General features: G+C 43.4%; 1 protein-coding gene across 1 annotated transcript; it reads left to right on the forward strand.

The window, feature by feature from the left end:
- Window positions 1-242: 242 nt before the first annotated feature.
- On the forward strand, window positions 243-18,109 carry LOC144681363 (chymotrypsinogen 2-like). The gene is made up of 7 exons (XM_078542959.1): window positions 243-300; window positions 400-503; window positions 10,840-10,919; window positions 11,012-11,090; window positions 13,024-13,204; window positions 17,717-17,850; window positions 17,948-18,109. Exons 1-7 carry the CDS (start codon window positions 243-245, stop codon window positions 18,107-18,109), a joined length of 798 nt encoding a protein of 265 aa, XP_078399085.1.
- Window positions 18,110-53,507: the final 35,398 nt, after the last annotated feature.

Below are 53,507 nucleotides of genomic sequence, written 5' to 3' on the forward strand. Positions count from 1 at the left end.
TGAGATTCTCAGTTTGCAGAAATTTTCATCTGTGTTCAACATTTGCAGACACGCATACTAAATTTATCAGGAGTCAGTAATGTATATTCACTGTTTCAACAATGGGTGGAAAGAAATGCTGTCAGGGACATATGGTTATAAAGCTCAGACTTTTATCTATGCGATAGCCAGTATCACAGTTAGGCTATAAAATGACTTTAATCACAATTCTCAAACTCAAAGTAACAGCCAAAGCAACAACCATGGCTTTCCTGTGGCTCATCTCCTGCCTCACCCTCCTCGGCACAGCTTATGGGCGGAGTAAGTTACATTTTACAGTGACTATTTTAGCATTTGCTTTACTTGGAAGCACGTTGCTTAAACTAACTCCTATTTGTGCACTGCCTACTTTAAATCTAGGCTGTGGGGTTCCAGCCATCACCCCTGTTGTCACCGGCTATGCACGGATTGTAAATGGCGAAAACGCTGTCCCAGGATCCTGGCCCTGGCAGGTCTCCCTGCAGGTATGTTGTTACTACAGTTAGAGATTAGCACAACTCCCAATGTGCTAGATATATCATCAGTAATGACAGTCACGGATTTATAAAATAGCCATCGATATAATTGAGTGTAACTCTCAATAGTACTGATAATCTGCCACCGCTTTGAGTTTTGTTTTTGTTCTTTTTCCTGTTTTCAATGACACAGTCATTTCGTGTTAGTTTATTCCCACCTGGAACAGGAGATGTACAAACAGTATCTGATCTACAGGCCTCTTTCACTAAAATCAATTAAACGCTGGCTAATCTCAGATTATGCTTACCTGCAACATTTATGTTGCAAACCTCAGACTGGGAGTACCCTTCATTTGGAAACTGCAGCTGCCGTTTGAGATCCAAAGTGACGCCTGAGCCCACGCGCACATGGGGCAGAATTTTATGCTGATCGGGCGGTCACGCGCCCGACCAGATCGGATGTGAAACTGTGTGAGATGATGTCGGGCGAGTGTCCTGATGTCATCCCGTGCTTGCGCGATATTTCGGTCAGCGGGCGCGCGCAAATGTCAAAGCCACGCCCGCCATCAATCAAGAGGCCAGTTAAGGCCATTAAAAAGGCAACTGATCAAGATTTCATGTTGCCTGTACAATTACGCGCATATTGCACGGGCAAAACTAGCAGGCGGGCAGCCAACATTTTGCAAAACCTCATCCAAGGGCAGAATAAAAAGGGTCAGCAGCATTGTCAGTGTGAGTAGTGAGGAGATAGTTCACTGCTGGTTGCTTATTGGTACTTAGCAACTCCATCTCTGTTTGGGGCTTCATTGTTAGCATTTCCAAGCTTCATTTTGGGACTCATTGCTGTCTCCAAAGCCCCTGGAGGATTCAGACCATGTGGATCTTTCCAGGTATCAAACAGCCTTCTATAACCCTGGCGATGGGGACTGTGCTCTCCGCTGGGCATGCACCTGCTGGAGGCACCTCCCCTCAGGAGGAAGAGAGGGGTAGAAGGGAGAGGAGGCCAGGAGTCTCGATGCAGCTTCCAGGGGAGCGACCTGTGGGAGGAGAGGCGCAGGCACAAGGGCGGCAGGGCCAGCAGAAAGCCCAAAGCGGAAGGCTCATCATCTGCCTTCGACCCAGTATCATCCTGGTCTCCGACTGCTGGCGCCTTGGGCACTCTCTGCCTCCGCCTGCACCTCAAGCGAGTGTGAAGTGCCCTCAGCTATGTGCGTTGACAATGTAGCCGATGATCTAATGCCCACCAAGATGCCGGTATCTGCATTGGTGCCTGGTTCAGAGTGCGGGTGTGACGCAGGTGTAGATGAAGCCTGGTGGTTCTCTGACGTCAGGGGTGGCCCTTCGGGGCCCTGCGATTGAGTGTGTGTTGGTGAATCTAAGGGAGAACAAGGACATGTCATTAGTTAAAGTCATCACACTGTCACTGTGCATGCCAGGCACCCTGGAGAGACAATGGAGATCTGCATCATGGTGCCATCTTCTTGCAATGATCAATGGGGACTCCAGGTTTGAGGTTCCCATCAGTGAAGAGACTACACTAGAATGGCTGCACAATTTGAAACTCTCAACTCTGTGCACTGCACTCTTACCTTCATCTGACACCCCTGCCTCTCCACGACCAGTTGCACATGGTATGTGCCAGCTCTCTAGCTCCAGGGCGTCCTGATTGAACCTGGTCAGCGGCAGCAGGTTGGGTGGGTCTCTGTCTGTCCGTGACCCCTTCAATTGGTTATGGCTTGTCTTCTCCTGAAAAAACAGAGTAGCGTTGATTAGTCCACTCTCTACCTGCAGCCTGGCCAACCCCACCTGAGGAAAATCTTGCAGGGCACACCAGAGTCGTGGCCTGCGAGCTGCAAGGCACTCGAGCCAAGCAGCCAGGGCTCACCCCCTTGGCCAGCTCTGGTGTCATTGACAGTTGGCACTCAGACTCTAACACCCCTGAGCTTCACAGGGGGACAGCCAGCCCTTAACACTGATCCATGCCAACATGGTACTCACCCTTACTGAGCACAGCAGGTCATTGAACTCTTGCAGCACTGCACCCATGTGCACCGCATCAACGTCATGGCTGCTGACCTCTGCTGCCACCTCCTCCCAGGCTTTCTTCATCGGGTGTGGTGGCCTCCTCCTTCCATCCCTTGGTGCAAGGGTGTCCCTCCTGTCAGCACCTCCTCCAGGAGCACGGCGAGGCACTCATCCGAAAAGCCGAGGGTCGAGCACCCATCCGACCGGCCCTCCTGTCTGGCGTCTCCAGCCGCTGCTAAGGCCATGACTACCGTCTCCATAACGCAGACTGTTTACTTCTTTACCAGCAGCCTTCAAGGGGCTGCCGGTGCCGTTTTTAAGCTGCATGCCAGGTCGCCATTGGACCCATGCCCGGCCCTTCCCAACCATTGGGAAGCCACGATTCACAATAAGCAGGCCTTAATTAGCCAGCCAGTGTGAAATCACAGTCATGGGCTGACCATGGGCGGTGACCCATTTCCCAGCTGGTCCTGTACCCGCCAACTGCACCTGCCCGCCAATCTGAAAATTCTGCCCATGATTCTGGGGTGTTGTGCCAGCCACCATATTAGTGAGGGCACTGAACGTCTTCTGGAAGTATGCATAGCAGACAAACCATGATGCCAATCTGCGTGCAATGCTGATTTAACACCAGCGGTGCCATTTGGTGCTCAGTACTCCAGCTAACACCACCTCTAATCACACATGGCTGAACATGCATTCAGCACAGGAAGGACATCCGACCAGTGCTATTTAAAATGATCATTATACCACAACAGGTTAGTTACTGGTTGATTTCTTATGGCAATTGACATGATCCAACAAGTGTTCTGTGTTAAATATAGGTGTTTCATGTTGTAAAAGTCTACACGGGGTGGTGTGGCAGGTACTGTGGGACTTTTGCTGACTTCGGTCTTCTGCACAAACCAGTTCCTCCTAGACATGAGTGATCTAGTAGGAATACAATGTGGCTGGGAGAATGTGCAGAGGTTAAGTGAAGCAGGCTAAGCTGCTGGAAGAGGGAGGAGGAGGAGGAGGAGAAGTGCTCTCAGCAGGAGAGGGTGCTCCCTGAACAATCCTCCTATATGAACCTCAGCAAGGAACAATGTGTGAGATGTCTGTGCTTCCATAAGGGCGTCCTCACTGAAATCTGCCAACTGTTGTAGCCAAAACAGTTCAGACAGCGCAAGGAACGCGTTACCAATGGCTATCAAGGTGGCTGTGGTGATGAACTTTTATGCATCAGCCTCCTTCAAGGCTGGAGCTGCATATTTGCAACGTCTTGCAGTTTGCCATTCACTGTTGCATACAATGTGTGACCACTGCCCCACCACCTGAGATGAGGGAAAAGTTTCTATGCAGCCAGTGTTTCAGATCTGGAATGCAGTGTCTGAAAGTGTTTGGCAGCAGCTTCAATTATGGTTTTCAAAAGGGAATTGGATAAGCACCTGAAGGGAAGAAAATTGAAGTGCTACAGGAAGTAGGTCGAAGTGTGAGCGTAGCTAAATTGCTCTCTTGAAGACTCAAAGGGTGAATAGCCTCCACCTGTGTGGTAACCATTCTATGATTCAACATGCAGATCCTGTCTCTATGCTGTTATCCTCTAAATTATGGGCACTGCCAGTGTCTGAGCTGGTGGCTTCGAGTGTTGAATGGAGTGATGCTGCATTTTCATTATCAGTGTCTCCTTGCTGTTCTTCCACTGCCTGGTCAAATTGCACTTCTCGGATATCTGATTGGAAAAAGACACAAGGGTAAGCCTGTAGTGCAGGGAGGGGGCCATAGGAAGAGGTGCTTGCTTAGATTATCTGCATCTCATAAATCAGCAGTGAGTGTGGGATGAGCTGAGGTTGGATGTGAGAGGCAGAGTCTACGGGGAGTTGTATGAGGATACCATCATCTTTGATGGTTTCAGGCCTGTTGCTGGCCATAAACTCAGCAAAGAGCATCGCAATAATGACCAACATTATTTATTAATCCTCCATGGGGATTATAACATGCAACGACGCCAGTCCCCACCTGATTAGTTCCCGCTGCCTCCAGTTGTGGGCCACTTTCTCCTGCAAGAGTAAGGAATGTGTCTCAGTGAGTGTGGTGCAATGTGCTTGGGTCATGTGGCTGTTATGGTTGAATAGTTGACAGTGTGTGCAAACTGAGATGTGGGTGTGAGATTTATAGCTGTGATAATTGTGTGAGCGTGAGGTGAAGCATATGAATGATTCATAGGAGTCCTGATTGGAAAAGATGGTTGCTAAATAAGGGATGTGCCTGTGGTGAATTGAGCAGTGTCTAAGGCTATTGGTGATTCCAAACATGTGACCTCTGCCGCTTAGGACATTTTTTAAAAATTTAAAAATTAAAAATAAATTTAAAATAAACTACATCATATTGAATGGGTGCAGGTTAATTGTGCATCATGATCCCAGCGCCTATTTTCATGGGCAATCAAATTTAGCCCCTCTAGAGTAAACATGGGCAAGCCAGCTACAATAAATCTCTCCCTTTTGAGCATTACATGATATAATGCCCTGAATTTTGTAGTTGTAACAATAATGAAATTGAGTGTTTGTCGTTATTACTCTGTGAAACTGACAGCAATTTCTGGCATCAGTGTATGTGCAGTTAAAATGCAGAAATCCAGAGATTGCTGCCAGTGATGCCCTGTTCCTTCACTTGAAGTCCTTGCAGATGAGAAATCAATTAGAAATCACTGATTTGATGCGAACTTTCATTTTTTAATATAAAAACATATGAAATAAGAGCAGGAGGAGGTCAGTTGGCCCTTTCAGCCTGCTCTGCCATTAAACTAGATCATTGCTGTTCACCGCTTTGCCCAATTAATTTCTCCAGTACTATTTCTTAACTTATTCAGATTTCAAGTCCCTCATAGACCTTTGGTTCCTCATTATTTCCGGAATGTTCTTTTTTGTCCGGAGGGGCCCAGATTTTCGTCCCTGGGTCAGGTGCGCTGAATCCGGAGATTTCCCGGCCCTGTCAACCTGACCTTTAAAATTGTCCGCCCACTGGTTGAATTTTCGGTCACGTGGGTGGGGTGGGGCAAGCTGAAATAGGAATTGGGATGGGAAACACTGTGGAGGCAGGCTAGGAGGAAAACCTGCTTTTGTGCACCAGCCGTGTTTAAATATATAAAAGATTAAAACAAAAACATCCCTCCAGCCCACACCCCCCATACACTCCCTAAGACTCATCCATGCCAACCTATGCTTCCCACCCAAGGCCCCTCATACCCTCTATTCCAACCTATGTCCCCCTCACACATGACCTTTTGCCCTTATGCCCTCCATGACAACTCACCTAGTATCCTTGGACACTTCCTTGTCAGCTTTGACGGCTTTGACACTTCCTTGACAGCTCCTTGACAACTTTGACACTTCCTTGACAGTTGGACAGTTCTTTGACGGTTCCTTGACAGCTGGATAGTTCCTTGACATCTTGACAGTTCCAATGAGTTTGTGCACAAAAAGTACATAATCATGTTTAATTTTAACAATATAAAATGGTGTCTAAACTCTCCTAAAGGGTGTCTTACCTCTCCCAAACATGTCCAGGGACACTATCCAAAGGGGTACCTTACCTCTCCAAAGGGGTATCCTGGGTACCCAACAAATTCAGACCTGATCTCACCTGGGCTAATTTGCACACTCCAGGTTTCACACTCCTGGCTTTCCAAAATCCCATTTCAGTGGAGGCAGCTGATGATTTAAATAAAATGGCCAGCTGTCTCCACGAATCTCGCATGTGCGAACCCTGGTCCAACTCCAGTCCCATCCCTGTGAAGGTGGGAAATGCTGGGTTCAGGGGCAGGATTTAGAATTTTTGGCTATTTCTGGGATTTTCCCCATATTTGTGGCGAAAATCTGAGCCAAGGTATTTGTTTAATGTCTCTGCCATTTCCTCATCCCTATGAAAATATCACTTTCCCTCTGCCTCTAAAACATGTGTACTTTCACTAATCTTTCTCTTTTTACATACTTATAGAAAGGTTTACAATCTGTTTTATATCTCTTACTAGTCTATTCCTCATATTTTATTTTCCCTTTCCTTGGCCAGACTTTTTCCCTCGTTGGGCGGGCTCGGCAGGAGCGGGCAGGGGCTGTCGGAAAGCTGACCGCCGCCCGCGATCAGCTCCACTGTGTGAATTACAAGCGCCAGCGCTGAGCGCTACATGTGCGGGCGGGGGTAGGAGGGAGAGCAGGCCTGGCGCACAGTCCGCGCATGCGCACGAAAGAGAGCTCCCTGAGGCACAGAGCTGCCTCAGGGAGATTGAAGCGCTTTTTAAAAAAATTAATAAAGACAGTAAGAATTTTAAAAAAACATGTGGCCTCTGTCACATGAGCTGGGACATGTTTTTAATTCAAATATAAAATTTTTATTTTCTTTAGGAAACCTCATCCAGTCGTGGATGAGGTTACCTAAAAAATGTAAAGGCCGCTTGGCCTTTTTGCCTGCCCGCTAGCCGTAAGGTTGGACGGGCAGTGTTAATTTGATTTTAATTAGCTTGTTAATGGCCTTAATAAGCCTTTCAATTATCGGCGGTTGCACAGCTGACCCCGGCGCATGGCCACCGAATGAAATATCACACGAGTGCGCAATGACATTGGAACGCACATCAGACGTTATCGCGCATCATATTATGCTCGAGTGTGTCGGGCGTGCGCCCGCACACCAAACATAAAATTCTGACCCTTATCAATTTTTGGACTTCCTTTGCTGAAATCTAAAATCCTCAAGCTTAATACTCTTTTTGGCGCCTCTTCCTTTGATCTAATACTATCTTTAACTCCTCGTGTTGGCTAGGGTTGGGCTACATTTTCCATGGGGTTTATGTGACTTAATAGAATGTATATTTTTTGCAAATCATGCATTAATTCTTTAAATGCTAGCCAATGCTTATATTATCGTCACATCTTATCATGTAGTTTCCCAATCTACCTTAGCCAACTCTCCCTTCATACCTCCATAGTTTACTTTGTTTAGATTTAAGACCTTAGTTTCAGACTTAACTGAATCACTTTCAAACTCAATATAAAATGTTATCATATTATGGTCACTCTTTTCTATAGGCCCCCTTACTGCAAGGTTTTGAATTAACCTTTCTCATTGCACAAAACTAAATCCAAAGTAGCCTGTTGCCTAGTTATTCCTCAACACACCGATTTAGAAAACTATCTTGTATAAACTCATGCTCCACACTATTACTACAAATTTGTTTTGCCTGGTCTATATGAAGATTATGATTGCTGTATAAATCTTATTATATGCACCTCTAATTTCCAGATTTATGCCTGCCCTTGCCTAGGCTATAATGATTGTTATAGGGCCCGTAAACAACTCCCTTCAATTCTCTGCCCCTTGCTGTTTCTTAGCTCCATCCAAACTGATTCTACTTCTTGATTTTCTGAGTTAAGATCCTTCCTCCCTGCCATCTTTATCCCATTCTTTATTATTAGGGCTACCCCTCCACCTACTTCATTTTGTCTATCTCTTCTAAATGTTAAGCATCCCGGAGTATTTGGTTCCCAACCTTGGTCACTTTGCGATCACCTCTCTGTAATGGCGATTAGATCATACCCATTAATTTCTATCAGTGCTATTTCATTCAATTTATTGTGCATGCTTCACTCATTCAAATATAAAATCTATAGCTTTGACTGTTTTTTAAATTTTCCCTGACCTTAGTCATCATTGTCTTGTTACTTTTGTTGCTCTCACTGTTCCTTCTTGACCCACTCTGCTTATTTTTACCCAAATGCTGTTCTACTCTAGAGCCTTGACATTTCCTTTGCTGTTTCTGAATTTATCCTTTCCTGAATCCTCCTGCCCCGCCCCCCCTCCCCACCCCCCCACCCCCCCCACCCCTTTATTAGTTTAAAGTTCTGTCTACTGCTCTACTTATTTGATTTGCCAGGACACTGGTCCCAGTTTAGTTTAAGTGGAGCCCCTCCCAACCTCTTCCTCTTTCCCCAGTACAGGTGCCAGTGGCCTATGAAGCAAAGCCCCTGCCTTACACACCAGGGGCTGGATTTTCATTTCTCTGTCCTTGTTGGAATGGAGGCAGGCGGGATTTACAAATAGTGTGTGGGACACAATTCTATGATTCCTGCCCCCATTCCCATCATTTTTAAGGACACAGGATAAAAGCGCAGGTAGCAAGCACAGACACAGCAATCCTGCCCTTCCCTGCTTCATTGTATGGGTGAGGAGACGCCCTCCCCGTATTTCCATGGAATTGGGTTCATTTTGGTAGGTGACATGGTTCATGGCTCTTAAGAAGAGCCGTGAACCATGGAGAAACCCTAGTCTGGAGTCGGACACCTTTTGACAGGCAAGTTTAAAAGTTGTTGACAACTTCACGTATCACAATGTAAAGGTGCACGATAAATTGAATATGTTTTAATACAATAATTAATGATAGGGCTTTGTTTAGAAAAAGCAAGTGACTATTAAACTGACCAGCATTGTGAAAGTGGTTAGATGCATTAAAGTACTTTATCCATTGGATAAAGTGTTCTCCTGCATTCAACACTATTGAAATTCAGATTTTAAATGTGTCAAATTTTCCTTGTGATTTAATATTTTCTTTGATTGACAGTCCAGCCATCTGCTGAACCTTTGAAGCAGTGGAACAAATGGTCATCTATTCAGGCTACCTCAATAGTTTTAATGTATTCATGTTTAATGTTTAATATATTCTAAAGGTTTTCTTTATACAGCTGTGCAATGAAATCCCATTATAAATGCTTGGTTGAGCTCCAAACTCCAATAATGGATCCAGTTCAGCAGAGCTTGTTGACACAACTGTCAAGAGCAATGGGAGATTTTTTTATCTTGACGGTTTTATGACCATTTGAAAGAATTAGGTTTTACTTTCAAAGTGGCTTTTGAATGAATTTGTTTGTGTTGACAGTTTCATTAGTATCTCAAAGACTTCCCAATATTATAAGAGGGCTCAAGAGTTCTGTATATAGTGGGTACTGGGTGAGTTGGCATGGGGTGTATGGAGGGACATTGGGCTCTAATGGGGCATGTATGGTGATGGGGGTTGAGGGTGAGGTTTTAGGGGGCCTCACACTCAGCTATCAATCTGGGCCAATGTACCAGGGAATGGAGGTGGGCCTTCTAACTTGCCTGTCTCGGCATCCACTTGCCTCCATTCCGGCCTCAGGCCTGCTTCCAGAGGTGGCAACCCAACTCCAGCCCAGTCCACCAACCACGATGAAACTAACATGAGCGGTCACTGACAGGCAGGAGGCGGGATCGCGACGTAAGGAAATGGCCCGGCTCGCAATTCCTGCCTCAAAGATGAAAGTCTGGGCCCAGCTCTTCAGCCACAAATTTAACCTTCTAATTTGTTTATCCCTATGCCAATTTCCACAAGCATCAGGTAACAATGCAGATATTATTACCTTTAGGTTCTGCTTTTAAATTTGGACACAACACTATTGATCTCACTATAAAATCTCTTGAAAAAGCTATGCCTTGTTGAATGGTGTATAACTTGGATTTTAATAGACTCCTAAATCAAAATTTATTGCTGAACAATGTCTCTGGTCCTAAAAAACTAATTTTATATTTGTGCAATGTTGAATTTTTCCATTTCAATTAACTTTTTTTACAAAATTTGTTTACGATATTTGTTTGTAATATTTATGCTGCTACCTTAATTCCACATGTATATCTTATTCTTAATTTCACTTTCTATAAAATTATAAAAACAGAAAATGTAGAGCCTGTTTGCTACTTGGTTTGCCGTCTGTGAGGATTCTTCAATCTGATTGGTTGCTTAGCCTATTTTATGACATCACTGTTGCTGGATTCCTTAGATGCCCACTAACTGGTGCGATGATGAAATTAACATTGGAAAAAGTGAAATCAGTGCTATAGGCATCACTAAATCTTTGTGGGCAACTATTTTTGATGTCAATGGTAAGTGCCATCACTTGACCGCTGGCTGCAAAACTGGGTCAATGTTTCTGTCCTGAAACAATCAACTTACTTTGATTCCAATACAATTTCTGCAACAGATATATTGCGGACAGTTTTAAATACTAATTCTTTTATACATAAAACCTTTTCCAAAAAAACAATGATCACAGCTTTGAAACATCCCAAAAAATTGTGGCAAATCTGCAGTACTCAAATTTTTGTCAACATAAATGTTCCAAACTGGCTGACACTTGTACATCTCAAGGTAGGCGGAACTGCTTGAATGAGTCAGGAATTTCGATTGACAGTGATGGATTTTGGCCTGGTGACGGCCAAAGGAAACTGATTTTTCTTTCCTTTTCTCCGCTGAATACTCATCACCTCTGTCTAACAGGACACCACTGGCTGGCACTTCTGTGGGGGCTCCTTGATCAATGAAAACTGGGTTGTGACTGCTGCCCATTGTGATGTGAGGTAAGAATTCCACTCAGAATCTTCAGAATCCATAATGATAGCACTCATAGACAAAAATCCCTTACTCTGAGCAATGTCTCTCTTCCCCGTAGCACAACGAACCTTGCAATCATTGGAGCATCCAATAAATGTTCAACACATGAAGGCGCCCAGCATATGAGGATTCAAAAGGTACCTAGAAATCCTCTGGTATTGTTTGTTACTTGTGAATTTTGCAGAAAGAAATCATAGCTTGGCAGAGTGTACTGGCAATGTTACTGCACTACTAATTCGATTAATGCAAGTTCAAATTCCACCATGGCAGTTTGAGAAACTGAATTCAGTTTTAACAAAAATCTAGAAATGAAAAGCTGACATCAGTAAAAGTGACCATCCAGCTGTCGGATTGTTGCAAAAGCTTACTGGTTTATTAATATTCTTTAGGGAAGGAAATCCCTTGTCCTTCCCCAGTGTGGCCTGTACATAGTTGACTCTTAACTGCCTTCTGAAGTAGCGTAGCAAGCCACTCAGTTGTATCAAACAGAAGAAGCCCCACCAGCAGCTTCTCAGGGCAATGAGAGATGCACAATGAATGCTAGCCTTGCCAGTGGAGCCCAATTTTCCAAATGAAGTGCAAAGTTCAAGTGAATAAACTCCTCAAACTCTACAGAACTGAAAGAGAAACTTTCCTAGCGTCACAAAGGATAAGATTTACCTTATTTATTATCTTCACTCTTTAACTAAGTAAAGTGCCCTCACATTTTGGCTCACGTCAGCAATAATTAGTTTCTCAAGTTACCGTCGCATAAATATCATGTTATTATTTACATTTTTATTCTGCAATGATTTCGACAATTTGTGTTGCTAAATCTAGAGGCCATACCAATACAAGAGTGCCAGAGCTTGCTTTCCCATTGATCTAAATAATAAAAAATTTCTTTATTCTGATCTTATTAAAGTTACCTTCCCTTTAAGAGGCTTGTGCAGAGATTGATGATGTAATTGATAATATAATGTGGAGCCAGTTATCCTGGGTGCATTGCATTGATACACATATAGTCTGCCCCAGTGCATTGGCCACTAATTAAACCTCCACTTTCTTCAGGGAAAAAAAATATATTAATTTGTCATAAAGCCAAACCCGCAATTTAAATAGATTTTGTTGCTTGCAAGAAATGTGGTCTAGAGGTAAATTATGTGTATTGTAAAAAAGCAAGAAGGGTATTGTCTCAGTGACATCTCTATACACAGATGTTTGGAGGGACATGAAGGACAAACTTTCAAAGCAAGTTGCTTCTAACTGTTCCACATTTAACAGCCTGAAAACATCTCCAACTCTGGACAAGGCCCTTTAAAGCAACAAGCAAAATACTACACATGCTGGAAGTTTAAAATAAAAATAACATAGAATACTGGAAAGATCGGGTGGCATCAGTGGAGAATGCAGAGTCTGTGGAGACCTGAAACATAATTTTTTTTCTTTTCTCTGTAGACGCTGCAAGGACCTTTCAAAGTCTGCTAATGGGCAGTGTAGACCCTGTATATAACCCCAAAAAATCACAAACTGCCGATTTTTAAAAAAGTACAAAGATATTTATCTCCTAAAAAGCCCCTAAAATGAATGTGATAATCCTGACAGCTATGTAAAATTAAACTTAAAAATTAATGAGATATATAGCCCCTCATCTCACCAAAATTTCACAATGCCCAAATATGGCCAACATCTGATTCTATAGAAGATTTAGCCATCTATTTCTGCTGAACTATCATGCAAAAACTAGATTACTCTTGGACGATTAGGCACCACTCTGTGCTATGGTCACATCAATCCTTAAAGAATTTAAAGCAACAGGTTTGGGTATTGGTGCAACCTCTCAGCGGTAATTCTTCAGAGTTATTCCCACTCAGCTGCTACAACTTTGCTACAACCCATCCCCCTCCCTCCCTCACCCTGCTCCTAGCTCCTCCAAGAGGCAAACAGGATTACTGGCAAAGTTGCAGCAGTTGAGTTGCTTTACCTACAATCTACCAAACCTGAGAGAAACTATTGTTCCTTCTGTATAACAGGATGGAAGCTTAGTTATCCCCAGTGAGTTAGACCTAATCTCTGCCTTTTCTGTTACAGGTCATTACCCATCCTGCCTGGAATCCACATAACATGGTTAATGATGTGACTCTGTTGAAGCTCACATCCCCTGTTAGATTTACTAACCGCATTTCCCCTGTTTGCCTGGCAACTGTTGCCGCCGATTTCCCAGGGGGCAAGTTGTGTGTCACTTCAGGATGGGGTCTAACCCGATCGACTGGTATGGCACCCTTATATCTACTTTCCAAATAAACTGTGTTGTCTATGTTAGAATACTACAGGTGGACTCAACAAACAGTGATCACATTTGTAAAAGCTCCTTTCTGCACTTTGCTTTCTACAACTATAACTTATGTTTCCACAGTGCTCATGACAATAATTTGCTAGGCTAGGGATCCTGTGGCAAGTACCTTACCTCCTGACTCTCCAAACCCTGTCCACCATCTACAAGGCACAAGTCAGGAGTGTGATGGAATACTCTCTACTTGCCTGGATGATTGCAGCTCCCACAACACTCAAGAAATTCGACACCACCCAGGACAAAGCAGCCCGCTTGATTGGAACCCAATCAACAAACATTCACTCCCTCCACCACCAACGCACAGTGCCAGCAGTGTGTATCATCTAAAAGATGCATTACATCAATTCACTCAGGCTCCTTAGACAGTACCTTCCAAACCCATGACCACTACCATCTAGAAGGGAAAGGGCAGCAGACACATGGAAACACCACCACCTCGAAGTTCCCCTCCAAGCCACTCACCATCCTGATTTGGAAATATATCGCCGTTCCTTCACTGTCACTGGGTCAAAATCCTGGAACTCCTTCCCTAACAGCACTGTAGGTGTACTTACACCACATGGACTGCAGCGGTTCAAGAAGGCAGCTCACCATCACCTTCTCAAGGGCAATTAGGGATGGGCAATAAATGCTGGCCTAACCAGCAAAGCCCACATCCCTTGAATGAATTTTTAAAAAATTATATAGCATGCTTAATGCGTAGAGTAACACAAGTACTTTGCAGGAGCATTATCAAACTAAAATTAACACAGCACCAAAGAAGGAAACTTTAGGACAAGTGACTAAATGCTTGGTCAAAGAGGCAGGTTTTAAGCTTTGCTTTTCAAGAGAAGAGAGCACTGGGGAGGTGAAGAGGATTGAGGAGGGAATTCCAGGGCTTCATGTCTACATGGCTGAAGGCACGCTGTCAATGTTAGGGTGAAGGAGTGACGGTGCACAAGAAACCAGAGTTTATTACAAAGAAGAGGTATCTCAAGGCACATGGTGATGAATAGTCTGGATAATGAATTGGTTCTGAGTGGGGCAAAAGAAAGACATTGAAGGAATAAAAACACAATTGAAGTTTTTCTAAGCAAGAGGGAGGTGACAAGGTGGAAACGCCAAGGGGGCAGAGATAAGTTGGCTGAAGCAGTGGAAGGATGAGGGAATGGGACACAAGCCAGTGTTGGAGAACTGGAGAAGGTAAGCAGGAATACAATCTGGGGAAGATCAGGGCAGTGGGAAGGAGCAAGGTTGTGGAGGGATTTGAAACTGAAGACAAGAACCTTAAAGTCAATTCTCTGGGACATAGCGTTACGATCCCAGCTGAGATTACCCTTGGACAAGCTTGACCCTAGCTTGATAGATCCTAACTTTTATTTGTTTGTTTAGCTATGTGGAGAGTAGCTACTGAACAGAGTCACAGGAGTCAGCTGATGAACTTTTAACAAAAGAATAAAACATTTATTAAATAGAAAAAGATTAACTATATTGCGATACTCCTTCACCCACAACTATACCTTTACAGATATATACAGGTTTGTAAGGCTAACACAGTTACAAAAGCCACCTTATACTCTAATGTCCACAGTAAGTACACAGTCCATGTACTAATAGGCACCCTTTGGTCAGGCACACCACACTCTGAAACCAAGTGACAGATGCCACCTCAAACAGATGCTGTGGGTCTCTCCTCAATTTCCCCCAGATGCTTGTCAAATGGTGAGCCAACCGGCCTCATTGCACTCTGTCTTTCACACAAGGGTTTCTGATCTCCACTTTCCAAGAACTCTCATTGGAATCTTCTCCCAAACCGACACTTTCTCTCAGACACCTTCCGCAAAGGTGCACCTTCAGTGTTTAGAACTCTCTTTCTGATGGTCCTCCTCCCTTAGTCACCACATGCATTCAAGCTGTCTTCCACGCACTCCCTCTCACTGACTCAGCCGTCAACATTACCACTGTTTCACATGCCCATAGCAAAGAGTTACAGACCTTCAGTTGTCTCTTTGGACCTTCTTGCCTCTTTCAAGCTGTTCTCGCTTTAAATCTGCTTTCTCCAGCGTTTGCCTCTTTTAAATCTGAAGCTTGAAGCCTTTCTCTCTTCCACTCAGTCTTAACTTCATTAACAGGACCGTTTCCAGGTTCCTGTCCTTCCTTTGGCTAGAAGGTCTTTTTTGGACTTTCCCCTCTTCTGCTCCCCTGGATTTTTGGGGTGTTCCTTAGCTTTGGACTAGCTATCTGTCCCCTTTGCTCCAGTCTCTCCCGGCAGCTACTTTCAAAAACCAACTGAATTCCACAGCTTCCAAATCAAAACTGCTGTTTCTTTAATTCTGTGGGAGGGTCCTGCCACTCTGGCCTCCTGTTGCTAGGCAACGGTCCAATTCTTCTACCCTTGTTTGTTTAACTTAGCTTACAGTCATAAAAAAACTCATTAGAAATGCAAGCACCTTTTTAAAGTGAAACTAAAACTCTGTTTGGCCTTTCTTAACACACAGATACAGAAATGCAAATCAAACTTAAACATTAAAGCTAAAACTCTTTCCTAACACCCACAAATACCAATATAACATACTTAAATTTTTCTATTTCCTAACAATAGTAAGACCATAGATCGTGGCAAGGACAGACTTGGCAAGCTTTTTGATATTATTTGAGAATGGAAGCTGTTGAAGATTACCAATAGAGAAATGGTTCAAAGGCAACATATAATAAATGATTACTGTATTTAGCACAGCCATCTTCCTTATGTCTGGACCCCGCCATGTGGCATGGTAAATTTTCTTCCCTTCCAGTTACAGAGATTGCAATCAATTGATCCTTGCATAACCCTCCTCACCTAATATCCCTAATTTTCGTCCATTATCCTGCATAATTTTGAATGGCATAGCAGAAGAAAATCCAACTCTTTAAACGTCAGCAAGGCTTATGATACAGTATCACTGAAGAGGTCAGTCCACTAGTTAGAGAAACATAGGGTAGCAGAAATTGTTTTTTACTAGTGTGCACAACATGACTGTCATTTCCACCTCAGGCCAGACTTTGAATGCACTAAGTTGTATGTGAAACACAATGGGATGTTCCGGAAAAATGTGGCGAGACTCTATATTAATACAATCTTTCTCTACATTTAGTGAAGGAAATATTTAAACTATTTAAAAATAAATTACAAATGTTTAGAATGAGGTAATTAATAAGAATCAAATGTTTAGTGCGTTATTTTTAATGTTCATTGGAATATTGATTGCATTATGTTATGGCGATCAAAATTACTTTTTTTTCTAATGTGTTAGAAGGGCTTCGTAATTGGCTCATTAATTGTAGTTTGAACATCAGGGTCATTTGGCCCATTAGATCAATGCCAGCTGTTACAAACATGAACACACAAGATGTTCGTAGTTCCCTTTACAAGATGGCTGTTCAAGTCCCCCTGTTGAAATTTTGTCAACCAATCAGCTTTTCAGGTCCTAACCAGTGGTTATTTTTTCTTCTGACATATGTTGCAGAGTAAACTGAAACATCTCCTTGAAACAAGGGGGATTACTTCCCCTGGGGTACTCATCAACCTTTAGCTTTTTCCTTTTGATCTAGAAGATCCAGAAGTCAAAGATGTTAACTCGTTCACACCAGTGTCAAATAAGAATTCAGGAGTTTTTTTCCCCAGTAAACAAACTTAAAATACTAGAAGTCAGGAATGATCAAATACAAAATTCCCTAAATTATGCATTTTTGGAATACACTTGAAAACTATTACACCATAAAGAAAATCCATATTTATGGGCTTTAAGATCCTCATCATGCCTGGTCCAAAATCAAAGGCCAAGTGATTCTGTGAAGTGATTTAAAAGCTCACAAAGCTAATACACGTTCCTTCATCTCACTTGTTTTCAATTTACTCTGTTTCCTGTCTTTATTCATGACTTCCCCATTTCCTTCTTTGAACCATTTCTTTAGATCCCAAGGCAGGCATTGTCTAGAATCAGTAAGGGAGGCTGCATCCAATATAGTTTTGCCAAGAAAATTAAATAGGAATATGGGAAGAGGTTATTCGGTCCTTCAAGCCTGTTCCACCATTCAGTTAGATGCAGATGATGAGTAACTCAACACATTCACTTGCCATTGCTTCAGATCCCTCACCTAACAAACATCCATTGATCCGAGTCTTGAAAGTATCGATTGGCTCAGCATCCACAGTAATTTGGGAAAGAGAGTTCCAGGTTTCCGCCATCCTGATTTCTTTCCTGAATGGTGTGGGTCTAATTATGCCCCTTGTTCTGGATTTCCCCCAGCAGACTAAATAGTTTCTTTTTATCTACTCTATTGAGTGACATTGGCGTGATTGTCAAACTGCTCTTTGTTTTAATAAATTTGTAGGTATTTGAAAACTTAGGACTGCCTCAATAGTTCCAGATAACCTAACTACATACTAAGAGCTCTTCCTTGATCCCTCAGCGAGCAATGTTCCATGCCAACTGCAGCAGGCAGCCCTTCCTCTCCTTACCAATGCAAAGTGCCAGAACACGTGGGGCAAAAGCATCTCGAGTGGTATGATTTGCGCTGGTGGTGCTGGTGCTACTTCCTGCATGGTATGGAAAATATGTCATAAGGAAAATGTTGCATTGCATTAAATAGTCGTTTTTTTTGGTAACAATCACATTGAATTGGTTTGTCCTCTTCCTACAGGGTGACTCAGGTGGACCTCTTGTCTGCAAAGATGGAGGAGTCTGGTATCTGGTGGGCATCGTTTCTTGGGGCAGTGGTAACTGCTCCCTCCGAATCCCTTCAGTCTATACTCGGGTGACTGAGTTCCAATCCTGGATAATGCAGACAATTGCTGCCAATTAGAGGAACTTACATTAAAGTTTAATTAGTTTTAAAATAAAGAACTTGCAAAATGAATGCCGAGTGTCTTTTTTTCCCCTCTCCTCGGTACTTGAAAGAGGGACAGTCAGTTGCATCCAGCTGGAATAAGACAAAATAAATCTTTGCTGTTTCCTCATCCCGCTCCACAAGTTGGGTTGGGTACTTTGTTTCTCATATGTTACTTCACAAGGTAATCTTTAAAGAGTTTAGCATGTCATAAAACATTGATTCACATTTGGACAAGGACCATTATTGCTTTTGCTGCAGGGTACAAACTTTGAATATACATAATAATTTTATTATCTACAAAATGTGTGACATTTCCATTTCCTCACACTCTAGTTTCTGCGCACTGAGAAATGTGCAGAAACAATATATTAAAGAGCTGCATTTAACAGGCACCAGGGAGAGAAGGTCATCGATCACTCTTTCTAATGTAACTGATTCAAACCCAGCTACCAGCAAATGAAAGTGCAATCTTCCAAAGCTGATGACCATCATTGTTCCTTTCAAACACATTGCGTATCATGTGACTAGCAGGGCTGCGTTAAGTCAGAACATGCAACTTTATTACGTGCTATAGAAAATCATTCTTCCAATGACTTCATCATCTTGGATCTTTTTAAAATCATAGTCTTGTAAAAACAATTAAAATACCCTTGACATTTCAAAATTAGAAATGAACATGGACATAGAAAGCCTGCTACTTATGAATATCTAACCTACTACCTCCTGGTCACAGAGAGGGTGGGACATCAAGGAAGGTCAACTTGCTCCTGGCTTGGAGTTTGTAGCAAAATAACTCAGTGACTGACAGGACGCCTTTTAAAGCTGTCCCATAGCCTTACACACATAGTTATTAAATATTCTGAGAGGTCTTCCTTCTGATTTTATTATTAATATTAATTTGTTTAGAAAAATGACAAATTTCGCCAATAGTTTGCAGGATGATGCATTTGGACCTGGCCCTACAAAGTTCAGCCCCAGCTGGTCAGTTGGGACTTTATTTTTAGAATTCACAAAAAAAATTCATTGAACTACCGGGCATAAATAAGATTATGAACACGCACATAATGTTCAAGGGGGAGAGTGTTAAACAATTGTAAATCTAGGGGCCATAGATATATGATAAACACCAATAAACCCAGTAGGGAATTCAAGAAAAACTTTAAACCCAGAAACTAATTAGAATGTGAAACTCACCATCACAAGGAATAGTTGAGGCGAATAGCATACATGCATTTAAGAGGAAGCTAGATAAACACATGAGAGAGAAAGGAATAGAAAGATATACTGATAGCATGACATGAAGGAGGGTGAGATGTGGCTCATGTGGAGCACAAGCGCTGGTAAAGACCAGGATGATTGGCTTGCTTCTGTTTTGTACATTTTATGTAATTGTATGCAATTCTACTTTCTTTTATTCATTAATGGGGTGTGGGTTTCGCTGGCTGGGCCATCCCTTGTTGCCCTTGAAAAGGTGAGCTGCCTTCTTGAACCAATGTAGTCCATGTGGTGTGGGTACACCCACACTGCAGTTAGGAAGGGAGCTGCAGGATTTTGACCCAGCGACAGTGAAGGAACAGCAATATATTTCTAAGTCAGGATGGTGAGTGACTTGCAGGGGAACTTCCAGGTGTGGTGCTCCCATCAATGCTTTGCCCTTGTCCTTCTAGATGGTAGCAGTCGTGGGTTTGGAAGGTTCTGTCAAAGGAGCCTTGGTGAATTCCTGTGGTGCATCTTGTAGATGGTACACACTGCTGCTACTGTGTGTCGGTGGAGGAGGGAGTGAATGTTTATGGATGTGGTGCCAATCAAATGGGCTGCTTTGCCCTGGACAGTGTAAAGCTTCTGAGTGTTGTGGAAGCTGCACTCACCCAGGCAAGTGGGGACTTTTCCATCGCACTCCTGACTTGTGGCTTATAGATGGCGGACAGGCTTTGGGAGTCATGAGGTGAGTTACTCATTGCAGGATTCCCATCCTCTGACCTGCTCTTGTAGCCACAGTATTGATATGGCTAGTCCAGTTCAGTTTCTGGTCAATGGTAACCCCCAGGATGTTGATAGTGGGGGATTCAGTGATGGTAATGCCGTTGTACACCAAGGGGTGATGATTGGATTCTCTCTTGTAGGAGATGGTCATCACCTGACACTTGTGTGGTGCAAATGTTACTTGCCACTTGTCAGCCCAAGCCTGGATGTTGTCCAGGTCGTGCTGCATTTGGACATGTACTGCTTCGGTATCTGAGGAGTCGCAAATGGTGCTGAGCATTGTGCAATCATCAGTGAACATCCCCACATCTGACCTTATGATGAAAGGAAGGTCATTGATGAAGCAGCTGAAGATGGTCGGGCCTAGGACACTACCCTGAGGAACTCCTGCAGTGATGCCAGGAGCTGAGATGACTGACCTCCAACAACCACAACCATCTTCCTTTGTGCTAGGTATGACTCCAACCGGTGGAGTGTTTTCCCTCTGATTCCCATTGACTCCAGTTTTGCTAGGGCTCCTTGATGCCACATTCAATCAAATGCTGCCTTGATGTTAAGTGCAGTCACTCTCGCCTGGTGGAAGTTTAGTTCTTTTGTCCATGTTTGAACCAAGGCTGTAATGAAGTCAGGAGTTGAGTGGACCCGGCAGAACCCAAACTGGGTGTCAGTGAGCAGGTTATTGCTAAGCAAGTGCCACTTGATAGCACTGTAGATGACCCCTTCCATCACTTTACTGATGATTGAGAACAGACTGATGGGGCGGTAATTGGCCGGGGTGGACTTGTCTTGCTTTTTGTGTACAGGACATACCTGGGCAATTTTCCACATAGCCGGGTAGATGTACTGGAACAGCTTGGCTAGGGGCGTAGCAAATTCTGGAGCTCAAGTCTTCAGTACTCTTGCTGGAATCTTGTCAGGCCCATAGCCTTTACAGTGCCCAGTGCCTTCAGCTATTTCTTGGTATCATGTGGAGTGAATCGAATTGGCTGAAGGCTGGCATCTGTGATGCTGGGGATCTTCGGAGGAGGCCGAGATGGATCATCCACTTGGCACTTCTGGCTGAAGATTGTTGCAAATGCTTCAGCCTTATCTTTTGCACTGATGTGCTGGGCTTCTCAATCATTGAGGATGGGCATATTTGTGGAACCTCCTCCTCCAGTGAGTTGGTTAATTGTCCACCACCATTCACAACTGGATGTGGCAGGACTGCAGAGCTTAGATCTGAACTGTTGGTTGTGGGATTGCTTAGCCTTGTCTATCACTTGCTGCTTATGCTGTTTGACATAAGTAGTCCTGTGCTATAGCTTCACCAGGTTGACACCTCATTTTTAGGTATGTCTTGTGCTGCTCCTGGCATCCCCCCCTGCACTCTTTATTGAGCCAGGGTTGATCTCCTCGCTTGATAGTAATGGTAGAGTGGGGGATATGCCAGGATCATTGAAACAATTAAAGGACCTGCCCGTCCAACCTTAAGGTTGGCGGGCAGGCCAGGAGCCCCGGCTGGCAATAAAAAAAACATGAAACCTCATCCACTGGCGGGATGAGGTTTCATGTAGGGATTTAAAAAGTTTAATAAAGTTTCAGTGTAATTTATGAACATGTCCCATCTCATGTGACATTGTCACATGGGGGGGACATGTTAAGGATTTTTCTTTTCTATTTTTAACGTTTTTAAGACTGTCAGCGATCTTCCTGAGGCAGCACTGAGCCTCAGGGAGATGTGCGCTCTTTCGTGCGCATGCGTGAAAGAGCGCACTCTCACTTTTAGGGAATCCCCACCCCTCCGCCCGCACAGGAAGCGCATAGTGCTTCCCGCCGGACGTCACGCTGGGTGGGCCTTAATTCGCCCGCCCACATAAAATGGCGGTGGGACCCGCTTCTCCGGTGGGGATCGGCTTCCTGCCCGCCAGAGATTGGGTCGGGCCTGCCTGCCCGGGAGGCAGAAAATTCTGCCCAGGAGGCTGGAGACAGGTGACAACACCTCCAGGAATATGTTCAATCATCAACCCAACAGTCCAGTAGAAAGAATTGTTTCTCTCTGTGTAGGACCTTCACCGCCACCTTCCCCTTTCCCCATCCAGAAATCAATATGGATGTTTGAAACTAGCCCTGGGTGCAAGATGCTTCAGGAGCTAGGAGATGAGAGAATTCCCCCTCCAATACAAATTGATAGGTAACATAAACCCATTGACCCACAGAAAGTAGGGGAGGCCGCATCCTTGTGGTAACTCATTGGTCATAGGATCATAGCACAGAAGGAGGCCATTTGGCTCATTGTGTCAGTCCCAGCTCCTTGAACGAGTTATCAAATTAGTCCCACTCATTTCCTCTTTCCCCATAGCCCAGCCATTTTTTTCTCTTTCTAGTATTTATTCAATTTTCTTCTGAAAATTGCAATAGACCACCCTTCACCACCCTTTCAGGTGGTGTGTTCCAGATCACAACAAAATGATCCATAAAAAAATGTTTCCAAAATCACCTCTGGTTCTTTTGCCGCCCACCTTGAATCTGTGTCCTCTGGTTACCTATGCATCTGCTACCGAGAACAGTTTCTCCTTATTTACTCTACCAAAACCTTTCAGGAATTTAAACATCTGTATCAAATCTCCTCTCAACCTTCTCTGCTCTAAGGAGATAGTTCCAGATATTCCAGTCTCTCCATATAACTGAAGACTCTCAACCCTGGTACAATCCTATTAAATCTCTTTAGCATCATTTTCAAGGCTTGTATCCTTCCTAAAGTGTGGTACTCAGAAATGGCCACAATGCTCCTAATCAGTGTTTGTGTTTGTGTTTAGTGTAACTTTTTGTACCTATGTCTCTATTTATAAAGCCAAGAATCCCATATGCCTTTTTAACAGCCTTCAAAAATTTGTCCTGTCACCTTCAAAGATTTACGTATGTACACCACTGTGTCTCTCTGTTCCTGATGTGCTTTAAAATTGTACCCTTCAGTTTATATTGTCCTTTCTGTCAAAATTAATCACTTCACATTTCTCGGTATTAAATTTCATCCGCTATGTCTGTCATTTCACCAGTCTTCCTGAAGTCTTCTTTTTATCCTCCTCACTGGTTACCACATTTCCGAGTTTTGTCATATGGAAACTTTGAAATTACACCCTCCACACCCAAGTCCAGGTCATTAACACATATTTTAAAAAGCTGTTGTTCCAACACTGACCACTGGGGAACAGTGTGAAGAACAACTGTCCACTATTACTTTCTGCTTTCTGTCCCTAAGTCTAATTCGTATCCACTCTGCCAGTATGCTTTAATCCCCTATGCTTCAATTTTGCTAATAAGACTATGTTGTGATACTTAATCAAACACCTTTTGAAAGTTCATACAGACAACATCAACCACATGTTCTGTGAGAACATTGGTCTCAGTCCCATTGAGGTGCAACCAGTACGTCTTCTACAGATCCATTCTGCCCTAGAATTGGCCCCAATGCCCCAGGTCCCTGAAAACCTCCCTCCTTAGCTCCTGAAACACTATCTGTAGGATCTCAGCCTTTTTCTTATGTTGTTCCAACATGGACCACAACTTTGAGTTGTTCCTCTTCTTCCTGCAAAATGTTCAGCACCCAGTCAGTGATGTCCTTTATCATTTGCATCGGGGAGGCAACATGTCATGCAGAACTCCTATAATTTACATCAAATGCAGTCTTCGGGGTCCCATCAAATGGGGGTCAGAAGCCCGCACTGTCACCTTGCTGTGATTTTCTACGAATTAGCCAATTAGTGGCTAAAGGGTAGGTTCACCATTCAGTTAAGGATGGCAGGTGGGCACTCAAAGTTGGAGGGCCATTAGGAGACCATCCAGCACTGAAGATGCCAGCAGGCTGCCTTTTCAGATAAGTGAAAGGGAGGATGCCCCAAGATGGATTTTAAAGTAAAAAGTCCCCTCAGTAGCTGGCACGCCAGTCTGTGGGTGGAGGGGAGGGTGGGGGTGGACCCACCACAGGGCCCATTTAGTTAAAAATGCTACATTTGACAGATTCAACTCATCACCTTGCCCGTCCTCTCTGATTGGTCAGGAAACCAAGAAAGGGGATACTAATCGGTAATGATTCAGCTAAAAAGTCTCAGTAAAGCCAACTGCAGACTCCAATAGGTTCTCAACCACTAAATGGTCCCCATCATTTGGCCAGGGAGAATCAGACAGTGCGCTTAAAAAGATTTTTTATTTAAATTGTCAATCTGCAACTTTCATCCAATTCTCTTGGTATTTCCCAAAGTAGCTCCAATGAATCACCGAAACGAGATGCCATGCAAGTGTCTCAGGAGAGAGCATTGCATGTTACAGATCTGCATCACACAGCATCCATCTAGATGCTTAACTAAATCAGAGGGGTGGGTCTGGGGAAAATGAAAGTGCTTGCTCATGTCCAGCAAATATTTACTAAAAGTTGCAAGAGCATTTAGAATTTCTTTTATGTCCCTAAATCAGAGCAGCTAGCATTGCAATAGTTTTTGTTGTCACACCTGACCTCAGGGTTTAGGCGCTGGGTATTTTTAAAATTCATTTACAGGATGTGGGTGTCGCTGGCTGGGCCATCATTTATTGCCCATCCCTAGTTGCCCTTGAGAAGGTGGTGGTGAGCTGCCTTCTTGAACCGCTCCAGTTCATGTAGTGTAAGTACACCCACAATGTTGTTAGGGAGGGAGTTCCAGGATTTTGACCCAGTGACAGTGAAGGAACGGCGATATATTTCCAAGTCAGGATGATGAGTGAGGGGAACTTCCAGTTGGTGGTGTTCCTGTCTATCTGCTGCCCTTGTCCTTCTAGATGGTAGCAGTTGTTGGTCTGGAAAATGCTGCCTCACTTGGTGAGTTTCTGCACTGCATCTTGTAGATGGTACACACTGCTGCCTCTGTTCATCTGTGGTGGAGGGAGTGAATGTTTGTGGACATTCAAGCGGGCTGCTTTGTCCTGAATGGTGTCAAGCTTCTTGAGTGTTGTGGGAACGGCACTCATCCAGGCAAGTGGAGAGTATTCCATCACATTCTCAACTTGTGCCTTGTAGATGGTGGACAGGCTTTGGGGAGTCAGGAGGTGAGTTACTCATCGCAGGATTCCTAGTCTCTGACCTGCTCTTATAGTCACAGTATTTATATGGCTGGTCCAGTTCACTTTCTGGTCAATGATAACCCCCTGGACGTTGATAGCTCTACTCCACACCAGCAGGCCAATGCAATATTTCCACTTCAGCAAATCCCAGGATGCACATTGTTTCAAAAAGAAAGACCACCAAATTATTCCCCACAGTTCCCTACAGTAGGCCCACAACTCTTGGGTTAGGGAAGGGAAAAACGGCCTAGGATTTCCTCTCCCTCTCCTATCCATTGATGTCTCTAGAATGTCCATATCTGAGAACCTGATGCCCACCATTGTCAAATATCTGATCTATATCTTAACTCCATCTACCTGCCTTGGTTCTGTAACCCGTATTACTTTTACCTAGCAAAATCTATCCTCATGGGGGCGGGAGTTCCAGATTTTCATCATCCTTTGTGTGACATTACCCCTGAATTGCTCTAATTCCAAGGTTATGCTTCCTTGTTCTGGACTCCCTCGCCAAAGGAAATAGTTTCTATCTATTCTATCATATTCGATAAATATCTGAAACACTTCAATTAATCATCACAAAATGAGAAACTACAAGCCGAGTCAAGCCAATCTGTCTTCATAAGTTAACCCTCTCTAAGTCCTGGCATAATTCTGGTGATCCACACCCCCATGAAGACTGATATATTGCTCCAGCACGGAATGCAATACTCCAGGTGTCATCTAACCAGAGCTCTGTACAGCCTTAACATAAATTCCAATCCTTGTGAGATTGACTAACATTCCATTAACCTGATTAATTTAAGTTTTATACCTGGCCTCTGGCTTTGTGAGTTCTGAACATAGATCCCTAAACCCACAGTTCCTAGCCTCTCAACATTTAGAAAAACCCTTCCATTCTTCATGGGTCTAAACCGTGCACTTACCCACATTGAACTCCATTTGTTTTGGCAATTCATAATGTCCCTTTGCAACTTTCTGCTCCCATCCACATCACTTACTGTGCCAAATGCAATTTTCCAGGTAAAGTTTAGTTTCTATATCATAAATATGTCTCATGTTTGCAAAGTGGAAAGATATAAACAGTTCCCAAATGTTGTTAGAGGAATACAAAGGGAAATATGCCTTCGCCGTTCTGCAGGATAGTGACCATTGCACTGCGTACTTCCCAGTCTAAGAGCAGGTTTCCTACTTCAAAACAGTGATTACACTTCAAAAGCTCTTTGGGGCATCCAGAGGCTATGAAAGGCGCTACATGAATGCAAGTTTTTTCCTTCAAGTTGATCATACCAGCTCCTGTTGTTATTCATGCCATTTCCGGAACATCATCTAATTACAGTCTCATTCACTTGACCCTTCATCAGTTAACATCAACTTTCCCTGGCAGTAACAACCCCAACTATTTTCCTCCTAATTCCCAAAGTATATGTTGCATTACATAATGCATTTTTATCATAATCAGCCTCATCTCTTGTTTTTTGTGTTATTTGTGTTCTCATTTGTCATTCATCATTCTTGTTTCCCAACTAATTATCAATACTGTAACAGCATTTAAAGAATGTAGCAGCTTGACTAATAGAAAACATAAGTATCAGTTTAGGATTAGACTAAACCGAATGTGACCCTTTGTTTAATTCCTTTATTACTTTTAACTGGTTAAGTGGATTGAATTGGACCCAGAATATCAGATGAGCATTCTAAACCATCACTGTGCCCAACATGTGTTTTTAGGGGAGGCGATGGTAATGGTATCGTTGCTGAACAAGCAATCCAGAAACAAAAACAAAACTACCTGGAAAAACTCAGCAGGTCTGACAGCATCTGCGGAGAGGGATACAGTTGACGTTTTGAGTCCGTATGACCCTTCATCAGAACTAAGACATAAAGAAATGAGATGAAATATAAGCTGGTAGAAGTGGGTGGGACAGGAGAGCTCGATAGGGGGCCAGTGATAGGTGGAGGCCAAGAAGAGACTGCCAAAGATGTCATAGACAAAAGGACAAAGGGGTGTTGATGGTGGTGATATTGTCTAAAGGATGTGCTAATGGAGACATTAAGGGAAGCAAGCTAGTGGCAGATGGCCCTAGTGCGGGTGGGGTGGGGGGAAGGGATCGAAATGGGCTAAAAGGTGGAGATGAAACAATATATCAAAATAAATTTAAAAATAGGAGGGAAAAGAAAAATATCTAGTGTAAAAAAATTATAACTCATTGGAAAAGGGGGGATCGGAAAGGGGGTGGGGGTGGAAGAGAGAGTTCATGATCTGAAATTGTTGAACTCAATATTAAGTCCGGAAGCAATTTCAGGTATTCAGGTATTTTTCCAGGTATTTTTGTTTTTCTTCTAGATTTCCAGCATCCGCAGTATTTTGCTTTTATCTTAGCAATCCAGAAACTCGGGGTAATGCTCTAGGGACCCAGGTTTGATTCCCACCATGGCAGATGGTAGAATTTGAATTCAATAAAAAAAAACTGGAATTAAAAGTCTAATGATAACCATGAAATGATTGCTGTAAAAACCCTTCTGATTCATTAATTCCTTTTAGGGAAGGAAATCTGCCATCCTTACCTGGTCTGGCCGACATGTGACTCCAGACCCACAGCAATGTGGTTGACTCTTAAAGGCCCTCTGAAATGGCCTAGCAAGCCATTAAGTTGTACCAAACTGCTACAAAGTCTCAAAAAAGGAATGAAACCAGACAGACCACCCGGCATTGACCAAGGCACCGGAAACGAAAGCAGCCCTGTCGACCCTGCAAATCCTCCTTCCCAACATCTGGGGGCTAGTGCCAAAATTGGGAGAGCTGTCTCACAGACCGATCAAGGAACAGCCTGACATTATCTTCCTCATGGAAACATATCTTACAGATCATGTCCCAGACACCACCATTCCTGCGCATGTCCCATCCCACCAGCAGGACAGGCCCAGCAGAGGTGGTGGCATACTGGTTTACAGTCGGGAGGGAGTTGCCCTGGGTGTTCTGACATCGACTCTGGACCCCCCCCCACCCCACTGCCGCCATGAAGTCTCATGGCATCAGGTCAAACATGGGCAAGGAAAGCTCCTGCTGATTACTACGTACCGCCCTCCCTCAGCTGATTAATCAGTGCTCCTCTATGTTGAACACCACTTGGAGGAAGCACTGAGGGTGGCAAGGGCGCAGAATGTACTCTGGGTGGGAGACTCCAATGTCCATCCCTAAGAGTGGCTCAGTAGCACCACTGCTGGCCAAGTCCTAAAGGACATAGCTGCTAGACTGGGTCTGCGGTAGGTGGTGAGGGAACCAACAAGAGGGAAAAACATACTTGACCTCACCCTCACCAATCTGCCTGCAACAGATGCATCTGTCCATGACATTATTGGTAGGAGTGATCACCACACATTCCTTGTGGAGATGACGTTCCGCCTTCAGAATAAGAACCCTCCATTGTGTTGTTTGGCACTACCACTGTGCTAAATGGGATAGATTTCAAACAGATCTAGCAACTCAAAACTGGGCATCCATGAAGCGCTGTGGGCCATCAGCAGCAGCAGAATTGTACTTGAACACAATCTGTAACCTCAAGGCCCAGCATATCCCCCACTCTACCATTACCATCAAGCCAGGGGATCAACCCTGGTTCAATGAAGAATGTAGGAGGGCATGCCAGAAGCAGCACCAGGCATATCTAAAAATGAGGACTCTACCTAGTGAAGCTATAACATAGGACTACTTGCATGTCAAACTGCATAAGCAGCAAGTGATAGATAGAGCTAAGCGATCCCACAACCAACGGATCAGATCTAAGGTCTGCAGTCCTGCCACATCCAGTCATGAATGGTGTTGGACAATTAAACAACTCACTGGAGGTGGAGGCTCCAGTAACATCCCCATCTTCAATGATGGGGGAGCCTAGCACATCAGTGCAAAAGATAAGGCTGAAGCATTTATAACAATCTTCAGCCAGAAGTGCCGAATGGATGATCCATCTCGGCCTCCTCCGGAGGTCCCCAGCGTGACAGATGCCAGTCTTCAGCCAATTCAATTCGCTCCACGTGATATCAAGAACCAACTGAAGGCACTGGATACTGCAAAGGCTATGGGCCCTGACAATATTACAGCAATAGTATTGAAGACTTGTGCTCCAGAACTTGCCACTCCCCTAGCCAAACTGTTCCAGTACAGCTACAACACTGGCATCTACCCGGCAATGCGGAAAATTGCCCTGGTATGTCCTGTACACACAAAGCAGGACAAATCCAACCCAGCCAATTACCTCCCCCCCACCCACATTAGTTTACTTTCGATCATCAGTAAAGTAATGGAAGCGGCACTTGCTTAGCAATAACCTGCTCACTGACGCGCAGTTTAGATTCCGCCAGGTCCACTCAGCTCCTGACTTTATTACAGCCTTGGTTCAAACATGGACAAAAGAGCTGAGCTCCCGAGGTGAGGTGAGAGTGACTGCCCTAGATATCAAGGCTGCATTTAACTGGGTGTGGCATCAAGGACCCTTAGCAAAACTGAAGTCAATGAGGATCGGGGGAAAACTCTCCACTGGTTGGAGTCATACCGAGCACAAAGAAAGATGGTTGTGGTTGTTGAAGGTCAGTCATCTCAGCTCCAGGCCATCACTGCAGGAGTTCCTCAGGGTAGTGAGCTCAGCCCAACCACCTTCAGCTGCTTCATCAATGACCTTCCTTCCATCATAAGGTCAGAAGTGGGGATGTTCACTGATGATTGCACAATGTTTAGCACGATTTGCGACTCCTCAGATACCGAAGCAGTACATGTCCAAATGCAACAAGACCTGGACAAAATCCAGGCTTGAGCTGACAAGTAGCAGGCAATGATCATCTCCAACAAGAGAGAATCTAACCATCACCTCTTGACATTCAATCGCTGAATCCCCCATTATCAGCATTCTGGGAGTTACCAATGACCAGAAATGGAACTGGACTAGCCATATAAATACTGTGGCTACAAGAGCAGGTCAGAGGTCAGGAATCCTGCAATGAGTAACTCATGACTCCCCAAAACCTGTCCACCATCTACAAGGCACAAGTCAGGATAGTGATGGAATATTCTCCACTTGCCTAGATGAGTGCAGCTCCCACAACACTCAAGAACACCCAGGACAAAGCAGCCCACTTGATTGGCACCACATCCACAAACATTCACTCCCTCCACCACCACCGACACACAGTAGCAGCGGTGTGTACCATCTACAAGATGCACGGCAGGAATTCACCAAGGGTCCTTAGACAGCACCTTTCAAACCCACGACCACTACAATCTAGAAGGACAAAGGCAGCAGATAGATGGGAACACCACCACCTGGCAGTTCCCCTCCAAGTTACTCACCATCCTGACTTGGAAATATATCGCCGTTCCTTCACTGTCACTGGGTCAAAATCCTGGAACTCCCTTCCTAACAGCGCTGTGGGTGTACCTACACCACATGGACTGTAGCGGTTCAAGAAGGCAGCTCACCACCACCTTCTCAAGGGCAACTAGGGATGGGCAATAAATGCTGGCCCAGCCAGTGAAGCCCACATCCTGTGAATGAATAAAAAAAATTCCATAGGTTTCTGTCATATGACAATGAGAATAATTCAGGTCTAATGCTATGTAAAGTCCCAATGAGAATATTATACTGCATTGCTTGCCATTGTTTAATATGAATGTGTCCAGACTGAAAGGATTCAGAGGGAGACATCAGAGTGAAAACCTTCCAATGGGGAGTTACAGTTGCCTTAAGAGTATTTAGCTGATTGTCCTCTCAGCTACAGGAAAGCAGATGCAGCAAGGTGGGAGAGGGGTTAAAATGGGGAAAATGTACGCAGAGAGAGACAACAACAAAGGACAGGAGGCAGAAGGAGAGGCAGAGGAATTTAGGAATGAAATGCGAAAGCATAAGGCCTAGGTCGCAGAAGGCAGGGTCACCGATGTGGGAGAAAAGGAGGGGAGATGCACAAAAGACTAAGGTCAGAGGAATGGAGAGTTCCAGAATTGCAAGGTTGGAGAAGGCTATAGATGATATATAGAAGATTTGAAGGGCAGGACCATGAATGGATTTAAACACAAGAAAGAGAGTTTTATGTTTGAGGCATTGAGGTGCCTGAATGTAGTTCAGTAAAGATAGGGGCAATGCATGAGGGGGACTTGTTGCGCGATAGGACATGGGCAGCAGAGTTCTGAACGAGTTGAAGCTTATGGGACATGGAAGGCTGGCAAGGAGAACATCAGAATAGTCACCTCTCGAGGTAACAAAGACATGGTCAGGTTTCAGTGGCAGATGGGCTAAAACAGGGGGAGAGGCAAGTAATGTTTTGTAGGTGAAAGGAGGTGGAAAAGTCAATGATTTCAGGAGCAATGGAGATGCAATAAAAATAAATAAAAATTACAAATTTTGTCACTCAGTAGGCTCATTTTTTACCACTTGAATCAGAAAAGTATTTTCATCAAAGCATAACTAAACAAAAGTGCCCAATGTTGTTTCAGATTTCCAGCACCCGCAGTATTTTGCTTTTAGCTTTTGACCAATGTATGTTTGTTTTGATAGAAGTAATCTACCTCCATGGTTATCGTTTAGATGGAGAATTAATACTCCATATCAGTAATTAATACTCCATATCAGTAATGAATACTCCATATCAGTAATGAATACTCCATGTCAGTAATTAATATTCCATATCAGTTTCAGATAAGGCTAACAGCTAAACAAAAATTGTATAAGGCAGCGAGCCTGACCAAGCAAGAAAGGCAAGCATGGCTCTCCTTTGGATTGTCTGTCTCGCTATCACTACAGTAACTACCGGTAAGATACAGTTACAATAAAATGATTTGATCCTTTACATCAAAATATTAACAAAGAGTTATTTTAATTAAAATATATTGAAGAAAACCTTTCATGTACCGCTGTCAAACATGCATTAGTTTTATGTGATGCAGTAGCTTTTTTTTCACATGAGGTATATGTTCAACTTGAAATAATTCTTGGTTTTAACAACTTCAGTCAGTGAGAGGTTGTGGCTTCCAATTGGCCAGCAACTCTCGGAGGTGGGACTTCTTGTCTCTGCAGGGCAGAAATCCTGCCTCTAGCTTATTAACTGCCAATTGGCCATTAATTGACTATGGGGCAGCCATTCTTCTCTTGGGCAGGTTTCCCCACTACCCTGACATTTTAGCCAGAGGGCAGGGATTATGGCGTCTATATAATTCAGCCCTTAGAGGGAACATTTGTGACAAGTAAAATGTCAAATGCTGACCACACATTAGCATTACAAATGCTTTTTTAACAGCCCTAGGTATGATCATGTTGTGCTTGGAGAGTTTGACATGTATTCCTCAGCAGAATTGGTCCAAATCAAAAGTGTTTCCCAGGTATGTACCTGCTCATACAATGTTATATATTGAATAAAAATATTTCCAAATGCAAATTCCTCACTAAAATCCATTGCATTATATTTTACTTCGGATCATATACCACAGAAAACTTTACATCTACGAGGACGTAATAGCCAACTTTATACCAGTGGAATGATGTGTACTAAATATAGCTTTTGAGGTATTCTTTATTGACCTTTAACCACATGCACCTGCAGGGAATTCAGCCCTCTCTGTGCCATTCATGCTGCTCACTGTGGATGTTAGGAATTCCATGTCATTCTAGCAATAATGTCACTGAGATTTTAACATTTTTTCAGTTTTCTCCCGTTTCTATCGCCCAGAACATCTTCTGGCTTCAAAGAAGGTTCAGGATTTAGCGAAACTTGCCTTGACTTCGAAGCACAGGTTTATATATAAATAGTTTTAAACCACCTTTTCCTAATAAGCTGAAGCTTGAATGTATTTATGTAGTCACAATCCATAACTCACCTTCATGTCATCTCCGTCTGAGCTATGATATACACCAGATATTTATGGATGAGGAGGGCCATTCAGTCCATCTTAATTCCATAACAACCCTGGACTTCCCTATTGTGGCATCTAATTTTTCTTAAATGATTTCAGGGTGTTCTCATCTCCCACTCTGCTCGGAGGTCCATTCCAGGTGTCAGTCACCCTCAGTGTGAAGAGGAGCTCTCTGTTATCACCCCTAAAATGAACTTTTACTAGCTTGGACCTTTTTCTTAACCCACCCCTGCAATTTAAGATGCTATTTACCCTTTCCAATGGAAATTTGGCTCATTACATAACTTTCAATGGAAATGCATTATTGCCTTTTGAAATGCAGATAGGTTCAGCCAGAAAGTTTTGCAGTGATGGCTACTTGAGTTTCATTTTGCAATGGAATGATAGGGTTTTCCTTTTTTTAAAATTGCTGAGTGACTCTGGTGGACCTTTTGTTTGTTACAGGAATACTGGCCGGAACCTGGTTGGCATTGTTTCTTGGGGAATGGCGAACTGTAATATATACAGTCCTGCAGTTTATGCCCGCGTTTCCAAATTGCGCTCATTTATTGATCGTTACATTAATTACTAATGAGCTTAACCCAGAACATACCAAGTTAATAAATTAATAAACTATGCGCCTGCATTCAGTTTTCCTCTTTAGTTGTTTTCATTTGCGCTGAGAGTTTGCACTCACACCAACTCCAAATATTGAGCAGCTCTGATCAGAATCGGAACATTCATTGGAACCAAAAACAAATGAGCACAAATTTTCTGACTGGTAACACCTGAATTACAGGTGCAAGGTTAACAGTATCAACTGGAAAAGGTGGCGGTAATCTGTAACGCTAGATATCGACCTAATTTACACTTCAGGCACTTTTCTGGTGAAATGCTAAGATTGAAATGAAGTCCCTCATTCAAAATGAGTGTCCAGGATGGCAGGTCACAAGTATGGATTTCAAGAACTCTGCCTGAAGATTGCCGGGAGCATTTTATAGAATCCTACTGTTCAGAAGGAAGCCATTCAGACCATCATGCCTCTGCTGGCTCTTTGAAAGAGCTATCAAATTACTCTTATTCCTCACCCTTTCCTAAAATGCCCTGCAATTTTTTCCTTTTCAACTTGGCTCAGGAGTTTAACTCTCAACTTTAAATGAGAAGGTTTGTGAGTTTGAGTCCCAGCTAAGGACTTGAACACACAACCTAGACTAACACTTCAGTACAGTATCAAAGCACTGACTGAAGTGTTGGTTTAGATGTTAAACCAAGACCCCATCTGTCTGTTCAAACAGATGTAAATGACCCAATGGCAATACTTGAAGAAGAGCAAGGAGTTTTACCAATATATCCCAGCCAATATTTACCCCTCAAGCAGCACTTCCAAAAGCAGGTTTATTGGTCATTCAGCTCATTGCTGCTTGTGGGACCTGATAGTGCATAAATTAGCTGCTACATTTGTCTACATAATAACAGCAACTACACTTCAAATGTTCTTCATTGATCAGAAAGTGCTTCCTGGAGATGTGAAAGATACTATATAATTGCACCAATCTGTACAAGTTTTGTGTTTGTGCCCAGTAGCAACTAACCCAACTAATTTCAACGGAAGGAGAAGACTTTCATCCAAATAGTCCAGGTGGATTGAACCCAGGACCAATGTGGTTAATGTGTCTCACAATTTTTCAAATGCATTCTGATTGGTGATGGAAAGAAAGTAACTAGCTTCCAAGTACATTCACCACTGTGTCAAACACATTATCTGTAACTTCTGTCAAATTGAATCTCAATCAGTGGTGGAGGTCATCAGAGAGGCCAAATAGCACAGGTGTCGAAAGAACGAAAACTCCCATCAAATGTTCAATTATATACATTCAGTAAAACTGGAGAGAATGAACTTGATACTAAAATAAGAAATACATCAAACAGCAAGCATTCAGTGTGGACCATGTAAAATTACTCAACCATTTAATAAATAAATGATAGATATGGGGCCTATATTATTCTTGAGTTGAATGATTTTGGTTTCAATAGGGCATGAAATTTTCAATTCGTATTATCCTGCACTGCTTAAAGTACTATAATGAAACCCACTTAAGAATTCTGAAGTGTGTGAGCCAAATCATCCTGGAAATATGTCTCCACAACATTGGAGACAGGAGTAACCACTTCTTAAGCTAAAAAAACTCCAGTTTTTACTTGCAACTTAGTTTTTGACAATGGGGATTAACCATGTAGCTTGAAGAGAGACACGATTTAGAAAAGGTGATACCTAATTTAGAATTTCAGAACTGCATTAGCCTTTAAACGTATCCTGTTTACACGCACAAAGTATAAAATGTTGATGAAATCCTGTGATACTTTGCTGAAAAGTACAATGACAAACACCTGCATCCCATGCACTTAAGAGCAGGTAAACAAACAGCTTTAACTACGTTAACGTGCCTCCAGTAATCCAGATTAATTCAACTCAAAACTTTGATCAGGGTCATTGTAAATAATCAGCATTAGTGGAGGGGGAAATAAACAGGTAACGTCGTTATACTTCAATCCAATAGGAATTCCAGAGTGCCATGGGTAAAATTCGCTGATAACTGATGGAAAGGTAACAAGCAGATAAGAGGTCATATCTACATGGAGAACTCGATAGGACCTGAAGAATACATCTTACATCATCCCAATTGTTATATTTTACTATGGGGTTCGCTTTGCTCACAAACTGGGGAGGTGTCAGCTGTGGCTCAGTCCATAGCACCCTCGCCTTTGAATCAGAAGGCTGTGGGTTCATGTCCCACTCCCGGAAACCAAGAACTGTGATTGTACTCAAAAAAGTTGCTCACAAACTGGTTGCATGCTTATCTGTTGGCAGGTGAGTTGATGATAATATACTGCGGACGCAGGTATTTCAATATGAAATGAAGCACACACTATTTATTTACACAGGCAACAGAGCATTAACATGATGTATGCTTCTCCAGCCAGACCCTACTCTAGACTAACATTAAAATGGTAGCCCGCGCTTCACATCTATTGGGTCTTACAGTCATGTGGTCAATCTGTTCACATTCTCTTAAAGGTGTATTACACCTCAGATTAAGAAGTGTTTAAGTAAGCACTTGAAATGCCATAGCATACAGGGCTACGGGCCAAGTTTTGGAAAATGGGATTAGAATAAATAGGTGCTTGATGGCTGGCATAGTCACAATGGGCCGAAGGGCCTGTTTCTGTGCTGTATAACTCTATGACTCTATTGCCACATCCCTCCCCCTTTTACTTGAAAGCACATTTTACACTATATTAACTATTTACAAAAATGACCTATTTACAAATTTAGTCTCTCAGGAGGCTTTTTCAAACATGTCGACCGTTGTAGTTCTACGACTTCGGATGGTTTATATGAGGCCTCCCTCTCAAGAGTTATCTGTCCACTAGGCTCCCCAGTAGGAACCTGCCTCTTCAACTCTCTCAGGCTCAACGAATTCTACAGGTATTTCCAAAGCAAGAGGAGTTTCTTCTACCTGTGGTGTAGACTCCAACGGGAATGTTTGGCGCACCTTTACTTGTGGATCTGTTCCCATTTCCTGAAGTGATCTACATGTCTCCTGATTATCCGACCTTCAATCGATATATGATAGGACAAGGGTCCTTTCACTGCACTGACTTCACCTGATAGACATTTGGGCCCATCTCCAAAGTTCTTTGTGAAAACAGCTTCTCCTGCAGTGAAGTTTCTTTCATGACTGTGGTAATCGTGTTCATTTTTTTGGGCCTTCTGACTTCGCTCTACTCTCCCCTCTAAATCTGGCTTTATGAGGCTTAACCATGTCCAGAAACATCTCTTCATTAATTACTCTGCGGGGGCAATACCGGTGGTCATATGTGGCGTAGTCCTGTAGCTAAGCAGGAAGCGTGATAACTTCATTGCTATAGAGTCCTCCTCTAGTTTTTTCATTCCATTCTAGAAGGTCTGAACTGCCCTCTCAACCAACCCATTGGAGGCAAGGTGGCATGGTGAGGTCTTGACATGTGTTATGCCATTGAGAGTAGTAAATCTTTGGAATTCCCCACTGGTGAATGCCATTCCAATATCAGACACTATTACCTCTGGTAAACCGTGTATCGCGAAACTGATGCAATCTGTCGATGGTGGCGGCAGATGTGGGTGATCTCACCTCGTATACATCCATCCATTTGGAGTGGGAGTCAATAAGTGAGAGGAACATTGTGCCCAAAAAAGGCCCCTCGTAGTCAACGTGGAGGCAGACCCATGGCCTTCCTGGTCATTCCCAAGGATGCAGTGGAGCAGAAGGAGGCAATTTCTGCACCTGTTGGCACTGCATGCAGCTCTTGACCATGTTTCCGATTTCAGTGTCCATTCCTGGCCACCATAAGTAGCTGCGCACCAAAATTTTTGTTCTGTAAATGTGGGGTGAGCGCTATGCAATTCTATCAATAATGGTTGTCTTCCTCTGGGAGGCACAATGACTCTTGGTCCCCACAGTAAGATGTCATCCTGGCAGGTGAGCTCATATCTCCTGTTAAAATAGGGCTTCATTTTGCCCGACTTTGGCTCGTTAGACCATCCCTGCAAGACTTGTTCCCTGGTGTAAAACAAAATTGGATCAAAATTGTCCATTCTCTGATCTGTTTGGTATTCACTGGTGATGAATCCAGAAAGTTTAATAATAAGATAAGTTCTTGAGGGATGGGGACATGCACATTGCTGTCCTTTAGAGGTAATCAGCTCAGCGCGTTGGCATTGGCAATCTGGCTTCCCAGCCAGTGAATAAAAGTATATTTGTAAGCAGCTAGAGTCAATGCCCACCTTTGGATGCATGCCAAGGCAATTTGGGGTATTGCCTTATCTTCCCCGAACAAGCCTAGTAGTGGCTTGTGGTCAGATACTATGGTGAAGCGGTGACCATGGGCGTATTGGTGGAATTTCTTACACCAAATAGAATGGATGTGTTTTTTCTCTATTTGTAAGTATCTTCATTCTGCCTCTTGAAACGTAGCCAATGGGCCATTTGGAGCCATCCACCATCCGTTGGGAGAGTACTGCCCCTACTCCATAAGGGGATACATCGCATGTTAAAATCAATTGTTTCTTTGGGTCGAAATGTACCAACAAGGCCAAAGAATGTAGTAACTGCTTCACTGCCGTAAAAGCCTGTTGTGTGGGGCTTGCCAGGTCCACCTGTGGTTTTTCTTGAGTAACCCGTATAATGGAGCCAGTACTGTCGACAAATTTGGGAGAAAAATGATCGTAGTAGTTAAACATTCCCAAGAAGGACATAATTTCTAGGGATTTTTCGAGGCTGGTGCCTCACAAAAAGTTCTCACCTTGTCTTCTACTAGGTGAAAGCCCTACGAGTCGACCCTATGACCCAGGTAAATCACTTCTTTTGCTTGGAAGTTACATTTTTCCCTTTTCAAGCGTACTTCAGCTTGTGAGAAACGTTTCAATACCTCTTTCAAGTTAGCCAGGTGTTCTTCATTAGTTAGTCCCGCTACTAGGACATCATCAATATAAACCACCACATGGGGTAGATCTTGGAGCAAATTTTCCATAGTCCATTGTAAAATGGCGCAAGCCGATGAGACCCCGAAGGGTAACCTGGTAAACTGGTATAACCTCCTATGTGTGTTGATAGTCACAAAGCCCTGAGAGGCCTTTTCTAGCTCAATTTGCTGGTAAGCGTGGCTCATGTCACGTTCTGTATAAGCTGTTCCCCCTGCCAGCTTGGAGCACAATTCATCAATTTTTGGTATCGGGTGCCTATCAAGTCTGGCTACTTTGTTAACAGTCAACTTGTGGTTCCCGCATATTCGCAAAATCTGGTCAGGCTTTAGTACTGAAACTATGGGCGCTGCCCAATCGGAAAATTGAACAGGTTGTAAGACTCCCAACCTTTCCAGCCTGTCTAATTCAATATCCACTTTTTCTTGTAATGCATAGAGGACTGGCCTCACCCTCAAATATCTGGGGGGTTGCTCCAGGATCCACGTGAATTTTAGCTTGCAGTCCCTGAATCTTCCCAAGCTCTTCCCTGAACACAGGGGCATATTTCTGTAATAATTCTTGCAGGTCTTTCATTCTTAGTTGAAAAATCTCAGTCCGCTCCAACTTTATTTCCTTGAGCCAGTTCTGACTAAGTAGAGTTGGACCCTCCCTTGCTACCACTATCAGGAGTAGGTTAACAGTCTGGCTTCCATTTTTTTCTGGATCCTTGCATATACCTTTTACTCATATGTTTTCACCAGTATATGCCTTTAGTCTTGCATCTGAGTTTTCCAGCTTTAGTGAGTGGCCTCCTCCGTCCAGATACTTAAACGTGTGTTCCCTATAACTGCTGTGGATGTGCCTTATCCACCTCCATTCGAATGGGTTTTCTGTTGACTTCTACTGTCATGTAGATGGGCTCCGTTTAACCCATTTTTAAATTATGTAGTGAGTAAATACCTGACTCTGTTTCTTCTGACTCCTCCATTATATAAATTTTACGACTTCTGCCTTTTTGTCTGAAATTTGGCCTCAATCTTTCTTTACAATGTTGCATAATGTGCCCATTGCGATGGCAAGAGAAGCACTCGGTTCTTTTAAATTGTCGTTCGTTAGTAGGCTGTCTGGTTCCAATTCTGCTACTATGAATGTGGTTTTTGTCCGTTAAGCCATTGCTTCTTGCGGGTTTATTAATGGTGGCTGTTTCCCGCCTTTCCGTGGAGCCCTGGGCTTCCGCACCACTTCTAGCCGGTGCCTCCCAACATGAAGAACAACGCTATTTGTGCTCTTTTGATTTCTTCTGAGTCCCTGACTGTGCTTTCCATTGCGAGCGCCAACTCCAGGGCTTTGCTGAAATCCAAATTTGTCTCAGACTGCAACCTTTTTTGAACAGCGTCTTAGTTAATCCCACACACTAATTGGTCCCTTAACATGTCATTAATCAACGTCCCAAACTCACAGTGCTCTGTCAATTGTTTTAAGGCTACTACATAGCAGCGACTGTCTTTCCAGGGATGTGACACCTCAAATTGAATTTAAAACGCTGCGTTGTTACCGAGGGTTCGGTTGGAAGTGGCTTTCACCAACTCATCAAAGCTCTTGGAATCTGGGGTGTTGGGTTCTGATAGACTACGAATTGGGTTGTATGTTTTGCTGCCACATGTTGATAAGAGGATCACCTGCCTCTTCTCCTCCCCCAATATGTCGTTGGCCAAAATGAAAAATGTGAGGTGTTCAATATAATGTGACCAGTCATCTGTGGTCTAATCAAACTGTTTGATGTGGCCAAATTGTGGCTTACTGGAGGGCGATAACTTCGACAACCACGGTGAGCGTTTACAGTTGTAATGTACTTACAATCGACCTGCAAGGCACAGCTAATTCAGTACAGGTGAGTTTTTGCAGCTTTCCTTGGTGTCATCGACTGGTGATGTTTTGCCTCGTTGCCAGTTGTTATGTTTTACTATGGTGTTGCTTTGCTAGCAAACACAATTGCACGCTTATCTGTTGGCAGGCGAGTCGATTACAATATACTGCAGACACAGAGACCAATATGAAATGAAGCACATACTATTTATTTACACAAACAACAGAGCACGAACATGTGTGCTTCTCCAACCAGACCCTACTCTAGATTAACATTAAAATAGTAGCTCGTGCTACACAGCTATTGGGTCTTACAGTCACGTGGTCAATCTGCTCACATTCTCTTAAAGGTGTATTACACCTCAGATTACCATATTAATGTAGTGGTTTATTAAAACTAAATTCAGCTTTTGCCCTATAACATGTAGGATTTGTTTCACTTTAAGTTTATTAAAGGTCAGTTCACCATATTTGATTTTTCAACCTAGTCAGCAACAGTAATATGTTTCCAGGCATTAGCAGCCTTGAGAAATCAGTAATAAATACTTTCTGTCACTTCCATAACAACTACTCATTCACTGCAAAAAGGTTTCCATCCTAATTATAAATGGGAAGAGAGGAACAGCCAAGAGCAGCATTTTTAAGGCGGTGGGGAAGCAGTGGGAACCCTAAAGACTGGACTGGGAAAGGTGGGCAAGAGAAGAGAAACGGTTGTACACTTTGGGGAAAAAAGGCAAAGTTCACTTGCTCTATTGCATGCATTTTCTAACATTTCCAATATATTTGGACCTGTGAATTATGGCTGCAGGGGGGCACTCTGGTCAGCAGGGGGCAGACCCACTTTCCCTATCTGCTGTACAAATGAGAAGCAAAACAATGATACATCGACAGCCCCTGCAGTTTTAACAAGGATAATTATATGCTGCTGTTTCGTGGAGCGATTACAGGTGATGTCAAAATATTTACTGAAGTGCATTGATTAATCCTTTTCTCTTTGTATTTTCCAGTGTTTAAGTCAACTCAAAAGCACAGAACACCCTTTAAAACTCCAGCCTTCTAATCAGGGGGGCGTCCCAGATATTTCTAACCTTGAGGCAATCCCATTCTCCATGAAATCCTATATGTAGTAATGTGCCTTTGACTCACCTTTCAAGTACATGAATGAAAAGCAGTGGGAATATTGCAGCATTTTAATTACAGAGTTTATGGAAATCGTGTTATAATCACCATATCTTATAGGTCTGTTTGAACATTAACTCAATGCAAGTTGCTTTTAATGCTATTTTTAAGAGAGGTACTGAAGCTGTCCGCTAAGAAGTACAGCACACAGGATAATGCTGGGCCATCAATTCACTCTGGTGGTGGTGACACAACTGTAGTGGTATCAGGCAGAGATCGACTGCTTTGGAAAAATCAGCCAAAACCCCAGAGCAGCAGAAGCCAAAAGCAAGTCAGTACAACTAGAGAATAATGCACAGTCTCAGACTGAAGGACTGAGAGTAATTTTATAAAAATGCTTTGCAGAAAAAACAGTTAAAAAGGTTATAAAGCGTGCAAGTCACTTGTGTTTCAGACTGTAAAAATATTAATCCAAGTAAAGAGGGATTTGCATTTGTGGCCACTTCTCACAAAATCAGTGTGTCCCAAAGCACTTTTCAGAAAGAAGTGTGAGCACTAATTCTGTGGCACAGTCAAGCTGACAGGATTTCAGTCCAATGCAACTGATGAAAAAGGAAAATAAGAAAACAGTAAGTAAAGTGAATATTGGTCCTCTAGAGACTGACAGTGGCGAGTTAATAGTAGATAATAAGGAAATGGTGGAAGAAATGAACAAATATTTTGCCTCTGTGTTCACTACAGAGGATACAAAAAACATTCCAGTAATAGTTGTAAATCAGGTAGTGAATGGGAGAAAGGAACTTGGTGAAATTACAATCACTAGGGAAACGGTACTGAGCAAATTGATGGAGCTGCGGCGGGCAAGTCTCCAGATCCCGATGGACTTCATCCTAGGGTCTTAAAAGAGGTGGCTAATGAGGTAGTCAATGCGCTGGTGTTAATTGTCCAAAATTCGCTAGATTCTGGAAAGGTTCCATCAGATTAGAAAGTAGCAAATATAAACCCTCTATTCCAGAGGGGAGGGAGGCAGAAAACAGGAAACTATGGGCCAGTTAGCTTGACATCTGTCATGGGGAAGTTATTAGAATCGATCATTAAGGAGGTTATAGCTGGGCACTTAGAAGAGCTCAAGGCAATTGGGTAGAGTCAGCATTGTTTTGTGAAAGGAAAATCATGTTTAACCAATTTAATGGGTTTTTTTTGAAGAAATAACATGCATAGTGGATAAACGGGAGCCTGTAGGCGTACTGTGCTTGGATTTCCAGAAGGCATTTGATAAGGTGCCATAACCCCCAAAGGTTATTATGGAAAATAAAAGCGCATGGTGTATGGGGTAACATATTAGCACGGATAGAAGATTGGCTGGTTGGCAAAAAGCAGAAATGCATAAATGGGTCTTTTTTGGATTGGCAGGATGTGACGAGTGGAGTCCCACAGGTATTGGGCCTCAACTTTTTACGATTTACATCAATGACTTAGATGAAGGGAGTTGAAGACATGGTAGCTAAATTTGCAGATGACACAAATATAGGTAGGAAAGTATATTGTGAAGAGGACATGAGGAGGTTGCAGATGGATATAGATAGGTTAAATGAATGGGAAAAGATCAGGCAAGTGGAGTTTAATGTGGGAAAATGTGAAGTTGTTCACTTTGGCAGGAAGAACAAAAAAGCAGAGTATTGCTTAAATGGAGAATGGCTGCATAATCCTGAGGTGCCTAAGACCTTTCTGCCACAGTGCACCGAAGCGCTGGGAACTGTGTAGAGCCCCTCGGGCTGTACAGCTCAAAATGAATGTCTGAAAATGATTGTAATATTCATTCTTTGTACTGATGCACCTTGTGATACATGTTGTAAAAGTTGAACCTGATTGTACCTTTGTGATGGTGGTTTTGAAATGGTTTGGAATGTGGTTGAAGATATTTTATGAATAAAGTATATTTTTGCAAAAAAAAAAAAATCCTGAGGTGCAGAGGGATCTAGGTATTCTAGTGCCTGTATGCAGGTACAGCAAGTAATTAAGAAGGCTAATGGAATGCTATCCTTTATTATGAAAGAGATTGAACATAAAAGTAAGGATGTTATGCTTCAGTTACACAGGGCATTGGTGAGGCCGCACCCTCGAGTACTGTGTGCAGCTTTGGTCTTAGTTATGGAAGGATGTAAATGCATTGGAGGCGGTTCAGAGGAGGTTTACAAGATTGATACCTAGAATGAGTGTGTTGTCTTATGAGGAAAGGTTGGACAGACTGGGTTTATTTCCACTGGAATTTATAAGAGTGAGGGGTGATTTGATTGAAGTATACAAGATCCTGAATAGCCTTGACAAGGGGGACGGTGAAAGGATGTTTCCTCTTGTGGATGAGTCCAGAACTAGGGGGCACTGTTTTAAAGTTAGGGGTTGCCCTTTTAGGACAGAGATGAGGAGAATTTTTTTTCTCTTAGAGGGTTGTGCAACTTTGGAACTCCCTGCCTCAGAAGGCGGTGGAGGCGGGATCATTGAATATTTTTAAGGCAGAGGTAAATAGATTCTTGTTAGGCAAGGGAATCAAAGGTTATCGGGGTTAGATAGGAATGTGGAAATCGAAACACAAGAAGATCAGCCATGATCTTATTGAATGTCGAAGCAGGCTCAAGGGGCCGAATGGTCTACCCTTCTTCCTATTTCTTATATTTATGTTCTTATGTAAAACAATTTATTGGATCGCAATGAATAACTCAAAAATCCAAAGGTGTCTTAATCAGTCAGAAGATGTCACTCAAATTCTATCTTCCATTTCCTACCTGAACAGGGGCTTTTGCGAAATTTAAGACATTCCAATTAATGTCATCCTCATTAATTACAACAGATTTTTTTTTTTGAAAATTATTGTTCAAGCAAAGAAATTTAGTGGGAAGCTTATCGGGAGGAGTTGGGAAGCCTGGCTGGGCAAATGAACATCAGTCACCAATATTGCAGAACTTGCATTTAGGTTGGAATAGTGAGAGGCAACATCACCACCTCATGCTTCATGCTGGCTCCCTTGAACCCATCAGCACTCACCATTTTAAAAAGATTTTAAAGCATACGTTAAAAGGAACGTTCAACATTATGCTACTTGTGGACAATGCTGGATTTTTAAAAATAGGATTCCTGATAAGGGCATTCCAGCCTAAAGCAGAGTATTGGTGAAGGGTACGGAGAGACGGAAAAGTGGGAGAGGGGTTCCAAATGTGTTCATTATAACTTAACCACAAGCACATTACTATCATAGAATGATACAACATAGAAGGTGCCATAGCCTATACCACCTCTGGTAGAGCTATCCAACTCATGCCACTCACTTTGTCTTTCCCTAGGGCCTGTATTCATTCCCCTTTCAAGTACTTATCCCTTTCTCTTTCGAAAGTTACTACTGAACCTGCTTCCACCAATCTTTTGGGCAGTGCGTTCCAGATCACAACAACTCACTGCCTAAAAAAAATGTTTCCATATGCTGCTTCTGGTTCTTTTGCCAATCATCTCAAATTTGTGTCCTCTGGTTACCAAGCTTTCTTACAGTAGAAATAGTTTCTCTTTATTTACTCTTATCAAAACCATGCATGGCTTTAATTATCTCGATGAAATCTCCTCTTATTCTTCTCTAATCTAAGGAGAACAACTCCAGCTTCTTCAGTTTCTCCACATACTGCAGTCCCTCATCTCAGCCTTAACATCCTCCCTAAAGTGCAGTGCCCAGAATTGAGCACAATTTCCTGCTGAGGCCTAACCAGTGCTGTCTAAAGGTTTAACATAAATCCCTTGCTTGTGTCCTCTATTTAAAAAGCATATGGGATGCTTGGCTTTATTAACAGCCTTTTCAACCTGCCCTGCCACCTTCAAAGATTTGTGTACATAAACCTCCCCAGATCTCTCTGTTCCTGCACCCCCTCTAAAATTGGACCATTTAGTTCATATTACTCCTCCTCATTCTTCCTACCAATTATCTCACTTTACACATCTCTGCGTTAAATTTCATGTTATTCTTCTGCCCATTTCACCAATCTATGTCCTCCCGAAGTGTTACTATCCTTCTCACAGTTTACTACATTTAAGAGTTTTGTATCGCCAACAGACTTTGAATTTTGTCCTGTATACACAAGTCTAGGTCATTAATGTATATCAGAAAGGGTACTGGTTCTAATATTGGCTGTTGCAGAATACTGCTGTATACCTTTCTCCAGTTTGAGAAACAACAGTTCACCACCTATGTTCCTACTTTCTGTCCTTCAGCCAATTTTGTGACTGTGCTGCCACTATCCCTTTAATCCCATGGGCTTTTAATTTATTAACAACTCCATTACGTCTTACTATGTCAACCACCTTCTGAAAGTCCATATAAACATCAATCCCACAACCTCCTGTAACTCTCTCCATTACTTTATCAAAGAACTCAAATTAATCAAACACAATTTACCTTTAATAATTTATTAATCCATACTTTTCCAAACACCAATTAATTTTGTCCTGAATCTCTAAAAGTTACTTCTTTCACCAATGTTAGGTTGGCTGTCCTGTAGTTCCCTGGTTTACCCCACTCCCATTTTAAAACAAAACAGGGGTGTAACATTTGCAATCCTTCAGTCCACTAGCACCAGGCTCATGTGCAAGGAGGATTGAACAATTATGGTCAAACTCTTACATCCCTCAGTAATCTAAGACACATCTCGTTCAGACCAAGTAACTTTTCTACGTTGAGCACCACCAACCTTTTAAGTACATCTCCTTTATTTTCATGTTATCACTACAGCTCCTCCTTCACTAGAGAAGTGGATGCTGGCAAAATATTCCTTTAGTACCTCAACCATGCCGTCTCTACCAGATCATCCCCTTTTTGGTCCCTAAATGCCCTATCCTTCCTTTCATCATCGATGTGTATTTTGCTGTTATGATTTTTTGCTCAGTAACTTCCTGAAAGTGTCAAAGGTCAGCACACACCACAGTCAGTCATTAATGGAGGATTGTATAGATTTTTGTGTCCCCTTTGATATTAGCCGCCAATCTATTCACATACTCTGCCTCTCATTCTCTTTTTTAGATAGATACTTTCTTCTTCGATGGGCATTTGTTGCGCATCCCTAATTGCCCTTGAACAGCGTGGATTGCTAGACCATTTCAGAGAGCAGTTAGGAGTCAAATAGAACCATAGAAAAGTTATGGTGCAGAAAAAGGCCATTCAGCCCATTGTGTCTCCGCTGACCAAAAGAGAGAAAAAAGAAACTAGCCGCTCATTTTAATCCGACTTTCCAACACCTGGTCCGTAGCCTTGCAGGTTACAGCGCTTCAGATGCAGATTCAGGAACCTTTTAAATGAGTTGAGCGTTTCAGCCTCAGCCACCGATTTAGGCAGTGAATTCCAGACACTCACACCCTCCAGGTGAAAAGGTTTTTCCTCATGTCCCCTCTAATCCTTCTACCAATCACCTTAAATCTATGCCCCCTGGTAATTGACCCCTCAGCTAGGGGAAACAGTTCTTTCTTGTCTACCCTATTTAGGCCACTCATAATTTTTTACATCTCAATTAGATCATTCCTTAGCCTCTTCTGTTCTAAGAAAAACAACCCTAGCCTATTCAATCTCTCCTCATAGCTGCAATTTTCAAGCTTTGGCAGCATTCTTGTAAATCTCCTCTGTACTTTCTCCAGAGCAATTATGTCCTTCCTGAAATATGGTGTCCAGAACTGTACACAAAGTTCCAGCTGTGGCCTAACCAGTGTTTTATACAGTTCCATCATTACATCCCTGCTTTTGTATTCAATACCTCACCCAATAATGGGAAGCATTCTGTATGCTTTCTTGACCACCTTGTCCACCTATCCTGCCACCTTCAAGGACCTGTGGGCATGCACCCCAAGGTCTCTCACTTCCTCAACCCCTCTCAATAACTCTCCGTTTATTGAGTATTCCCTTGCATTGTTTGCCTTCCCCGAATGCATTACCTCGCACTTTTCCGGATTGAATTCCATTTGCCACTTCTCCATCCACTCAACCATCGATATCATTCTGAATTTGACAGCTATCCTCTTCACTATAAACTACACGGTCAATTTTTAGGTAATTTGCAAATTTCCCAACCATGCCACTGACATTTAAGTCTAATATAGGCTAGACCAGGTAAGGATGGCAGGTTTCCTTCCCTAAAGGGCATTAGTGAACCACATGGTTTTTACAACAATTGCTGATAGTTCATGGCCACCATTACTAAAACTAGCTTTTATATTCCAGATTTAAACTCCACCAGCTACCATGGCAGGATTTGAACCCAACACCTGGGCTGGGTATCTGGATTCCTAGCCCAGTGACATTACCCCTATGTCACCACCACCTCCCTGTTTCTATACAGCTTTCTATAGTACTGTGATTATTGGTCAATTATGCTGACCCAAGCTCCTTGCTCATGCAAAAATATGACCAATTATAGATTGGGCATACGATGGCAGCTGAAAATGCAATAATGTGGTCACACTTTCCACATCTGAAGTGATGGATTCAATGCCAACCTATAGGAAGACTCAAGAGGGGCATCCTCAGTTTACAATTTCCCCTTTAATTTTGGGGATGATTCAATGAGAGATCCTGTGAATGAAGCCCTGTAGGAACTGTATACTTGGGTAAGGATCAACCCTATCTCGATTCCTAATTAGCACCAAGCCATTGAAGTGGTTCAACAGCACAAGATACTGAAGAGACAGGTAGCACTGAAGGGGTTGGGGTTGGGGGTTGGGGGCGGGGAAGGGGGAAGTTTTGTGATTGGAACCATAAGAGACCATGAGATTCACAAGTGAACTGTACCATCTGTCTAGTCATTTTACCATTGCAGGATGTTGCTGAACTAGCTGGCTGTCTATCATTCCTGAGAACAGTCCCTAACTGAAACTGTTTCTTACCTTCATTTGGAGACAGAAACTGCCCTTTTTGCTACTCTTTTTGCGTGTAGGAGCAAGCTTGATTTTACATGAATTCTTAAAAGAACTTACCAGGCATGATTTTCTTTTGCCCAGAGCTCTGAACAAGAGTCATACGGAGTTGAAATGTTAAATGTTTTTCTCTCTCCACAGATGCTGCCGGACCTGCTGACTTTTTCCAGCATTTTCTGTTTTTATTTCAGTTTTCCAGCATCCGCAGTATTTTGCTTTTATGATTTTTTTTGCTCAGTCATTTGCTACAAGTGTCCGAGGTCAGCGCACACCACAGTCAGTTGTGGATAGAGGATTGTAACGATTCCCAATGGAGATCTAACAACCTGATGTCAATTTTTTTAAACAGCTTGTATTAATATTGCACCTTTAACACTGTAAAATGTCCCAAGGTGCTTCCCAGGAGCATTATCAAACAAGATTTGACACTGAGTCACGTAAGGCAATATTAGGGTCGCTGAGGTCAAAGAGCTCGATTTTAAGGAGCTTCTTAAAAGAAGGAAGAGATAGAGAAGCAGGGGTTTTTGGAAGTAATCCCAGAGTTAAGGACCCTGGCAGGTGAAGACAACGATGGAGCCAATTAAAATCAGGGTACACATAGGCCAGAATTGGAGGAGCATATATCACAGAGGCTCATAGGACTGGAGGAAGTTTGAAAATAAGTATGAGAATTTTAAAATAAGAGGTGTTGCTTAACTGGGAGTCAATTTAGGCCAGCGAGCACAGGGGTGATATGTGAATGGAACGTGGTGTGAGTTAGAAAACAGACAGCGAGAGTTTTGGATACGCATACATTTATGGAGGTTGGAAGATGAGAGGTGTTGCGACCCACCCCTAGGTGAGGTTCCCCAAAGTTGTTGATCCAGGCGAGACCCCTCAATTTGTCATTGTCTCGCTGGGACACCCCCAGATTGTTGTGCCCTGGGTGAGGAGGGATGAACTGGCTCCCTGTCTTTATTCAGCAACCCCTCTCTGTTGGTCGCAACAAATTTAATCTAAAAAGGATCCCTTTCATGGATACCTTGCTCCCAGGCCCAATCGTTCTGGTTTTGAAGGAGCCAATTTGATCGGACTTTCTTGAGTTAAAGATAAGAGTAAGTTTATTAACTACTCAAGGAAAGAAAGGATAAAACACATGCATATATGGTCTAAAAAAGGTATATGGAAAATTCCTTGATTTGCGGGGAGTAGGTGATTGAGCTTTGCGGCCATTGTAATTCCAGACTGCAGTAGAATTGACTTTGGTAGGCGAATGGTTGGGTTCAAGGTTCCAGTTAGTGTTGACTTCAGTAGAGAGGGAGGGAGATCGGGACACCTGTAAAAAGATTTGCAGGGGTACTGTGTGTGGCTGTTACTTCTGAGTCAAACTTTCAGCACTTGCTCTCTCAGAACACCCACCAACAGATAGACACTGGGGCAGTTTTTCAGCTCACTTTTAACCCCTCCTTTGTATATTCCAAGTGGGAAGCAAATTCACAAATTTGTCTGGGCATTGCTCACAGGATTTCTTGTTAAGATGATACTCATCTCCCATTATGTCCCATTGTCTCTACCAGAGGGAGCAATTACTTTCTGGATGTCTTTAGAAGTACCTTGTCTGGCAGCAGGGTGGGGTTCTATTAACTCTTGGGGAGTCACCCTGCAGCATTCCAGCCAGTGGCTTGTCCATTTTTTAAAAACTCAGGTCTTATTTTTAAAGTCCAATGTTTCCAGACATAATTCAGTGTTTTTTTTTCATTATCATGACACTTTCCCTCCTCCACGGAATGAAATGAGATTCATTCTCATTTCATTACAAAAAAGAGAAAAACTTATAAACAACAAAACACCCTTATACACACAGTCATTCTTTTAGCAATGGTCAATTTATCTTTTCCGGTTCTAACTGGGCTTCTTTAAATTTTGGACAGGGCGTCCACAATCACATTTGACTTCCCAGGAATGCGGGTGACTTCACAGTGGTAAGGCTGGAGGAACAAACTCCAATGCAATAATCTAGCATTCTGAGTCTTAAACCTTTCCACAAAAGTTAACGGATTGTGGTCGGTATGGACTGTGGTCTCTTTGTACCCATTTCGAACATATATGTCAAAGTGTCTGAGGGCTTGTATTAAACCGAGAGTCTCCTTTACTACTGTGGAGTACCATTTCTGATGCTTGTTAAGATTTTTAGAGAAATACCCTATTGGTCTCTCTATTCTGGATCCGTCCTCCACTAGTAGAACAGCCCCTACCCCGATGTCACTCGTATCAATGGCTACTTTAAATGTCTGATTAAAGTCCAGGGCTGCAAGCACAGCCTCACCTATTAAAATGGCCCTCAGCTTTTCGAAAGCTATCTGGCATTTCTCGATCCATACTACCTTTGCTTTTTTCTGTAGTAGGTATGTCAGCAGGGAGGCTACTGTGCTGAGGTTTGGGATGAACTTGTGGTAGAGCCCAAACATCCCCAAGAACCTCATGATTTTGCATTTAGTGATGGGAATGGGAAACTGGGCAACGGCTTGTATCTTGGCAGCCCTGGGCAGTATCTGTCCTTGACCTGCTCTGTGTCCTAAATAGGTCACTTTAGCCTTGACGAACTCACTCTTTGAGAGATTGACCACTAAGTCAGCTGACTACTCTCTGGAAGAGGGCTTCCAGTTGCTCTACGTGGTTTTCCCAGGTGTCGCTGTAGACTAGGAGGTCATCCAGGTACACGACACAATTGGACAAGTTTGCCACTACCTGGTTCACCAACCTTTGGAAGGTAGACATGGCATTTCAGAGTCCGAAGGGCATAACCTGACACTGGTATAACCTGTCTGGAGTTACAAAATCGGAGATTTCCTTCATGTGGGCTGCCAAGGGAACCTGCCAGTATCCCCTGAGTAAATCTATCTTTGTGATATGGGCTGCATTACCTACATTATCTATGCAGTCTTCCAACCGGGGTGTCAGGTAGGAGTCAGCTTGAGTCACTGCATTAACTTTTCAGTAGTCAATGCAGAACCTTGTGGAGCCATCTGGCTTGGGCACGAGCACAACTGGGGAGCTCCAGCTACTGTTGCTAGGCTCTATTTGATGGTCCTCCGGCATGTAGTTACTCTCCTCCTGGACCTGGGCCAGCTTCTCTGGGCCTAGACAGTAGGGATGTTACCTTATGGGAAGGGCCTCTGCCACATTCATATCATGTAGGGCTAGAGTGGTGCAGCCTGGCTTGTCTCTACACAAGACTTAAAATGCATGAGAAGCCTCGTCCGGTCTGCTCGCTGTTCTGCACCTAGGTGAGAGAACAAGGAGTCTAATTTGGCTAATATTTCTGCATTGGTTAGCCGGGTAGTGGGGGTTCAGTGTGGTCCTCGCCCACATCTCCCCCCTGTTCATCCCCACTGCTACCCCTCACCTCCGGTCGGCGGCAATGGGATACTTGCTTGTCCCCTTCTCGGCTGTGAAATTGCTTTATCATGTTGACATGACACAGCCTTTGCTTTTTCCCCCAATCTGGGGTCTCAATTAGATAGCTCACTTCCCTAAGTTGCTCTGCTACTCTGTACGGGCCACTGAACTGGGCCAGTAAGGGTTCACTTGGTATTGGTAGGAGCACTAACACGTCGCCTCCTGACTGAAAGGTTCGGGTCTCGGCCTGTTTTTTCATAGCCTTCTGGGAGATTTTTAGGTGCTCTCAGGCCACCTCACAGGCTCTCATGAGCTGCTCCCGGAATGCGGCTACGTAATTCAACATGGAGAGCTCCTCCTTCTGCTCTAAAAACCCCTCTTTGATTAGTTTCAGAGGCCTTCACCTTGGTGCCCATAAATTATATCTAACAGAGTAAACCCGGTGGACTTTGGTGAGACCCTGGTAGCGAACCAAAGGAAACCTAGTCCTGTGTCCCAGTCATGGGGGTGCTCGTAGCAGTATGCCCTGTTTTTAGGATTTGGTGGCACTCTTCTAGTGCCCCCTGGACTGTGGGTGATATGCTGAAGACTCCAGTTGGGTCACGCACAGGTTACCCATGACTTCCTGGAATATCTTGGACATGAAATTTGAGCCCTGATCCGACTGGATCTTGGTGGATAGACTATACCTAGTAAAGATTTGGGTCAACTCCCTCACCACTGTTTTGGCAGATATGGTTCTGAGGGGAACTGCCTCTGGGAAAGGGGAAGCTTTGAATAGGGTCTCCACACAGTCCACTAACACGTTGCTGAATGGCTCCCCAAAAGCCGGCATGGGAATCATAGGATCAGGTCGTATTACAGGTTGGGGCTTACCCACAACCTGGCACGTGTGGCAGGTTCTGCAAAACCTTACTACGTCCCTGTGAAGGCAAAGCCAGTACAAATGCTGGCTGATGCGGGCTTGTGTTTTGCATATACCAACTGCCATTGGAGTTTTGTGAGCCAGCTGCAAGATTTCTCCACAGTACCTCGGCAGCACTACCACCTGGTCAATCGCTGTCCACTCCTCATTTGCAGGTCTGTGAGGGGGCCTCTATTTCCTCGTCAGCATGTCATTTTTAATGTAGTAGCATTCAGGGGCTGCTTCTGCCTCAGTCTCATTGTGAGCAGTCTGAGCTAATGTTTTTAACAGTGGGTCAGCTTGCTGGGCCGCAACCAAGGAAGATCTATTTATCACCTCCTTAGGGTCTTCCAGACTCCCGAGAAAGGTTACAGTTAACCAGGGAGAGGGCCTTCTCCCTGCAGTGCCACTTCAGCCACCACTGAGGGAGCTTGTCAGGCCGTAGACCGGGTTACCACAGAGTCAGGGAAAATGCCAGTGACCATGGGAGTTGTCCCCAGTTTGCCTTTCTCCTGCAGCTGTTCAATCTCCTCGACCTTAATGGGCTTCTCTGAGGCCACTGAAAATGTTATTACCTTTGACCCTGCCAGGTCATTGCCGAGGAGCAGGTCGATCCCGTCCACAGGCAAACTGGGGACAACTCCCATGGTCACTGGCCCTGATACAAGGTCGCACTCCAGATGTACCTGGTATAGGAGAATGGGCATGTACCCTCCTTCAATCCCCTTCACCAGCA

The sequence above is a fragment of the Cetorhinus maximus genome, chromosome 6 (assembly GCF_964194155.1).
Source record: "Cetorhinus maximus chromosome 6, sCetMax3.hap1.1, whole genome shotgun sequence".
NCBI lineage: Eukaryota > Metazoa > Chordata > Chondrichthyes > Lamniformes > Cetorhinidae > Cetorhinus > Cetorhinus maximus.

What these genes read in the sequence shown, in the direction of transcription:
- LOC144681363 (XM_078542959.1), top strand. Translation starts at nt 243, where the DNA reads ATGGCTTTCCTGTGGCTCATCTCCTGCCTCACCCTCCTCGGCACAGCT. An exon ending in GCTGCCCATTGTGATGTGAG is followed by an intron (nt 10,920 to 11,011) that starts GTAAGAATTCCA and finishes TCTTCCCCGTAG; the next exon opens with CACAACGAACCTTGCAATCA. An exon ending in AGCATATGAGGATTCAAAAG is followed by an intron (nt 11,091 to 13,023) that starts GTACCTAGAAAT and finishes TTTCTGTTACAG; the next exon opens with GTCATTACCCATCCTGCCTG.